The sequence below is a fragment of the Geotrypetes seraphini genome, chromosome 2, assembly GCF_902459505.1.
Source record: "Geotrypetes seraphini chromosome 2, aGeoSer1.1, whole genome shotgun sequence".
NCBI classification, from domain to species: Eukaryota; Metazoa; Chordata; class Amphibia; order Gymnophiona; family Dermophiidae; genus Geotrypetes; species Geotrypetes seraphini.
Window position 1 is genome coordinate 392,300,868 of NC_047085.1, and position 72,089 is coordinate 392,372,956.

Sequence of the window (72,089 nt, forward strand, 5' to 3'; positions counted from 1 at the left end):
GAACAATATAATAATGGCAATCGAAGTGAAATGACACATTCACTACTTTGGCTTGCAAGATAAAATATATTTATTTTTCTCTGGTTTCTATATTATTCGATTGCTTGGTGAAGTGTTTACCATGTGCCATTTCTATTTAAAACTCTTGAGGATGAAAATTGCAGTAAGCAACCATTCCCCTTTACAAGCACAGTGCTCTCCTTGCATCAATGGAGAATGCAAGCTTCAGGTAATTTATTTTAAAAAAACCATTTCATTAGTGGTGTGTTTCTAATTAGTGAGTAATCAAATCAAGCTAGGCCACATGTAAACAGGACTCCATAAGTCTCCATTGCCCTTAAAATGGCAATTAGTACAAAGTTTCCTTTTTCGCTGAGAAGGGGAGAAAAACCCTCAAGACTTCCTCTTCTGCTGACAGACTTGACAGCGAGTAAAGGAGGCTGTCCACATGCTTTCTGCACCAGAGATGACGGGTGGGTGTTGATAATGACAGCTTTGGGAAAGTGCAGAATGCACGTGGACATTAAAAAGGGGAGACAGACTTTGGGATAGTTAAGAAACACAAGTATGCTAACTAAGATTTTATTTTTCAATTTCAATTTTGCTTTAAGTCTAATAGCTAATCCCCTTTTAACATTAGCTCACTGTAATTTTAGAGGTGTATAAAAAGTAGATCCAGGGGTACAGTAGTTTTAAGGGCAATTTTGCAGCAGGTTTTGCACCCATTTTCAGCTTATTTTATGAAGATATATAGGTGGCTTGGAGAGCCATTTTTAATATTACGCTCAAACCTGAGTTTGGACATTTTTGGGAAGATGCACAAAAGTCCAAACGTGCCCATTTTCAAAACTGCAAAACATCTATCTTGGGGTTTTATTTTCCAAAAATGGCCATTTTTCAGATGTGCATCTATCTTTTTGAACTATTTTTGAAAAAAAAAAGAACATCCAATAGAAAAATGCACAAAACAAGCCATTGGGATTAGGAGGCATTTGTAGTAGACTGGCTACACAGACATCCCAGCAGAGCAGTGGGGCACATTAGGGGCAGTGGCATAGTGAGGGTGAAAGGCGCCCAGGGTGGTGGCACCTTCCCCCAACCTTGTCTCCACCTCCCGCTCCTTTCCCGATCCCACCTGCCATGCGCACCCCCTTCCCTGAACCACTAGTTGAAGTTGTTGCTCACAGTGGTCAACAACGTGCTCCACATGACCCCGTTGGCTCTCCCTCTGACATTATTTCCTATGCGCGGCACCTGGAAGTGACATCAGCGGGAGAGCCGATGAGGTCACGAAAAGCACGTTGTGGACCACTGTGAACAACAACTTCAATGGGGGAAGGAAAGGAGGACCAGAGTGTGGAAGAGAAGAATGGGACTAGGCGGGGGGTGGGAGGGGATGCGGAGACGAAGAGGGGTGCCAGTACCCACACCAACATGGTGCCCAGGGCAGATTGCCTTCCTTGCCTCCCCCTTACTACTACTATTACTACTACTACTAATTATAATTTCTATAGCGTTACCAGACGTACGCAGCACTGTACAGAGTCCCAAAGAAGAAGAAGACAGTCCCTGCTCAAGCTTCAAGTTTAATAAAAATTTGATAAATCGCCTATCAAACTTCTAAGTGGTTTTACATAATACAATCATTAAACAGGGTAACGAACATCAGACCAAAGGGACTTACTGGAACGATAGGGTTGGAGGTAGGAAATACATTTTAAAATAGTAAAGGAAGCCATCGAGAGGAAATACAAAAAGGGGGAAAATCTCATCTGGAAGCCAGAGCAAGAAGGACTCGTGACATTTGAGCGGAAGGGGTATTGAAGATTAAACGTGTCTTTGAAGAGGAATGTTTTTGGTCTTCCTTTAAATTTTTCTAGAAAACTTTCGTCATGTAATTCAGGGGGGTAATGAATTCCAAAGGGTCGGGGCAGTAACTACAAAATTTTATTGCTCGTGTAGTGCTAAAAATACGAAGTGAGGGAACGGTAAGAAGATTTTGTGACTGCAATCTGAGTGTTCTAAACAGCCAAGACAGGTCATAAAAAAAAAAAAAAGACATCTTGCTATTTTGAGAATGGATGTTTTATCTACTGGATTTCTGGACGTCTTTCTCAAGATGTCCAAACTCAGACATACACTTTTTGCTCAAACTCAGACTTAGACATCCTATCGAAAATGCCTCTCTTACCCCCTCTTCTACAAAGCCGCGCGGTAAGAGCCCCGAAGCTCATAGAGATTTAAAGGGCTTCGGGGCTGTTGCTGCACTGCTTTGTAGAAGAGGGGGTTAGTGTTTTATAGACCTCCATCATATCTCCCCTTAGCCATCTCTTCTCCAAATTAAAGAGCCCTAGCCGCTTTAGTTTCATTCTCTTTATAATTTTTGCTGCCCTTCCCTGTACCTTTTCTTATTCCGCTACATCTTTTTTGATATATGGCAACCAGAATTGCACACAGTATTCAAGGTACGACCACACCATAGAGCAATACAAGCAATAACATGTTCATCTTTGTTTTCTATTTCTTTCCTGATATTCCTAATACTATTTTATTTGCTTTTTTCGCTGCCACTACACACTGAGAAGGTTTCAACGTATCATAAATGATGACACCTAGATCGTTTTCCTTGATGGTGACTCCTAATGTGGAACCTTACATCACATAGCTACAGATTGGGTTCCTCTTTCCCACATGCTTCACTGTGCACTTCATTAAACATCATCTGTTATTTGGCTCCCAATCTCCAAGTCTTGTAAGGTACTCTTGCAATTTTTCACAATCCTCTTACAATTTGACAACTTTGAGCTGCTTCACATTTGCCGCACAGGAATCACTACTGCAGCTTTGTAAAAGGGGTCCTTAGTGTCATCAACAAATTTATTTATCTAGCTAGCTGTTCCTATTCTAGATCATTTTTAGATATGTTAAAAAGCAGCGGTCCCAGCACAGACCCTCTGAGGAACCCCACTATCTACCCTACTCCATTGAAAATATTGACCATGTAACCCTATTCTCTGTTTTATCTTTTTACCAGTTCTTAATTACACTGTAGGTCATCCATGAGGTACTTTGTCAAATGCCTTTTGAAAATCCAGCTATACAATATTGACCAGTTCACCTTTATCCATATATTTATATACCCCTTCAAAGAAATGTAGTAGATTGATGAGGCAAAATTTCCCTTTACTAAATCCATGTTGGCTTTGTCTCATTACATAATCCATGCCTATGTAAGTTTGTTCTTTATAATAGTCTTTACCATTTTTCCTGGCATCAGTATTAGACTCATCAGTTTATAATTTCCTGGATCACCTCTGGAACCCTTTATAAAAATTAGCATTATATTGGCTACCCTCCAATCATCTGGTACCATAGTGGATTTTAAAGATAAATTACATATTACTACTAATAGCTTTGCAAGTTCATTTTTCAATTCTATCAATACTGTTGGATGTAAACCATCCAGTCCAGGTGATTTGCTAATTTTAAATTTGTCAAATTGCTTCATTACAAGTTTCCAAGTTTATTAAAATTTTGATAAAATGCAAATCGTAAAGTCTCACGTGTTTTACAATTTTAAAAAAAGGGAAAACAATTAACAAACAAACAAAAAATAGACTGAACAAAACTTGACGAATGTCAAAATTAAAAGGGAAGTGGGTGGAACTACAATTTAAAAGAACAGAAGACATAAAGGGTTTAGAGAGATTTGATTCATCTCTCATTTCCTTTCACAATAGCTCTCTTCCCTCTTTCTGTCCTACATCATCCCTTGATCTTAGCTCTCATCTGAATGGCGCCTCTTCCATGATGAACTATCTCACAAGCTACTTTTTTTATTGACCTGTTTTAATATCTTTTGCTGTCATTAATCTTCCCTCCTTGGCTTATGTTCAGTAATCTGCTGACATGTAATAGCTTATTGGTATATCTCTTTGGTACATATATGTCAGTTTTGCTTTAAGGCAGGTCCAGTGGTAGCAATAATTTGCTAGTTGATGTTTTTCTATTGATGTGCCAGTGTCATCAGGCTTCTTCAAGTGTCTTCCTCTTCTGCTTGTACCAGTGGTAGTGCTATAAGTTCACCGCAAGCTTTTGAGCCCTTTTCTTCCTGAGAATCTCTCCATTGTCATTGTTTTCTCTCTCACTGATTGGAATTAATAGCAACAGGGAGCTTCTCTATTTCCTATACTGCTCTCTGTGGGTCCATTAGTGTAACTGACTCAGCTACACCAGGGAGTCCTCAATCAGTAAGTGTTAGCTACACTACTACCTTTCATTAATCATTTTTCACATGACCAAGCACAGTTCTGTCTGGAAGAGATTTGCAGCGAGAACATTTTTTGAGGTACTACAACAAAAAAACATGAGCGTGATGGACAGGGAGAGACACAGTGAATGAGCAGAACTTACACTATGCAGCCATAGCCAACAAAGAAATATTATTTGGTGATCCAACTGCCAATACTACTTTAATAGGTATGCAACATGAAGCTATAACAGAATGAGGAAAAATTATCAATGTGGGCTACTATTAAGACAAATTATTTTACCATTAACTTTTGTTATTTTAGCACAAGTCACAATGAAACAGGAGATGAATACTTCCCCAAAACTCGGAAAGTAAAGAACAAACAGCGAAGGAAGACTCTGGGCTCAAAATCTTTTATTAATATGTCGTGACTCGACACGATCGTGTTTCGGACCAAAAGGGCCTGCCTCAGGAGTCTATGGTAAAATGTCATGATATCCAATACCTTCCTAAAAATGTCACAAAATTCTCTTAAAACGTGGCAAATACCTCTGCAAGTTGACGTAGCGATTTGCAAAGGAAATGCTTAGCCACTTATCTCAAAGCACAATCTTCTCCAAAGGAGCAAACTTGCCGACTTGCAGAGGTATTTGCCACGTTTTAAGAGAATTTTGTGACATTTTAGGAAGGTATTGGATGTCACGACATTTTACCATAGACTCCTGGAGGCAGGACCTTTTGGGCCAAAACACGATTGTGTTTCTTCAGTGGGACAGTTCGGTGTCCCGAAGCTGTGCATGGGGACAACGGGACAGGATACCTAAAAATGGGAAGGTCCCGTTCAAAATGGGATATATGGTCACGTTACACATGCCTCAGGTCACTGCTAGACCACAAGAGCTTTAAAGGTAAGATCTAGAGGGCTCAGGGAGCTGTGAGGGAGGCGTGGTGATTTAGAGTCAGCCAGGACAGGATGCGGGAAGGATCGCTCCTGTCCCAGCTCACTGCTGGACCACCAGGGCTTAAGGCAGGCCTGCATTGGATTTGGGCAGGGGATGCAGAGCAGAAGACTTGAATACAAACCAAGACTCCCATTTTTTGACCATTTCTTTGGCCCCAAAATCTTGGTTTATATTCGAATATATAAGGTAGTTACTAATAACCTGGGTTAACAGTAAAATAATATGTTTTAATGGCAGCCCACTGTTGATACACAACGATGCTCAGATGATTATGTATATGATGAGCCCTTTTCTCCCTCCTAGAACCAACAAATGTTACTGTTATAACAATATATGAAGTATTCATGATGGCTTTACTTTTGTTGCATAATATTTGCAAAAGGGTTTTTTGTGAAGAGGAAGTACTGATAGCTATGGGGTTTTGAATAAAATTTTATTCTTTTGAAGATTGCACAAAAATACCTATATGGCCTACCAACAGAATTAACCAAGGTGAACTTTCATGATCACTATCAAGGCCTATGTGGTTTTGAAAGCTCATGTACCCCATTTTTGGAAATTCATACACTGACCCAGCAAATGCCACCACCTGCAAAAAAATCCAGTTATAAGGAAGGATAAGTGTATCTGGCTTAATGGAACTGTCACTTTTTCTTGCTTAATCATTCTTAATGTCATTGCACATGTACTGGTGCCATTAATTTTAATTTGTAGATCTAATAAAGAATTGAAATGAATACCATTAGACATTCAGGGCTCGTTTTCAAAAAAAGAAAAATGTCCAAAAATGGCATAAAGGGGCAGATGGACTTTTTTTTGCCAAACCCTTCCAATTTGCTATTTTTGAAACTTATATTCTAGATGGATATCTATGCTGCTGATCAGTAGTTCATTATAATCTCAAGGAGGCATATTAGAGGTGTAGTGTGGGCGGGACTAGGACAGGCTTATGACTTGAACTTTTTCTTCCATAATCAAACATTAAAGAATATTTATTTATTTATTGAGTATTCTATACTTTTCTCCCAAGCGAGCTCAGAATGGTTCACATGAATTTATTCAGGTGCTCAACCATTTTTCCCTCTCTGTCCCTTGTCACAATCTGTCTAGTGTACCTGGGGCAATGGGGGGATTAAGTGACTTGCCAGGGTCACAAGGAGAAGGAGCAGTGTAGGTTTGAACCCACAACCTCATGGTGTTGAGGCTGTAGCTTTAACCACTGTGACACACTCTCCCCCATGTAGTTGGGACTGCCATAGAGAGAAAGAGAGACTCTAGAGCCAGCTTGTCAGTTGGCAGTGCTTTGAATAGAAAGTAGGAGGGAGAGAAATTTCACACCAAGGGAGGAGGAGGGAATTACTGGACCATGGGGAGTGGGGGGAAGGAGGAGGAGAGAGATACCTGGACCACAGAGGGGAATGCAGGGAGAAGTAAGAAGAGGTGCTGGGAGAAAAAGAATGAGAGAGAGAGATATGTGTACTGGAGAGAGGGAGGGAAACATGTGGATGTGTGATGTTCTCCAGAGATTTATCCTAATGTGAAGAAGAGAGGCAGAGGAGGAATTGGTGCCTGAGGAGAGGGGAGAGATGAGATGAGATGGTGCCCATGGAATTGAGTAGAAAGGAGAGGAGATGATTAGAAAAATAAAATTACCGATTTTCAGGTTCTTTTACAAAGTTGTGCTGGTGAGCACCAGGGCCAGCGTTAGGGGAGGGCAAACAGGGCAGCTGCCCTGGGCCCCAAGGCTTTGGGAGGCTCCCTGTGGTCCGGCATGTCTTCCTCCTTCTACCGCACTGGTCTGACGTTGCCCTTACCTTCCATTGCTGACAAATCCATTTTGCTGCAGGGGATCTCCAGCCATGGCAGCCATTCTGAAGCACTGCCTATGGCTCCCCTCCCTGCTCTTCTTTGCCATGGTCCTCCCAGGTGGAAACTGGAAGTTGCGTCATTGGGGATGGACAGAAGGATAGCAGGGAGGGGAGCCGTAGGCAGCGCTTCAGAATGGCTACCACAGCTGGAGATCCCCTGCAGCAAAAATGGAATTGTCAACGACAGAAGATAAGGGCAATATCAGACCCGTGCAGATAGAAGGGGAAAGACATGCAGGTGAGGAAGCCCCCTGGACTAGTTGTAATCTTTATTTTTTAACATAGAAAGGGGGAGGGAGTTAAAAGAAGTGCCAGACTGGGTGTTGGGGGAGGTAAAGGGGAAGAGCTTATGGGGCCGGAAATAGAGATGGTGGGCAATGATCTGAAAGGAGAGAAGTAGATTTGGGGTAAAATGTAGGGGAATATGGGGAAAGAGATACTTGAAGGGAGGACTGTTGGAAAGAGAAAGAGAGATTGTGAGCCTGGGGAAGGAGGGAGGGAGTGAGAGATAAGGGATGGTAGCTGGAAAGAGAAAGGAAGAGATGGTGGACTTGGGAGAGAGAGGGAGGCAGGGATAAATATGGGATGAGAGGTCAGTTGGGAAGAGAAAGGGAGAGAAGATGGACCTGGGGATGGAAAGAAGGGAGGGAGAAATGTTAGGTCTGCGGGTGGAAGGGAAGAACAACAATAGAAAAGAGAGGTAGCAAAATGTTGTACCATGGGAAGAGAGGAAGGGAGATGAACCCATGGGAGGGCAGAAGGGAAGAGAGGTGGGATAAGAAGATGCTAGGGGATGGAGAGAAAGAGGCAGGGAGATATAACCTGATGAGTGGAGAAAGGGAGAGCGGGTTCTGGAAAAGGTGAGCCAAGTGGAAGAAGTCAAAAGGGAGGTGACGAGATGAGTGAGAGTACAGTGGTAGAAATGTAGTAATGGGGAATAGATAGAAGGAAATAGGAGACAGGAAAAGGAGTGTGATGGGAAATGGGACACCTAGAGACTGAGAGGAGATGGAAAATTGATAGGTAGCTGAAAATTTAAAAAAGAAGGCTGAGAATAGAGTGGACAGAGGCAATAAAGAAAAAAGGGAGGAAAGCTGAAAGGGAAAAATCAATATGTTGGAGGCAGGCATAGTGAGGAAAATGGAGCAAGAGAGGAGAAAAAATGGACAGCAGATACTGGAAAGAGAATTAGTAGAAGATAGACAAAAAGCAGAAAAAGAAACTGGTTCCAAGATGATGGAAAAAAAAATGTTCAGACAATAAGGTAGAAAAAGTGTTTTATTTTGAATTTATTAACTGAAATATGTTATCTTTGGGATATGTGCATCACAAATATTTTTGTATTGTATTTAATGGCGTAGCCATACAGCTCATTTGGGGGCAGAGGCCTTAGGAATCTGAGCCAATCAGGGCCTTAGATGTCTCTCTGTGCATCACGTGGTACACCGGGGAGGGGAATGCCCATCATTTTCCATGTGCGGGGCTGGAGGGACCGTGCTTCCCTCTAGCTCCCAAAGTCTGCAAAAGGTACTGGGGGTTCAGGGAGTGGGGGTGGGGTTTGGGGGAGCATTTGGTGGCAGGAGGGAGTAGGCAACCCTTCTGCCTTTTTTTTTTTGTAAGGGGAGAGGGTCTGGCATGGTTGGGTTAGGGGTCATGGTGCAGGGGGGGGGGGGGGGTCCAGGACCGGTTGGGGGCATGGCAAGGAGGCTTTGGCCAGGCAGGAGGGAGTAGGCATCTCTCCTGCCACTTTTGCTGCCTTGGGGGGGTTGTGGTGTTTGTTCATTGGGGGGGGGGGGGGTTGTTGGAAAGGACCATCAGCACGGGGATTTTTTTAAATGGGGCAACTTGTGCATGTATAACACACGCAAAACATCTGTGTCACTACAAAGAAGAAGAAGCCCTAACAGCAGTGACAGGAAGCTGCTTTCCCCTGTCACTGCTGTTAGGGCTCTGCACATGTGTCTATCCCTCACTGAGCGATTGATCTGTCGGGTTTGCATGCAAACAATTTGTACCTCTGTGCAAATCATTTGCATGCAGACTTGGTAGCGCATCAGTCGCTCTTCCACAATCGGCCAGAGAATCAGCCAACAGTGATCCAGTCGGTATTATTGACTGACTGTAGTGCATCTAGCCCTTAGACTGTATCTGAATTCAAGAAAGCCTGGGACAAGCACATGGGATCTTCAAGGAAGAGGAAGGAATAGAAGAAGATGGTAAGATTGGACAGGCTTGATGGCTATATGGTCTTTATCTGCCTTCATTTTTCTATGGGCCAAATAGTCAGCTGGCAGTGGTTAGCATTTTGCTGAAATTCAATGCTGGGCCATGTCTGGGCAATGAACGAAGCTGGCTAAGACATAGTTGGTTAAGTGTAATATTCAGGACTTAACTGGCTATGGGTTACCACCACATAACCTCCCCCTTTTACTAAGCCATAGTAGAATTCTGCAATAGAATTCCTATGAGCCTCAGAGCAGCATTGGAGCATTAAGCGCCCAGGCTGCGGAAGAAACCGCAGCTTAGTAAAAGAGAGCCAATGACAGGACTGACTTTTTGTGGGTTTTTTAATGCAGTTAAGGTTAAGTGCTGAATATCAGCACTTAACCGGCCAAGTGCTGACTCCGCCCCCAAATAGCTGGATTTCACTGTAGTGCTAAGCGGTTATTTTCAGTTGCACCAACCAGTCAAGTGCCGCTGAAAATAAGCAGTTAGCCATGAACAGGCTTTTTAACTGGTCAGGAGCTGTTCCTACTGGTTAAATTACATTGAACATTGACCTGTATGTTTCTAAGTCACAGAAAGTTTAAATATTAGAAAATATACCTCTATTACTTATTCATTTTTCTTTGAGTCATTACATAATTTATGTTATTAGCATAAAAGCTGGTTTTATGCTGAGTCCACTTTTTTGTGTACCTGATGACCATGATTTTGGATGACAGTTCCTATTACTGTCCCTTCACCATCATTAATTTAAATGAAACATTTCAATGAAAGCAATGCTATGGATAATTAGGACAGGAATGAATTTATAACCATTCTGTTGCTCATAATGGATGGATTGAAAAACTTGAATCTTGAAAGCATTCTCTTTTGAGGAAGAATTTGTCTAGAATCAGCAGTATGATTCTTTCCTGTTACATTAAAAAAAAACCCTCATAAATATTTTTAAAGGGAGTTACGGTATTCTTGCGTTTGTGTGTGGGTGTGTGTGGGGTGGGGGGTGGGGAAGACTCCTACCAATACTTCACAGTAGATCTACATGGTCTTTTAGTTCCAGCTGTGACATATTCATTATCAGCCTTTAACAGATCCCAAGAATTATATTCCATAGTAGACAAATCAAAAAAACTTCAAGGCAAAATATCCCCAAAACAAATGTAACTGTTACAAACCAGCTTTAAATCCCATGACCTAGACCCCACTTACTGTTGACTGAAGTAGTTTTTGTAATTTTAGGCATATGGCAGGATTGTCCTGTGGGTAATTTTGTTATTAACAGCTCACAGCTGGAGTTACAATAACTGTACACTGCCATAACATTGCACTAATTGACCAAGACAACTCCAGGAGCAGGATGGAGAAAGTGACCACTGCAAATTGCTTGAAAAATGTTGGCTATAAGACATGTCCGCCAACACTGGTTCAGCTGGGTGGTACGTTTTACACATAAGTGCTTCACGCAAAATATATTTTAAAGCATAGCATATTCTAAGATCACTGAGTGCATAACGAAAAATGTTTCAGACTCCTTTATAATTGAAAGGATATACAGAAACAGAAAAAATGAAGGCAGATAAAGACCAAATGACCTGTCAGGCATCCATATCATCTACTCTCTGTTTCACTCCATTAGAAATGCTATGTACTTGTCCCAAGCTTTCTTGAATTCAGATGTAGTTTTCATCTCCATCACCTTCTCTGAGAAGCATTCCATGAATTCACTACCCTTTTTGTGACGATGTATTTCCTCAGGTTACTTATGAGTCTGTCCCCTTTCACCTTCATCCTATGCCACCTCAGTCCAGAGCTTCCTTTTAATTGACAGAGATTCGCCTCCTGTGGATTTATGCTATGTAGGTATTTAAATGTCTCTCTCATATTTCCCTGCTCCCACCTTTCTTCCAAAGTATACATTTTGAGATCTTTAAGTCTATACCATAAGTTCTATGATGATGATCACTGATCATTTTAATAATTGCTTTCTGGACCGATTCCATCCTGTTTTTATCTTTTTTGAAGGTGCGATCTCCTGAATTGTACACAATACTCGAAACGAGGTCTCATTTGCTTTGTCTTGCTGGTCATTCCTCTCCCTACACATCCAAACATCCTTTTGGCTTTCCTAGTAACTTTTCTACCTGTTTGGATACTTTAAGATCATCGCAGAAGTACATCACTTTCTATACTGTAACACTCCCTTGGATTTTTGACTCTGCATATTTTAGCATTAAATCTTAGCTGTCAAATTCTGGTCCATTCTTCAAGCTTTGCTACGTCCCTCCTTATGTTACCCACTCTATCAGCGCTGTTTCCCCTACTGCAAATTTTGGAATCATCCACAAAAAGAGGCAAACCTTATCAGACATCCCTTCAGCAGCATTGCCTACAAAAATATTTAAAAGTATCAGGAGCAGGGCTAACCCGTCATTTAGTATCAACATCAAAGTGTAAGATTATAGTGAGAAAGAAGCAAGTGACTAGGGATTACGTACAGGTCAACTGGCTATTATGCAGGGTTCTTTTTTTCCAGCTCAGATGCTATAATCTGTGCATTTTTAGACATGAAGGCCATTTTAGATAGGTTGTGGGAGGGGAACTGAGACGTCAAGGATGGGACATGCTCAACTGCCTCTGTGTTTTACAAATGGCTCTGCAGCATGCGTATACTTTTTTAAAATGCCCATGGGGATATGCAAGAGTGAATGTGTATTTGCCAGCATGTCTAGTGGAAGCGGTCTGATTCGATTAGATTGCAAGCTCTGTTGAGCAGGGACTGTCTCCAATGTGTTTAATGTACAACACTGCGTATATCTGGTAGTATTATAGAAATAATAAGCAGTAGTAGTTGTAGTAGAGATTTTAGAAACAGAGATGCAGAAAAAAAAGAGAGTCAGCTTCTCACATCTTTGGGTTGCAGCAGTCAGAAATATGACAGATTCCTGGCAGAAGCAATGCAGACTTTAGACTCCAAGTTAGATCTTTCATCTAGTGAAAGGGTGGTAGCACCGTAGGACCGTAGTAGTAGGACTAACACTAAGAGGACAGAAGCACCATTTTGAAATTGGGTGCCCAATAAAGCAGGAATGTCTGAGAATTGATCTTCTGATAAGAGCCAGGTGACTTTGCGGGGGAGGGGTATAGGGGATAGTCAACAGGATGTCAGGGGTATATTTTGTGTATGGTCAGGGGAAGTTGAGGTTTCCGTTGTGCTATTTACCTGCTCCTTGATTTCTAAACTGGGAGATGGCATTTGTGTGTGTTTCAGGGCAGGTGCAAAAGCTAATGGGAAATATGCATCTATTTTCCAAGTATGAACAAATCAAATTATGACATCAAGCCTCCATCATGCCCCCCCCCCCCGAAATCCCTGAATTCCTGGGATTCTATAAATGACTCTAAATTTGCAGTTTGTATGTATATGTAATCTAGATATGAAAATATTACTATTTATATATCTAAAATAACCCACTATGTAACCTCTGATCTTTTTCCTTTGCCCTGTATCAAGGCTGCATAGTCTGACAATGAAATATACATGGACAGAATAGACAAAGCGATTAGGCAGTTTCATGATCCGTCTTTTTTAAATTAATTTATTCATTCATTCATTCAATTTTTTATTCTGTTCTCCCAGGGAAGCTCAGAACAGTTTACATGAATTTATTCAGGTACTTGAGCATTTTTCCCTGTCTGTCCCAGCAGACTCACAATCTTTTGTCTTGTGACTCTAACATGTACATTCCAAGCTAGTGACTCTAAATGGAAGAAACTTGGCCACTGTTGGAAAAGGATACTGGGCAAAATGGACCCTTGGTCTAAGTTCTTTATGTTCTTCTATAATATTAATACTGTACAAAACATAACACTTGTACTGCAATGTCATGGTAGCTGGAAGAGAATTGCCCAGAGTCTTGTGACTACAATTTTAACCCTAGTCTATAGAACCCATATTCCATATAGATGGTAACTACCTTTCATATAGGTGGCATATGTGCCTAAGAAGCTTATTTTCAAATCATATGGATGGCTCAAAATGACCAGAGGGACTTCTATGTGCTTGAAATGTCCAGATCCCAAATTTGCAAAGGTAGAAAAAGGACATCCAACACTGCAGTATGTTGAAATAGCAAGGGGCCCAAAATCATAGCGTTCAACAATGTTTACTGAAGGGGAAGAAACGTCCAAGCCTAAAAAGAAGGATGTCCAAAGTTAGCCCTGTGTTAGTCACATCCAGGATACAAAAGCATGCACTGATTGAGCAGCTGACCACTGGAAGAATTAAGACATGATACCTCCTTAATCCCCCGGTAGTTGCTGTCTTCCTCCCTCACCTCCCTGAAGGGGATACCAGGCTTTATGACAGCTTCAGGTATTATGGACATTCTTTTGAAGCAAGTTTAAGGTGTGACTTAGTGGTTAGTGCAGTGGATTTTAAACTAAGGGACCTAAGTCCAACTTATGTGTTTTATTTTCTTTTTATTGTGAACCCTCCAGAAACAGAAAAATACCTACTGTAACTGAATACTTGTATAGAGGTCCCTGCAAGCCTAAAGGCAATTAAAAGTGGTGTACATTCAGATACAGTAGGTAATTTTCTTTTCCTGGAGGGCTCACAATTCCAAAACGATTAAAGTGGGATCTGAACCTGGGTCCTTTGAAGTCCACTCAGTGGTGTAGTGAGGGAGGTTAGCACTCAGGGTGGTAGTGCCCAGTATCGCTGCACTGTGTGCCACCTCTCTTCCCTGCCGCGGGAGCACCCCCATCCTCCGCTTATCTCTTGAAATGTTTGCCGGCACGAGCAACATCTTCCATCTGCGGCTCGCGCCAGCCTCGGCTCCCTTCTGACATCACGTCCTGGTCCCGCAACCAGGAAGTGATGTCAGAAGGGAGCTGAAGCTGGCACAAGTAGCAGATGTTGCTCGTGCCAGTGAATGTTTAAAGAGGTGCGCGGGGTTGGAGAGGAAGAGAGGCACCAGCACCCCACGTGAAGATAGCACCTGAGGCAGACGGCCCTTTGCCCTCTTACTATTCCACTGAGTCCACTACACTAATCATTACGCTACCCTTCTGCTCAGCAGTGACATCCTTTTAAGAATGCTACCAGAGAGCCGTATTTGTCCCTGCTTTTTTGCCGTTCATATATTGGTTGTTACAGCTTGTAAATATGGCAGTTCATACTGGAGAACCTTAGCACATGAACGTTCATCGTATGTGTTTTCGAACAGGAAATTCTGGTGTATTTGTCTTAGAAAATACGTCAGATGGACATCCATTCTGACTTGAATGTCCTTTTGACAATACCCTCCATGTGCCTTTATAGAATTACCCCAGGGAGAAGTAGGTGCACAGTAAGGTGTAATTGTATATGCATGTGCCAGAAAAAATAGGTCCCTGTGCCCATATTTTCTGAAGTATGCCTGTATGGGCCAATCCTAGGCCTTGCTCTTCTGATTCTCTACCACTCAGAATGCATACATGTATACTGAGTAAACGTTGGTGCTATGTGTTTCTGTGACTTTTTTTTTTTTTACTGCATTTACCCCTGGCCATTTTATGAGCTTACATGAGTGCATAAAATGATTTTCTACTTACTCAAATCCCTTACAATAATACCCCCATAACAATCTTATTGTAAAAATGATAAATATCTCCAGTCAAATAAATTGAGTCCTTTTGGTATATCATTTCTTGGCATGTAGGACAGAAGCGACAGATGGTAAAGTATTACCAGTAATTGGATGTGCCTCCCCCCCCCCCCCTTCCATCCTTCTTATGTGATTTTGACATAACATAGTAAGTGTTGGCAGATGAAGCCCATCCTGTCTGCCCAACAGACATTGATTATCAGCTCAAGATTAAACCAACAATTCAAAAATATTATTGACATTTTACTTGCTAAATTCACCTTTAAGATATCTTCCCCTCCCTTACTAGGATACACATCACACACACACATATTATATGAAGGTGGTATAAAATATACATACTTGATCCTGATCTGTCTTTGTCTTTTTCAGAACACAGACTGTAGAAGTTTGCCTGGCACTGGCCTTACTTCAAAATTTACTATTTATCTATTTAATTTTCTATCTCGTTTTCCCCCAAAGAACTCAGAACGGCTTACAGGTTAAACATACATAAAGGGCTCCTTTTACTAAGCTGCGGTAGCGTTTTTAGCACGCGCTGCCGATTGGCGCTAACCCCCGTGCTACGTGGAGAAACTAATGCCAGCTCGATGGAGGCGTTAGCATATAGCTTGCGCTAAGCATATGCTAAAACCACTAGCGCAGCATAGTAAAAGGAGCCCAAAATGTTTATGTTTATAAAAATGTTTCAAACAAACAAACAAACAAAAAAAACCCCCAAAACTTTATATACCGCATAACGGCCTAAAAGGATCCAAGCAGTTTACAATGCATAAATCACATTCATCAAGAAAAGAACTCCATTAAAAATATAAAAGGAAAGAAAATACAGTTAACAGATTACGATTCGCCATAATTACAGTACAAGTTTACGATACTAGTTTTTATCTTAACTTAATACCAATATACATAATATATAGTTTATAGGTTACAATTTGCCTTAGTTAGTGCAAGCTTTTTCAATACAAGTTATTATTCTAACTTGACACACACTAGATCAAATACAAATATACGTGATGTATAATTTACAGGTTAAACTTTCCATAGTTACCGTACTAGAGTTGCTGTTGATGCTCGCTTCAGCACATTCTCATCTATCTTGCTATTTTTGGGGCACAGAAGTCTGCCCAGCAGTGGCCTTACTTCCCCCACTGCTGGAGTTTTTAGCCTAAGCACCACTCCTGTCCATCAGAACAAATCAACAGCCATGAGGTCATTTCATTTTTGTTTTGGTACCATCCTCTTGCTATTTAAGGATCTGCTGTGTTTATCTCATGCACTTTGACATACTGTATGCAAAACACGGAAGAAAATCTTTACCCATTCTCAGCTGCCAGCAGTTTTGGAAACTGTCCAAGTGTAGATTATCAATACGCTCACCCCTCCCTCTTCCATGATTTACTGATGCCTTTATACTGTACATGCACAAGTTGCCATTTTGTAATCTCTGCAACTTGTGCTATAAGGGAGCATCAGAATGGTTCCTAAATGAAAACTATTATGAACTGAAAGCATAACTTTAGCAAAGATGAAGTGGACATGCTTATCGGAGGAGACATCCTTAAACACAGAAGGGACATACGGTATTTGGTTTGGCAAGACAATGCACCGGTGCCTACATGAATCAAAACACATAGGTTCGTATCTGTTACCACATGTGTAAGTGGAAAAACCTCTGTAATAATGCCAGGCAGAAAGCAGGTGGCGGCTCCCAACCCATCCAAGAGACAATGAGCACAGTTACAGTTAATCAGTAGGCCCTTCAGACCCTAGAGGATGTAGTGTGTGTGTGTGTGGGGAGGGGGGGTGGTGGTAGGGGATTAGGGAACTGAACTGATCTCACCAGCTAGTGGGTAGCAGTGTTACCTAGACCCATACCTTTCCATCCTTGTCCATCATATCCTTTTTGAAAGTACTTTCTTGGTTGTCTATAGATTTCAGATAGAGAGTGGCTAGTACCGTATTTTCATGCATATAACGCGCGCGTTATACGCGTTTTTACCTACCGCGCATACCCCTCGCGTGTTATATGCGTGAGCGCGGTATACAAAAGTTTTAAAACATAGTTCCCACCCCGCCCGACGCCCGATTCACCCCCCCAGCAGGACCGCTCGCACCCCCACCCCGAACGACCGCTCGCACGCGCTCCCACCCGCACCTGCATCCACGATCGGAGCAAGAGGGAGCCCAAGCCCTCTTGCCCGGCCGACTCCCCGACGTCCGATACATCCCCCCCCCCCGGCAGGACCACTCGCACCCCCACCCCGAAGGACCGCCGACTTCCCGACAATATCGGGCCAGAAGGGAGCCCAAACCCTCCTGGCCACGGCGACCCCCTAACCCCACCCCGCACTACATTACGGGCAGGAGGGATCCCAGGCCCTCCTGCCCTCGACGCAAACCCCCCTCCCCCCCAACGACCGTCCCCCCCAAGAACCTCCGACCGCCCCCCAGCCGACCCGCGATCCCCCTGGCGACCCCCACGACCCCCCCACCCCCCTTCCCCGTACCTTTGGTAGTTGGCCGGACAGACGGGAGCCAAACCCGCCTGTCCGGCAGGCAGCCAACGAAGGAATGAGGCCGGATTGGCCCATCCATCCTAAAGCTCCGCCTACTGGTGGGGCCTAAGGCGCGTGGGCCAATCAGAATAGGCCCTGGAGCCTTAGGTCCCACCTGGGGGCGCGGCCTGAGGCACATGGGCCCAACCCGACCATGTGCCTCAGGCCGCGCCCCCAGGTGGGACCTAAGGCTCCAGGGCCTATTCTGATTGGCCCACGCGCCTTAGGCCCCACCAGTAGGCGGAGCTTTAGGATGGATGGGCCAATCCGGCCTCATTCCTTCGTTGGCTGCCTGCCGGACAGGCGGGTTTGGCTCCCGTCTGTCCGGCCAACTACCAAAGGTACGGGGAAGGGGGGTGGGGGGGTCGCCAGGGGGGTCGCGGTTCGGCTGGGGGGGCGGTCGGAGGTTCTTGGGGGGGGCAGTCGTTGGGGGGGGGGGGGGGTTTGCGTCGAGGGCTGGAGGGCCTGGGATCCCTCCTGCCCGTAATGTAGTGCGGGGTGGGGTTAGGGGGTCGCCGTGGCCAGGAGGGTTTGGGCTCCCTTCTGGCCCAACTACCAAAGGTAAGGGGGGTGGGGGGGTCGTGGGGGTCGCCAGGGGGGTCGCGGGTTGGTTGGGGGGGGCGGTCGGAGGTTCTTGGGGGGGGCGGTCGTTGGGGGGAGGGGGGTTTGCGTCAAGGGCAGGAGGGCCTGGGATCCCTCCTGCCCGTAATGTAGTGCGGGGTGGGGTTAGGGGGTCGCCGTGGCCAGGAGGATTTGGGCTCCCTCCTGGCCCAATATTGTTGGGGAGTCGGCGGTCCTTCGGGGGGAGGGATGTATCGGACGTCGGGGGGGGCATCAGGCTTTCAGGATGGGGACAGACCTTCAAGGGTTGACAGTGCATGGAAGTCAGGGGGGGTGAACGGAGAGTCGGGACAGCGCACGGAAAGTCAGGGCGGGCGAAAGGAGCGTCGGGCAGCATGCGCGGTATACCCGTGAGCGCGGTATACCAAAGTTTTTGTACATATCATCGTGATTTCTGCGTGCTATACCCGTGTGCGCGTTTTATACGGGTGCGCGTTATTTGCGTGAAAATACGGTAATATGCAATAAATGTGAATGTTTTAGTTTGACCACGTCTGAGGGATTCATCATATCCTTGCGGCCGCAGATGTCAATATGTCATGCAAATGGTGCATGTTCTTAGCATCTTGGCTATTAGTTGTGTGTGTTGAGGGGAGGGGCAATGTTGTGCTGTTCCCATCTCATCTAACCTGGACAGGTATCACCATCAACAAACAATGCTACTGTCACTGTCGTCACACTAAGATCCAGTGTAGAACCTATCCCTCCCTTGGTAGAGCAGGGGTACTGTAAGGTCCTATAGGCTCCTGTGGGAGAACTGCTGGGATACAGATACAGTATTTTGTAGCGCTTCCTCTAAATCTGTATACTATATGTCATTGAAAGCAACATCCTTAACTGTGCACAAACTTGCCCCGCCCTCATGGATGTACGCTGGCACTGGCAGTATGGCTGGGTCTGGGCTTTCCAGCAGTTCTTGGTATTTTTATGGTTGCAGACCAGCGCATAGACTCTCTGATGTTCTTTCCTCATGATATATGAGTGGTGAAACACAGGTCTTTCATGCATTTATTTAATGTTTATGTCCTTTCCTGCTATCTTGTAGCCTTTATGTTTAAATGATTTTTTTTTTTGAGCCAAAAACAGAACACAAAATGAAAACAATCGGCCAACAGTACAAGGCTCATAAAAAACAACTTTTCAAAATGTTACATTTTAGATATTTTTATATGTTGATTTGGTGTTTTTTAACATTTGTTTTTATTGCTTTTATTGTTTATAGCTTTGTTGAAAACATGACCCCTGAATCAGGCTCTGTGTAGCTGAAACACAGACTGTGTTGGGTCACCTTGATTTGTCTCAATAAAGACTTTCTTCCACCCATCGCTATTGACTCTTAGTACTCTTGACCTCCCCAGTTGAAGTATTATTGAGACTCCAATTTTGGTGTTTCTTTTCAGCAGCATGACATCACCCAACAGTCATCAGATGACATGAATGTATGGAAGGTGTTAAGAGTTCAAGGTGTTAATACTGTTGAATTAACCCTTTATATATATTTATCCTGGTATTCTGTTCATTTACACATGTACAGTATATGTTAGTAATCTAATTACTTATGCATGTATATGAGGGTATTCTGTTTATATGTGTGTACCCTAGTATTCTGTTCATTTACATATCTACAGTACATACGTATTCTGATCATTTACACATGTATGTGGCACATAAATGTTAGTACCTCCTCTATAGAATTAGGTACTCCCTCTATGGATAAATTTATCCTTCTATATTGTCCTCAGAAATAGTGGATAAAGATATGTGGATAAATTATCTGTATATTTTTATCCATGTGATTTCAATGATAGCAAGATAGCTAACTCAATATGCACATAAAGGCATATGGATAACTTTATCAGTATATCTTTATGTAGCTATGCAAGCACTGAAAATCTTGCATTGAGCTGGCATTAGTTCTAGCCGCATAGCGCGGGTTTAGCGCACGCTAAAATCTTGCATGCGCTAAAAACGCTATCGCAGCTTAGTAAAAGGAGCCCTAAGTCTGCCCCGAACATGCCTCCATCACACTCACTTTAATCTTGGATGCACAGCGGGTAGAACGCCTTGCAAGACGTCCAGAAAGATGGTTTAAAAAAATCAGCACTCTGATGTCCTGGCAATTAAGACGTCCATGTGTCAATTTATGTTGTTTATTGGACGTCTTAGAGTTTTGAAAATGCCTTTAATCACGGAATTAAAAATGGTACAAAGAAGGGCAACAGAAATGATAAAAGAGATGGGACAACTTCCCTATGAGAAAAAGCTAAAGCAGTTAGAGCTCTTCAGCCTGTAGAAGAGAGGGCTCAGGGGAGATATGATAGAGGTCTATATACTACTGAGTGGGGTGTAAGGGGTAGATACGAGTATGAATCTTTTGTTTACTCTTCAAAAATACTAGAACTAGGGGGCATGCAATGAAGCTACTAAGTAGTAGATTTTAAACAAACCAGAGAAAACATTCCTTCACTCAACATGTAAATTAAACTCTGGAATCCATTGCCAGAGAATGTGGTGAAAGTGATTAGCTTAGCAGGGTTTAAAAACTTTGGATAACTTCCTAAAATAAAATTCCATAAGCCATAATTAAGATGGACTTGGGGACATCCACTGCTTATTCCTAGGATACACAGCATAAAATCTGTTTTACTCTTTGGAATTTTGTCGAGTACTTGTGACTTGGATTGGTCACTGTTGGAAACAGGATACTGTGCTTGATGGACCTTTGGTCTGTCCCAGTACGTCAACTCTTATGTTCTTATTAAGGATTTATTATTATTAGGATTCAATTTATAAGACTAATTCTCCACCAATAAAATATATCACTCTGACTTCGAGAAATATATTTTATAAAGATTTTTTTTTTTAGTTTGGGGACATATAGCTCTGCCTGTTAAAACTTAGCTCTGTATATGTATAATATATATTAAAGAACCATAGCTCAGAACATTTACAATCCAACTGAAAATTTGTTTTTTACAGAGCAAAATTAATTATGGAAAGAAAGTATGGAAAAGATAGGATCTTTGAACAAGGGAAAATGTGCCACAAGACAAGATATTGTTAAAGCAAAATGATTAATTTAGCTGGGTTCAAAAGTTACTCACAATGATACAGGCCGTGCTGGTTGAAAAGTCCTTTAGTTGCAGAGGAGACCGCATGGTAGAGATAGGCACATGTTTCAGTGATGGGCTGAAGAGAAGAGAGAGAGAGAGAGAGAGACATGATTCTAGCGATGGGCCAAGGGAAAGAAAGCTTTTCAGTAAAACATGGTATTAGCTGGGGGCCCATGACCTGTAGAAGAGATGTTGCAACAAGTTGATCCCCAAGAGAAGAGAGAGAGCATAGGTGAATCTTCTGGTTTTATGGATGTTGGTGGATCGAAATTTGGCCCAATGAAGCACCAGAAGCAATTGTCCAATCTCAAGACAGGAACTCAGAGGCTATGACTCCTCCCTGAGACTAGCATTGCATCCAATTACAGAGCAGTATTTCAATTTCTAGGTGGATATTATCTGATTAAATTTTGTTTGAGTTGCTTAAGATGGTGTCCCAATACTGAGTATTGTTATTCAGACTGGGGGTAGTTCATTTTTGAATGTGGTGTGACATGATACTGGAACACACCCTGCCCTTCTTTGTTCTGTATAGTATAGTTCTTTTGTTCTCCATTGAATAGGTGCATTCAACACAGCACCTGGATAGATGGTTCAGTCTCTCAGAACCCAAGTTAGACAAAACTAAATTAGTAATTTAAGTCCAACAAAAATTAATCATATCATGCTACATTCTTCAAGTTTCAAGTTTATTTTAAATTTCTTATACCGCCCAATCAGCCTTCTAGACGGTATACAAAATCATAAAAACATAAAAGCATACTTTAACTAAAATACAAATTTAATCTGACAGAGCATCACCAAACAATTACATTACATTACTGATTTCTATTCCGCCAATACCTTGCGGTTCAAGGCGGATTACATAAAAGTTTTCAGAGATTACATAAAAGTTTGCATAAAAGTTTACATGAATAGCATAAGAGATGTCATAAGAGTTACATAAGAATTACCAAAGAGTTGTCAAAATCTTAAGGTGATAAATGTTGGGTAATAAGAATTACCAAAGAGTTGTCGAGATCTTAAGGTGGTAAGTGTTGGGTAAATGGAGGCATTTTAGCATTAGTTGGGTAGTTAGAAGCATATTAGAGTATATTAAGGGTGTAGAGTGGGTAGGTAGGGTTTAGGTAGGAACTGGCCGTATTAGATAGGTTTTATGTATTTTTTGAAGAGTAGGGTTTTAGTATCTTTCTTGAAGGTTTTGTAGTCTGTGGTCCATGACAACAGAATGGTGATTTGTCTGTCCAGTTTAGCTGCTTTGGTGGCTATTAGGTTATTATATAGTTTTTTCCGTTTGACATTTTTGGATGGTGGGTGTGTGAAAAGTGAGTGGGTTCTCCTGTGCCTGGATGAGGAGGATTGAGTTAGTTGCGAAGTTGCGAAGACTTTTAAAAACAAAGACAAATGGGAACAAAAGGTAAAAAGGCAAGAACTACAATAGTCAAGGTAAAAGAGAACAATTAGGGAAAAAACAATAGGAGGGGCTGCTATAAATAATGTCTTTAGTGTTTTCTTGTCTGTGTGCCCTGTGATATACTTTGTACTTGATAAGCAAATTCCCATATTACAAGAGGGAGAAGGATGCTTGATTTAAGGTGTTAGGAACCAGAAATCCTCCATCAAATGAATTTTAATGTCAGCCAGTCTCGCTTAGCATGACCTTGATTAAGTCATCCTGGCTCTTTGTGCCTCAGGTTATCAATGATAATTGGGTAATAATAAAAGTAATTACAATTATAAACTCTTCAGAAGATTTCAGGTTTCAGGTTTATTTAAAATTTGATAGTATCGCCTATAAGAACTTCTAGGCGATGTACATATTAAAAATAAAGTCATTATTTTACAGCTTAAAAATTAAACCAACTTAAACATAGACTAACTTGTACACTGTGAATATTTCGTTGCGTCCTGTATTAATTATTTTTAGAGAAGCTGTGACTCTCTTTAGTAATTTTCTGTTACTGAATCATCTCTATGGTCTCCATTGTACAAAAGATAGATAGCATTCTATCCTCATCCAGGCACAGGAGAACCCACTAACTTTTCATACATCCACCATCCAAAAATGTCAAACGAAAAAAAACTATATGACAACCTAATAGCCACCAAAGCAGCCCATCCTGACCTGGACAGCTCAGTTCTGATCTTTATGTTCCATATAAAATGCCACTCCATGTACGAGAATGCAAATCAAATCAACTAAACTGTAAGATGCACAGTGTTAGGTTGGGTCCTGACTGTGTGGCCAAATTCACTTTTTATCACCATCTGCTTACAAATATAAATGTTTAATGTACAGTGCTAAGTAGTAGTAAATACACTGGTTGTGCTGTTTTCCTTCAATGCACTTGCTCGTTCCCTCGTCCCAATCATCCATGTGCAGAAGAACCAACCACTGATACATGAGGAAATTAGAATTGCCGCCATTGCTATCAGGTTCCTATTTTTTTATATCCTACTACTGCCTGATAGAATTATGTGTTTTCTTAAGTTTGTCGCCTTGAGCTATGTGTAGGCAATTAAGAAAGTCAAATAAATAATAAAATAAAGCTTGCTTCTGTTTTGTTTGCTGGTGGGCTTTCTAGTTGACCAAACTTCGCACACTGGAGAATGTTCTGGTTGGCTGAATGTTTATCCTGGCTGTTAATCAGATTTAGAGAAATACGGTGTGCTGGTTAGCTCTGCTGGCTAGGGCGGGCCTGCTCACTGTCATGTCACGTTCTGCCAAAGTGTCTGTGTTCTGTAACTTCAAATTACATAATGGCATCTTACATCTCAAAGTGTATTTTGACTTTGGGAAACAGAAACTAATAAACAAAGCTAAAAAAAAAAAAAAAAAAAAATCTTTGGCCTGTGGAACCTATTTCCCTTCCATGTTTTTAATTAAATTGAAGCTGTAAACAAATGATGCATCTTTTATCCCATTGCAAATTGTTTAGCATTAAAAGACCAAATAACAGAAATGAGGCTTAGGAAAAACAAGCTGTCAAAAAATAAAATAAATGTGCTTTATTCTGCAGTTTTTTGCTTTAAATTGTTAACATGTTACTAATTCTCATTCTCCAGATACTTGGAAGGCATTCCTATGCACACACAGGGTTTCATGCAAAGGAACAGGGATTTTGAAGATTGCCTTATTTATATCCGTATACGCATTAGTGTGCACAACCAATACATGTGTGTGTGTGCGTGCTAGGACAATGGGATGGACAGTACACATACTTATGTACTTGTGGATTTCCAAAAGTAAATGCACAAGTATTCACAGATATATTCATACAAATAGTAGGCGCAAGGCGCTTTTCCTCACAGTTGTCAGGGCAGTTTTTACATAAGCCACTTACTTCATTCAGGTGTTTTCCCTAACTGTCCCGATGGGCACTTTACTATCTAGTATACCTGGAAAGTAGTGAAAATGCATGTAACTTTAGAAAGATCCAATTAGCCTAGGTCTGTTTATGCCAAGACCTAGCTTCCCTGGGACACTATCCTCTGTCATTTTAGCCAGAGCACCATTTCAAACTGAAAGGTTAACACAAAATAAAAGTCATTAATGTAATGTAATGCAATATCCAGACTCCTTCTTCAGTTCACAGGAATAACTAAGTGAATCTCATGCATTGCCTCCCTTTCCTTCCCCTGATCTCCAGTGTCCCAGCTGGCATCATTCATGTTCTTGGCTCCCATAGTCTGATGAACTTGCTTGAGGCAGCAACTGGTAGCTCTGAACAGACACTGCTTCTAGCCAATGCAGTGCTTTACTTCTGCCACTTCTGCCTCCTCTGACACTATTTCCAGTTTTTGGAGGCAGAAAAAAGGCCCCATCTTGGATGGAAACAGCACTTGTTCAGCACTTCCAGCTGTGACCTCTAATAAGTTCAGTAGACCATGGGAGCCAGAAGCATGAGAGATGCCAGCTGGATCACTAGGGAGCAGGGAAAGGAAAGGGTGAGAGTGTCAAGGAGAGGTGAGAGGAAAGGATGCCAGGATGATGACTATGTGGCTGCCTAGTTGGAAGTCCCTGCAGTAAAGACTGGAGGATCCATCTTACTCTGGTAGAAGCAGTACTGGATAGTTTACAGACTGCAGGGCTGACTGCAAATCCTATAAAATGCTTCCTAGGAAGACAAGTGTTCCAATACCTGGAGTTCCTAAATCCAGGAAAAGACAAGTGAGACCCCAGGTCTGAAAGGTAGAAGCAATCACACAGGTGCTGGTACACCAGACCAAGAAACAGGTACGAGCCTTTCTGGAGCTTTTTGGGTATTATTGACAATGAAAGGCAATTCTACAAATTCAAGTTTCAAGTTTAATCACACTTAATATACCACCCATAAGTAGTGTTACCGGACAGGTTTTGTTCAGTTTCTTGCCTTTCTATTTTATTTCTTTTACTTTTTCTTCTTCTATCTCTCTATTTGATATTTTTTTATATCACTGTATGTATTTCATAATCATTCTTTATTAGGCACTCTAGTTTAGATTGTGAGCCTATTTAGGACAGAAAAGGAAGTTCAATGTGTGTAAATTTAATATATTAAAGTTGTAAATTGTGGCCCGCTTAGGTTTTTAAATGGAATATAAATGTTAAAATCAATAAATCAATAAATATTAAAAGTGACTGTCTTTATCAGGAGAAGTGAACCTTACAAACCTTCAGTTTTGAGGTTTGACATCGGATAGGCCGAGATCATGCCAATTCTGATTTCTTGTCACAGGAGGTGGACCCTGACATAGCAGATGCTCAACTGAACAGGGCATGTGAGGGAGTCTATAGGATACTGCCACTTCCCCTAAGAATACTCCCTCACAGTGTAAGGCCCACCTTAAAACCCTAGTCCTATCCAAAGGGGAAGCGATACGGGAGGGGTGGAGCCAGGAAGTCATGGCCCAGGAAGTAGGATTACCAGATTTTCACAAAGGAAAATTCAGGCCCCCCAGGCCCGCCCAGTTCCGTCCTATTCTGCCTGCATCACACTCCATTCTGCCCCCCAGCCCCATGCTCAGATGGCATCCGGGTTTTGAAAGTCGTCCGGACTCCTGGACATGTCCTCAAAAAGGAGGACATGGGGAAATCCAGACAGATTTTATCTGTGGCTCTTCAAATATGCTTTAAGGACACGTTTTAACTGGTATTTTTGACATAGATGCTAAGTGGACATTTTCAGTGGCACTAACTGAACAAGGGATTTAACTGGCCAGGAGCTGGTTAAATTTCTTTGAATATAGACCTGATAGTTTCTGGTCCTGCCCAGAGCATATCCAATCTCTGTCCCATACATAGCACTTTATGGGACACATACATAGAAGCACCATGCTGCACACATGTGCACTTGTTTTGTGCTTATAGAATACTTCTGAGCATGTCCCTGACTTTTAGGCTTGCCCTGAGTGTATCAGGCACTTTAGAAGCTCTGCAATGTACCTAAGCCAACATTGTTCAACATATATCTTGTTCCCTTGGCTAATTTATTATAAAGCCTGAATGTGATATTCTATATTTTTGCCAATGACATCACTATATTAATACCAATGAAATCTTTTTCATCCAAATTGAATAATTTGATTTCAAATATTTTGACAAAAATAGAACAATGAATGATGAAGTCCAAACTTAAACTTAATCCTGAAAAAACTAGGATCTTTCTATCCAGTCCTAATGACAAACTTATGGAGACTTCCATTCAACTTAATGGTCACAATTTTGAAATAGCTACCAATATTAAGGTCTTGGAATTAACTTTAGATCATTACTTATCCTTTGAGAATCACACTGATCAAATGATTAAAAAATGTTTTGTGATCTTGTCAAAACTTTGAATTATAAAAAAGTTCTTTGATTTGGCTTTTTTTAGAATATTAGTACAATCCACTATTCTATCTACCCTGGATTATTGTAATATTATCTATTTAGGGGTCATATAAGAAAACACTTACCAGACTGCGTCTAGTACAGAACGCAGCAGTACGTTTGATTTCTGACATGAAAAAAATATGATCACGTGAGTCCTTTTTATTTGCACCTCCACTGGCTTCCTTTTGAAGCCAGAGTCATCTTTAAATGTGGTTGCATTTGTTTTAAAGCACTCTTTGGTTTAATGCCAACATACCTATCCTCCCAATTTAAATTATACATGCTAAGTAAGAATACAAGAAATTCTGGTATGTTTATGATTCCCACTCCAAAAGCATGTCGCTTCAAGAGTTCTTTGGAAAAGACACTTGCTTTCTAAGCTGGAAAAATGAATTCTTGGATGAGTTCTTTGATTGCTCAAACACAATTCTATTATGCATTTAGAAAGTCGATAAAAACTTACCTGTTTGAAAGATTTGTACGCTAATTTTATAGTTATATTCTTTGATTTTGTGTTTTTATCGAAATGTATACTTTGACTTTGTATTTTCACTGAAATGTAACAGTTCTCTTGATGTGAACCGCTCAGAACTATTGGTTGGGCGGTATATAAAAAATGAAATTATTATTATTATTATAAGCCCTTTTTGTCAAATTTAATAAGAATGTATCCTGATGTATCTCGTTCAACTCAGGAGAGAAGGAAACAGTTTCTTATTTTGAGACCTCAAGCACTCCAGTTGGGGGCAGCATTCGTTCAGAAAAAATAAAATTATTATTATTATTATAAGCCCTACATGGACACACTGTCCCCTTTTAAAGGGAAAGCTTCTGTCTTTGGCTTCAGGCCTTTAGTTGCTGCTCAGATGTCAGAGACTTTGAAGAAGATTATTCTTCACTTCCAAGAAGACCACCAAATTATTTCACTCCTGACCTTGCACAGCTGAATTGATAAATCATAATGATGTAGTGTTACTCTTGTCAAGCTAAATATGGCCAACATTTTCAGAAGCTAATAAGCAGAAATAGTTCCTCCTCGTCTCTTTAACTGAAACAAAATTAAATAAAAATAAATAACACAAGCATCCGTGCCAAGTGACTATTCTGTACTAATGTGGAGAAAAGGAAACATGGAAACATGAAAAAGATACACATACCCTATCTAGTTTTCCCATTCATACCAACTATTAAACTTTACCATCCCCTTCCTCCTTTTTAGAATCCCCTGTGCTTGTCTCATGCTTTCTTGAATTCACATACTTTTCTTGACTCAATCACCTGTGATGGCATGTTGTGCCATATATTCATCACTCTTTCTGAAATGAAACATTTCATTAGATTACTCCTGACTCTATGCCTTCTCACCTTTATCCCATGACTCCCTCATTCTAGAGTTTCCCTTCAATTGAAAGAGGTCATAGAGGCATTTAAATGTTTCTATCATATCTCATACATATCAAATAACGATCAAAACAGATGTAGAAAGCTTGTTGCCTGATGTGCAGCGATGCATAAAAGAAACTAAGAAGATAATATCATCCCTATCTCCTGTATTTCCTACATAGTACACATTTAGATTTTAACTGTCCCCATCTGCTTTAAGACAAAGGCCCCTGACTATTAGATACTTTCTGGATCAACTTTATCCAGGTTTAAAAATGAGGAATATCTAGAACAGCACACAGCATATACGAGGGGCTGTTGAAAAGTTCTCAGACCAACCAACAAATGGGGCAGTCTCCATTGAGGGCTATACACAGCGCAGTGATTTTCTACTTTTTTCATTCTGTCAGAAAAATACAGAATGAAAAAAGTGGAAAACCACTGGATTAAGTGTATAGCCCTTGATGGAGACTGCTCCAATAGAGAATGACATGGTGGTTGTAACCTGTGGCTAGCCGCGGGTAACCCGCCAAAACGGTGACCAAAAAAAAAGGTCACCGCGATATTGGGGACAAGGCCATTTACTGTCCCTTGGAGCGGTGAATGGTTAGCACACGCGGTGAACGAGCGTTTGATTTGGCAGCCCCCTCTCTCCCGCTGGCCGGCCGGCCGGCCATGCATCTCCCTCCCTCCCTCCTTTTCCCTTACCTTTTCTTGTTGAAACTGGCAATTTCTATAAGGCTATGAGCTGTATTACAGCCCGAGCCTTGAAGTTGCGTCGCGTTGCCTGCTGGTAAAGTCTCCTCTGACGCAACTTCCTGTTTCCGGTTGCATAGGAGGAGACTTTTCTAACAGGCAACCCGACGTGACTTCAAGGCTCCGGCTGTAATACAGCGCATAGCCTTATACAAATTGCCAGTTTCGCCACAAGAGAAGGTAAGGGAAAGGGAGGGAGGGAAGGATGGGAAATGCACGGCTGGCCGGCGGGAGGGTGCTGGGGGTGTGGGGATGGAGAGGAGAAGACGCTGAAGATGGGGACGGGGCGGTGAAAGGGACAGCGGGGATGGTGATGGGGCGGTGAAGGGGACAGCAGAGACGGGGACGGGGCAGTGAAGGGGACGGCAGGGACGGGGCAGTGAAGAGAATGGTGGTCCGGGGACGGGGCAGTGACGGGGACAGAATTTTTCCCCGTGTCATTCTCTTTGTTGGTTGAGCTGAGAACTTTTCAGCGGCCCTTGTAATCAAAACTGTTTTCTTGGACATCTAGCAAAACATTCACTCGCCGTGCATCCAGAATTTCAGGGGGCATGTTGGGAGGTGTGTTATGGGTGGGCTTTGGACATGCTTTAACTGGGTCTTTTTAACATAGATATCTTGCAGTGATAATCAAACCTTCCCCAAGACATCCTAGATGGAACTTAGATGTTCAGAGCATCTAAGTGCCAAAAAGGTGCCAAAGGTGACTAGATGACTACTGGATACATTAAGGTAGGACCCCCCCACTCCCTCACTGCTCACTAACCTCCTTCTACCCCCGAAAAATCAGAATGAAAGAGTACATACCTGTCTCTAGGACAGCAGCAGCTGGCAAATAAAAATCTAATAACGCATCACACAGGTGTCTTAAGTAACCTGTGGATGGGCTAGTGATGGGATAACACAAGAGAGTCAAATCCACAATCACAACACTTAGACGTGAAGGAGTGGAAAAGTCCAAACAAAGACTGGTGAACTCAGAATATTTCACAAACACCCTTTCTTTATTTCTTCAATGTAACATACACAGACTCAACATGTACATGTTTCGGCCCGAGTGGCCTGCCTCAGGAGTCTCACAAGTTTGTATGAAAATCAAAAAATTCACATCCGATGACAACTTCAATCTCACACAAATCACGCTGTAAAAAAACGCCACCAACTGCAATCTGCATACGGCGTTGGTGGCATTTTTTAACAGCATGACTTATGTGAGATTGAAGTTGTCATCGGATTTGAAATTTTTGATTTTCACACAAATTTGTGAGACTCCTGAGGCAGGCCACTCGGGCCGAAACAAGTTTTATCAGCCAAAAGCCTGAAGTTATAATGCCGATGTACAGGTCCATGGTGAGACCTCATCTGGAGTACTGTGTTCAGTTTTGGAGGCCACATTATCAAAAGGATGTGAAGAGAATGGAGTCGGTTCAGCATATGACCACCAAGATGGTCTCAGGACTTAAGGATCTCCCATATGAAGAACGTCTAAGCAGGCTGCAGTTATATTCTCTCGAAGAACGCAGAGAGAAGAGAGACATGATAGAGACATTCAAATATCTCATGGGCCGTATTGAGGTGGAGAAAGATATCTTTTTCCTTACGGGTCCCACGGCAACAAGAGAGCATCCGCTCAAACTCAAGGGTGAGAGATTTCATGGTGACATCAGAAAATACTTCTTCACCGAAAGGGTGGTTGATCAATGGAATGGTCTTCCATGTCAGGTAGCTGAGGCCAAGGGACGATGGGCTAAACATGTGGGTTCGCTCCAGGGAAATGCTTAGAAGGAGGGTTCTTGTTGAGGGAGGGTTCTTTGAGTGGGCAGACTTGTTGGGCCGACGGTCCTTTTCTGCCGTCATACTCTATGTTTCTATGTAACATGTCTATTTTTCTAGCTTCTATTTCTAAAATTCAGTTGTTGTTTTTTAAAGTACTGAGGCTTTGTGTTTATTCCTTTTCAATTCAAGAGTGGCAGAATCAGGAACACTAGCCCTCTCTTTTACTAAGGCGCACTAGCTGATTTAACGCGTGCTAAACGCTAACACGTCCATAGACTATAATGGACACGTTAGCATTTAATCGGTTAGGGCGCCTTAGTAAAAGGACCCCTAGGTGTAGGTATGTATGTCTCTATTTCTATATTCATCCTATGTCTCTGTTCTTTCTGTATTTGTCTCACCAGCCCTTCTGAATTTCCTTCATTTTTATCTGCTGGTAATCAGGTCTTCTTCTTTAATTCTTCACTTCTTGGGACTTACTTCCTAATCTTAAATAACTTATAGGGAAAGAAACTTAACTCACTAAAACCCAAGATCCCTAACTAACTGATTAAAAGAAAAGATTATTAAAATCCCTCCCGCTAAAATATGATTTCTTTCTGATTTTTATTATTCAATTGCCCAAATAAAGAGCCTTCATTAAGGGGTCCTTTTACTAAGGCACGCTAGCCATATTAGTGTGCGCTAAACGCTAATGCGTCCATAGACTATAATGGACGCGTTAGTGTTTGGCGTGTGCTAAACGGCTAGCACGCCTTAGTAAAAGGACCCTAAATTAAGCACAAATAAATGGACAATTTGCCCTAACCAGTGTTCTATCTCCCAGTATTAACACCAGTAAAGACCAAGAAATTAGGGTTTCACACTATTCAAACCCAACCCTAAAAATCTATTATTTTTTAAAATACTCTAATTTTCAAAAATAACGAATTAATTCTTTCATATCTGTATGTGGTGCACACGTTCACCCACCAAAAAGTATAACTTATTCTGTCATGGTTGGTTCTTCCAGTTCCTCGTTATCAATTGAATGGCTATACCTGTCATGATCGTAAATAGATGTAGGGGATTTAATAAAGTTTGGAGCCCATTGACTAAATTTGTAAAATTATAATAATGCATATTTATCTTATCTTTCCTTTTGTTCATTTACCTTTACACATCCATGGGCGGTGGGGGGGGGGAGGGGTTGGTGGGAGGTGAATAAATATTGATGGGGACATTTGGGTAACTTTATTCTTTATTTATACTATATATTATGTTATATTATGTTATTATTATATGTAGGATAACTGAAAATCTTCAATGATATATATGTTACCTGTACAGATATTAGTGTAATGTATGTATTACCTACTGTTTGTTCATTGGTATGACACTGTTTTAGATTAAAAATCAATAAAGATTTTTTTTTAAAAAAAACACCTAATTAAAGCACATAAGTAGAGTGAGACACATCTACATAGAGTGAGACACATCAATCACATCTACATTTACTATGCCCAATCATCAACATTTGAAGCCAAATAAATTTTCTGCGGGTTTCACTTACTAAACATAGATAAATTCTAGAAAGACACTATGTGGGGTCTTTTACTAAGTGCGCTAGCTGATTTAGCATGCGCTAATCAATTTAGCGCTAAATGCTAATGCGCCCATTATATTCTATGGGAGTGTTAGCATTTAGCATGTGCTAATCTTTAGCGTGCGCTAAATTGGCTAGCTCGCCTTAGTAAAAGACCCCCTATATAAAAAGAAAATATTTAGGAATAATGCTTTTGCAAACTGTGGGTGATACTAGGTCTACGAATGAAAAATGTCTGTTGGAGTTGTACGAAGGAGGTCGGTACACTGGACCATATTTTGTTTAATTGCCTGCTAGTTCAAACATTTTGGCAAGAAGTTTGGAATAAAATACAATGTATATTGGAGGTTCGTATACCTTGCTCATATGGCACGGTGATATGTGGAACGTGTGTTGCTTCAGTAACCTTATTGATGGTAAAAAAAAAACCCAACTATTCCTGGTATTGTCAGGAGTGGCGTTAAAGTTAATAGTAAAAAACTGGAAAGATTTCACTCTTTTGAAATTTCATTTTTGGTGGGAGTATGTCTTTATTATCGATATGAAGCTAATTTAGCTGAAAGATCTGGGAATATGGCTCCCTTTGTAGAAGTATGGGGCCCTTTAGACGGTTTTGTTAAGCGATGTGTGTGATTGTATGAATGACTTGTCAAACAAATAGGAGGTGGGGTGTTTGAGTAAGGGAGGGATGGGTAGATAAGATGTTGATGTGTTTTTGCTAAGATTCTCTTAATGTATATATACACGTTATGATCTATTTGTGAATTGTATTATTCTGTAAAAATGTTAACATTTAATAAAGATTGAACTACAAAAAAAAAAAAAAAAAAAGAAAATCCAAACCTGCTATATAACTCCTCTTTTAAATTCTCAGAAAAGATGCAACCATAACACACAGGTCCTAGCTCTCAAACTCAACTCAGCTTGGAAGAGCTTACAATCTAACTTGGACAGACAGACATCCACCCATTTTGGGTTCCAGCCCTCCCCCCACCTCAAATTAGCCATGTAGCTATACCCCTGAATAGATACAAATATATTTGTGATGTTCATATCCCAAAGCTAACATATTCCAGTTAATAAATTCAAAATAAAACAACTTTTTTTCTACCTTAGTGTCCGGACATTTTGGCCCTGATTCTGCAAAATGCGTCTAAAGTTAGGCGCCATTCAGGTGCCTATGTCAGGTGTCCTTTGTAGAATTGCGCTCAGCAGAGTTCAGCAGTGAATCCAAAATAAAACAATTTAAAGCAAAATTAAAAACATTCTTGTTCCAGGATGCCTTTGGACAACAACTGTCCTCTTAAGGACAAAAATTAAAATTAAAATTATTACTTTTTACCCTAACCTAGTGTTTTCCCTTTTTTGTTTCACTTCTCTTTTACAATTGTAGTTCTTCCCCTTTTTTCCTATTGTTTAAGTTGGTCTATATGTCTTACTAGTGTTTTATTAAGACACCTAGATTTTATCTAATATCCCCAGTTTTAATATGTTTTTATGTAAATTTTATATTGTACACCGCTGTTTAAAAAATCTTTTAATAAACTTGAAACATCTAATGTTTTAGGGGTCTTTTATAGAATCAGGTTTTAGGTAAGATTTAGACGTCCAACTAATGTCCTTAATGTTATAATATTTTATTATTATCTTATTAGAATGGCGATTTTATTCTGTTTTTCATTATAATTGTAATACTAGGAATTGGATCTGTTTAATGCTTTTATTTATCTCTCTTCCATCAGACAAAGTGGGATTCAAACCAGCAACATTAGGATAGAAGGGTATAGATTTAACCAGTGTGCTAGCAAGCTGCATAGCAATTGTAAAACTGGGTCTTATAGGCATTGTAAGGAAAGCTACTTTTGAACACAGTTTAGGTTTCAGATTGATCAGAGTTTTATGGCTGGAACTTAGGCACTCTTTGGACGTTCTTCTGGAACTTAGGCACAGAATGCTAGGAATGATTAAGAAGGGAATCACGAACAGATCGGAGAAGGTTATCATGCCGCTGTACCGGGCCATGGTACGCCCTCACCTGGAATACTGCGTCCAGCACTGGTCGCCGTACATGAAGAAGGACATGTCACTACTCGAAAGGGTCCAGAGAAGAGCAACTAAAATGGTTAAGGTGTTGGAGGAGCTGCCGTACAGTGAGAGATTAGAGAAGCTGGGCCTATTCTCCCTGGAAAAGAGGAGACTGAGAGGGGACATGATCGAAACATTCAAGATAATGAAGGGATTAGATTCAGTAGATAAAGACAGGTTGTTTACCCTCTCCAAGTAGAGAGGATGAGAGGGCACTCTCTAAAGTTAAAAGGGGATAGATTCCGTACAAACGTAAGGAAGTTCTTCTTCACTCAGAGAGTGGTGGAGAGCTGGAATGCTCTTCCAGAGTCTGTTATAGGGGAAAACACCCTCCAGGGATTCAAGACAAGATTGGACAAGTTCTTGCTGAACCAGAACGAACGCAGGTAGGGCTGGTCTCGGTTAGGGCACAGGTCTTTGACTTGGGGGCCGCTGTGTGAGCAGACTGCTGGGCGCGATGGACCGCTGGTCTGACCCAGCAGCAGCAATTCATATGTTCTTATGTTTGGATGTCTTTAATGCGATCTGCTAAATAGCTCTATGGGTTTTTTGTTTTGCTTTATTAAGCTCAAAATACATTTAATAAGGCATGCAAAACCTATTTTTGTGGACAAACAGCAATGCTATTTGCTAATTAGAGGAAAAGATCCATTAACTGAAGCATAGCACATGAAAAACATAGCTTTATTTTTCTTCCTAAAAAGCTACCCTTTTTTTCTGACTAAACAGTGCTCCAATCAGCTCATTCTTGAAAGCAAATAAAGCACTTGACAAAAATATATAGATTGCATACATAATTTCATTTGCAAAAGCTTAAAAACAGAAAAAAACAGTTACAGACCTTAGCATGACTTCTACTTCATTGCAAATGAAGGTTTGCAGCTGCACAATGGTGGCCTCATTGTGAGATCATCAAGGTGCACCTGCAAGGTAGAATGCCACAATTAAAATATGTGGTGGGGAACTGGTTGGGATTTGAACTTATGATCTAAGCTATCATATCACAGGGCAGTGAGAGACACCTGCCTGGAAACTGCTATAGCTCAATAAGTAAAAGCTCTGTGTTTCTCTTCCAGAGATAATGGGTTCAAATCCCAGTACATATTTTAATTGTGGCATCCTTTGGATGCCTAAGTACCATTTATCGCTTATTAAGACCCTTAACTGGCTCATTAACTACTTAGATTGGACGCCAAATACACGCCTAACTTTAGGCATGCCTTAGGTGCCCTTTATAGAATCAGGTCTTTTGTTTTTCCACCATCTTGGTCCCAGATTCTCTTTCTGATTTTTGTCTATCTTCTAATTCTCTTTCCAGTGTCTGTTGTCCATTTTTTTTCTCCTCTTCTTTCTTCCTCCATTCCCTCACTATGCCTTTCTCCAACATATTAATTTTTCCCTTTTAACTTTTCTCCTTTTTTCTTTTCTGCCTCTGTCCACTCAAATCTTGCTCTTTCTCATCCTTCTTTTTAAATTTTCAGCTACCTATCACAGACTGACACCAAAATGGCACACCTAAGATGATTTATTGGAGGAACATAGACCAGAAGTGAACAAGTTTCGGCAGTTGCCTGCATCAGGGATATAATTTCAGCTTTGCACAAAGACAAACAATGTCTTAGGTGAATAGAAAACCAAGCCTTGATCTTTAAAGTAAATTAGCAACAACTCAACCAGCAGTTACACAGACTGCTGGTGTGTAATACATGGATCACAATGTGGTCAATAGTCAGATCGCAGAAGGCAGGCTGGCTAGCTCCTGTGGTTGGTGCTGAATACAGATATTCAATGCTGGTACGTTTCCAGTTACCAGGATTGAATATCAGGGCTATTTTTTGAGCTACTAAAAGGTTAACCGGCTAAGTCTATATTCAGCATTAGTCAGTTGTGTTTATAGTGTCCAAAGATTTTACGTGGCCCCATTTGGCTGCTAAATGTAGTCAGTGCTGAAAATTACTGCTTATCGCACGATATAGCTGGTTAATTTTTAGCTGCTAAGCAGGAATATGCAGCGGAGATAAATGGTTATCTTGCACTGAATATTCGGTTTAAGCACTATATAACCCGTTAAGTGCTATTTAACTGGTCAGGGCCATTTCTGGCCAGTTAAATAGCACTGAAATATTGACTGGAATGTATTCTTTTGCCGACCAATTGTTCATCCTGAACTGTCTATACCAGGTTTATCTGTTGATTATTACAAAAAGATCATGCCCACTGCATCTACAAAATGCACTGTGGGGCATTTACCCAAAGCGCTACATTTAAGAATAAGATGAACATCCCATAGTGCTTTATGCTGCAGAATTTTTATTTGCATAACCTTCTCTGGGAAAATAAAATCAATGAGACAAAAGCATGATTTCACCCCCCAAAACCATGCAGGCAAATGAACTTACAGCTTTAAGCACAAATTTTTATTTCCTTGTCCTAGCTTTGTTTGAAACTTAAATCTGCTACTTGGTTTTTTATTTGATATTAAAAAGCAGGTGCAAAACACATTACAGCTTCAAAGAAACCCAGACTAGCGGGGGGCCTTACTTTGACTACACCCGGTTTCATTACAAAATATTTTCAGAATGGTCATTTAAGTGGTCCTAATTAAGTCTTTATCAGGTTGCAATTTTTTTTAGCCCTTGCATCCAGAAACTTTTCCGTCTGACAGAATAAGAAATGAATTTACATGGCCTAAGCTCTTAAATTGTCTCTTTCAATTAATGCCCCATTATGGAGCAGTCTGGAAGCCATTACTCAGTAACTCTTCATTCTAATTGCTTGCAGCTGAGCATGCAAGCCTTGCTAGTGTAAGTTAGTAACAAGTGCAATTGATTCCATCCACAATTCCCCTGGTGCTCTGCCATTTTTGGCCTACCCGAGAGGAAACAAGAGGAGAGTTGGGGGGAGGGGAGGGGGGCAGGAAATGAATTGGCAGACATAGGATGGCTTGTGTGCTGCTTGCCTTCATGTCTCAGCTGGTTCATGTTAAAAATGAGACTGTGGGGCTCCTGCTCCTTGGTTTTTTCTGTCCAGAGGGGGCTTATTTCTGGTAACGGATGAAAAATAACGCTGTGATCATTTAACATGATCCCAAAAAACGTCCTGCCTGCATTCAGAATTGAGCTGTATCGGAGTGGCTGAGAAACAGAATTCTCTCTCACACAGGGTTTGCCTTATCTTGAGTATGTGTTTACAACAACAAATTAAAGTGACATATGGTTTATAATCTATGATGTGCCTTGCCTGGGTGGGCAGCAGGAGCTTTGAATCCTATACTGCGAAAATTCTATCATGTCAAGGCTATATATGACAGCAGGTAAAAATGCTTCCTTTTGTAGTACCCATAGTGCTGGCTTTTAACAAAATTGACATGAGAAGTTTTACCACCCACTCTTCAGCTTTTTCGTCCACTGTGTCTGGTTCTTACATCCGAACTAGACTCAGCAGCCACTATTGCGTCTTATGGTTTACAATAGCCATACATGGAATTATGAACACTAAATTTAGTATTGTGTTTGCATTATATTAATGCAAATGTATGCCGATTTTATTTATTTTATTGTGTGTTTTACTTACTTGTTTAGATGTATATTTTGTAGACAGAGCAGGTAATAAATATTTTAAATAAAGATAAAGAAATAAAAATAGGTAAAATTTGCAGATTTTTTTTTTACAGTTTTTCACAATAATCTTAAAGCACGAAAACACGTCTCACTGCTACTACTTACCGGTACCATTTTCTGTAGTGCAACTGGAATTATGCTATGCTGTCAGATACACAAAAGAGACAGTCCCTGTTCCACAGAGCTTAAAATTCAGTTGAGACAAACGAACAAGACAAATACATTTAGAGACAATTAGGGCCTGATTCTGTAAATGACCCCTACATCAGTAGGTGTCTAGGAAAATGGCACCTACCGCATATCATTCAAAGTTAGGTTCTGTTTATAGAATCATGCCTAGTGGCACTTGATTCAAGTTAGGCGCCGATATGCATATTAAGCCAGGGTTTCCATGGCCTAAAGTGCTGGTGCCTAACTCATTCCACATCCAAACTCCAGCCTTAACCACATCTACTTTTCAGGCAGGTGTCGCTAGGCACCTTGATGTGGACACCTACATGGCGCCTACCAGAAAATTAATGTAAATTGGTTTTTAATGGCGCTGTTCAATTAACAGCGCTGATTGAACCAATTAAAATATTAAATTAGGCACCTAGAATGGCTAGGTGCGCCGATCTAGGCATCTAACTGTAGGTGGCTTGAATCAGGGCCTTAGAGAGCAAATTTTGTTTCAGGTGTGTAAATATATGTTCACGCTTGTCTTTTGAAAATTCCCATCTTAAATGCAGGGTAAAAGTACTTATGTTGGAGATATACGTTTGTTAGCGCACATTTGGTTTATTAGTACATCTTGAAAAATTTAGCATTCCTTTTACAAAGCTGTGCTAAATGCTAACATGTGCCTAATGCTACATAAAATGGAGCACCGCAGGCATCCTGCAGTAATTTTGCAATCTGCACGCGCAAACATTTTTTTTTTTTTTGGGGGGGGGCGCATGTTAGGGGTAGAGATGTGTGTTTTTGCGCTATCAATGCTGACTAGTTAGTGCACAAATATGAGCAAAGCAGAAACACTTGGGTCCAGATTCTATAAGAGGCGTCTAAATCGGTGCCTACCTTACCCCTCCCCCCCCTTTTATTAAACAAAAAGCTGTGTTAAGCTTTTGTATTGCCGGCCACGGTGGTATGAGCTCCGACGCTCATAGGAATTCTATGAGCATCGGAGCTAATACCGCTGCGGCCAGGGATAAAAAAGCCTTACGTGGCTTCATAAAAGAGCGCCTGTCAAGCCAGGTTTTCTGGATATCCACAATGAACATATATGAGAAACTTGCATAAATTGGTAGTTTAATAATGCACAGATATTCAGTACCAGTATCTGGAAGGCAAGCAAAGCAGAACAATCAGATATAACAGGCTGTTGCTGCCACTCTCTTGATAGCAAGAATATTCCACCTTTTTTGTCCTAATTTTCACTGGATTGTATCTGGAAAGCAGGCTGAATGTTGCTGCTATCTAGGCAATCTGCAGCTCTGCCCTGGCTCTACCCCCATACCACTCCAACAATGATGTGGATAATTTCAAAACGGTCTGTATGGATATTTAGGGCTCCTTGTACTAAGCTGCGCTAGCGGTTTTAGTGCACGCTTAGCGCGCACTGCATTGCCACGTGCGCTAGACGCTAAAGCCAGCATTGAGCTGGCGTTAGTTCTTGGTGCGTAGCGTGGGGTTAGCGCGTGCTAAAAATGCTAGCGCACCTTAGTAAAAGGAGCCTTTATTGTATCTAAACAAATAACACCAGTGCACTTCCATGGAGAGCACCAGCTAAGGGAGGAAACATCAAATCACTGCTATAATTTTATTCAATACTTGATTACTGGACTTTCTTATACAACTAATAATTAATTTGTAAACCCTACAAGACTTTTACCATCTATACCCCAAACTGGTCCAACGTCTTCCACCGAAGGCACCAATTCTTGGCGAGCCAATACTTGTTCTTGAAACAAATGATTCACTTTAATCATACATTAGAATTAGAGGTTCTTATTATTTTACCTGTAAATTCACTAAAATCTATTATTGATCTCTGTGAAGATGCACTGTTTGTACATCAAAATGTCTCATATTATTTGCTTTTATTGTTTCCTTTATGCAAACCAATGAAAGTTTTTTTTATTTATTTATTTATCAAATTTTTACATGTTATAAATCAAGTATCCACTTGTACAGAAAGTTGAAGAAAAGCAAGAAAATAATACTCAAAGGTAAAATACATAATAATCAAAAAAAAAATAAAATAAATGTTTAGCTTAAATTCAGCTCAAGTCCTCAACAATAGATCCAAGAAGGATAAGGCGGACATATTAACAAATGCTAACAACTGCTAACAACTATCAATTCAATTATTAGGAAAACAAGATCCCTTGGCTGAGAAAGGATATCATTATTCAAATGCACTTCACTTTGATTTTGATTTCCCTTCATCTGAAAGTTTTTAATTAAATAAGTCTCATAGGTCCTCTTTAACTAAGCCACGGTGGAGGTTTCTAACGCGGCCCAGGACGCTAAATGCTCTGATGGTCATAGGAATTCTATGAGTGTCAGAGCATTTAGCGCTCCAGGCCGCGGTAGAAACCTCTACTGCAGCTTAGTTAAAGGGGAGGGGGAGAGGGAGGATAATTAGACTTGTTCATGGTTAATAATAATCTAAAGATTAGAATTTTTCTTAGGGGTAAATATATCTCTTGATAGTCTGTTCAATATCATAACAATAACAGACTGTCGATAGATGTGTTTTGTATCATTCCACATTGTGTTTTTATAGAAATAAAACAAAATCATAAAGGAAATAAGGTGATAACTTTTTTATTAGGCTAACATAATGCATTTTATGATTAGCTTTCTGATCTGAGGAAGAAGGGGCTACCTTTGAAAGCTATGAGCGTCAGAGCAGTGTTGGAGCATGTAGCACCCCGGGCCGCAGTAGAAACTTCTAGTGCAGCATAGTAAAAGGGGGGGAGGGGCTACATTAAGTCTAATAAAAATGTATCACCTTATTTCCTTTATATTTATATTTTATTTCTGTATATTCCCTTGAAGAGTGGGCTAACCACACCATTTCAGATTGTGTTTAGGAATCAACTTTAACTTAAATAACCAGCTTGATTTACTCATTTTCATGTCCTTCTTGCTTGGCACTTGTTCCAAAGTTTTCATCTTGTAAAATGAAAGTTATTTGGTAATAGTCTTTGCCTACTTATCATGTCTGCATTGCACCTTTGATGTACGTATATTGATTCTTTCAGGTTATGACAGACACTGAGGTCAGGAGCCGGAGTACCTATTCAATGATACAATTCTTGGTTGTCCGGTTCTCTGTTCTTCTAAAAATAAGATTTTATCCTGAGTTTCTGCCATAGATGATGACTTTGTGGTTGCATTTGCCAAAAATATTTGCAATCCAGCCAGCATCTGTTAATTTGGAAGTTGACATGAGGTTCTTCTAATCTGGGCTATCAGAATGTAATATTTACTGTGTCCACAAGGCTTTAATTGAACACTTACTATTCCCACTGCTCCCTTGGACCTACCATCTGCCATTATTATGTGGCTGTCCTATACTGGAATGTCATTACTGAGTAGTCCATGCTGTTCTGTAAAATGATTTGAGGTACCAGAATCTACTGAAAAAGGATTTTTTGTATCAGCTATTTCTACATCTATTTCTCATGCTGAATCCAGTAGCTGTCTTGTCATTAGCTGATTACTTCTGAATTTTGTTCTCTGCTTCCTGGTTCCTTTAATTAGGAGCCTGTGCAAAAAATAATGCATAGAAAGTGTACAGCCTGCTGGGGGCATGGCCAAAATTTGCCCATGCTGCTACCACACCAAACACCAAACAATTGCCTACTTGTTCGCTTTCCCATCCTTGAAGGGCTGTATCTACAAGAGATTCCTTGATAGAACATTATCATTCCAAGCAAGCAAATGGAATAAATGTTTAATCAACTTTATCTCGAATGCACTTTCTTACCAAACTTTTAGGAAGTCAATCAAAACTTATCTTTTTGATAAATTCCTCTGACTCCATTTCTGCCTTGATATACTTCTAAAACTCTTCCAGGAAAAATTTGACTAATTTTACCATGCTAATGTAATTTTGAACGTTTTTAGTAATATCACTGTCTGTACACAGTCTCTTCCTCTGTAAACCACTCTAAACTGTTTGTGGTATTGTGGTATATAAAAATAAAGTTGTTATTATTATTATTATAATAAAACACTTCTTGCAGATTGAGTACATTGTCGATAATACAGTTGCAGCTGTGCTATTGACAATAACGTAAGGGGCTGATGCAATAGTAACACCCCCTCACTCCAGGACCCTCCCTTTATGCTTTCGAAACTCCCTGGAACCCCCAACATCCTTTAAAATGCCCCATCCCCCATCATTTCTTGACTCTCTGACATCTTTTATAAATGTCCCAATGGAACTCCCCCTCCACTCCCCCCATACTCCCAGCTGTTACCAAAGGTAGGGTTACCAGATGTCCAGATTTATCCAGACATGTCCTCTTTTAGAGGGCATGTCCGGACAACTTTTCCAAAACCTCCGGGTTTTGAAAAGCTTCTTCTTTGGGACTGCGTTGGGAGGGTATCCGCGCATGCACAGATGCAACACGGTGACATCACGTGCACGCGACACCATTGCGTTGCATCCTTGCATGCACGGATGTCCTCCCTCCCAATGAGAACAGGTTGGGGGGCGGGGCTTGGGGGGCGCGATGTGGGCATAATGGGGCAGGGCTGGGCGGAACTGGGTGGAGTCTGGATTTTTCTCAACTAAAATCTGGCAACCCTAACTAAAGGTCTCTGGTGTCTAGTGCAGAGCTGGAGCATAGTGTTAGAATTCAGCAGGGCAATATGATTGGCAGTATTGTCAGATACCTTCAGTTGCTTTTATTTTCAATTTAAAATGTTAGCCAGTTCTAGTGAATTATAGCAAATCCATGTTAAAAACTAATTCAAACATTTACTAAACAGGAAAGTTTTCAAACATGTCCTGAATCTCAGATAACACTGCTCACATTTAGGCCCAGACTCTATAAATGATGCCAGAAGGTAGGCACCTTAGATTGGTACAGCTATCCAATCTAGATGCTTAACTTACCCCCCCTCTCCCTCCTTTTTACTAAGCTGTGGTAGAGATTTCTACTGTGGCCCAGAGCACGAATTGCTCCAACGTTGCTCTGATACTCATATAATTCCTATGAGTGTCGGAGCATTTCGTGCCCCAAGCCACAGCAGAAACTTCTACCGCGGCTTTTTAAAAGAGGGATTTAATTTTTTACTTAGCTTAATCAGTGCCATTAATGACTATTCAATGTAAACTTCTTGGGAGTATATAAGTGGTATATAAATAATAAAATAATAATAATAATATTCCACATTTGTGCCCAGATAATATAGTAAATGACAGCAGATAAAGATCCGAATGGTCCATCTAGTCTGCCCAACCTTACCCTGCTGACTAAAATAGATGAATTGACTCCTCCATGATTCACCAAGAACCAATCCGATGGTACTGTTAGACACATGCATAATGACAGTTCAAAAGAATGCCGCCCATTCAATGCGCACATTCAAGCCTAATGGCTCCACTGACTGCATCTGAAAAATCCAACGTTGCTCCTTTTGGCGGAGAAGTCATCGCTAATCTCCTCTCCGGAATCAGAGTGGTGAGCAGTCCTTGGTGAAGAGAGACCCCTGGGTCCTTTGTATAGGTTTGACTGCTCTTGGTGGTGCTTTTTCTCCTGTATGGAAATCTTGGCGATTGGGGTCGATAGGAGAAGCAGGACTAGTGTTGCCAGCTGCTAAGTACCTGCATTCTCTTTACCTTCTACCTTTGTGGGTTTGTTGAACTGTGTCTATTTCTAGAAGATATAGAATCATAGAAACATGATGGCAGATAAAGGCAAAATGGCCCATCCAGATAACAATCCAGAAGACTTAGGACAGCAAAAAGACTGTTCTAAATTAGTTGGGTAAATATCTGGGACCTCCATTCAAGGCTGTCTTAAGCATTTCTATACTGGCCAATGCAACTTCTGAGACATAACGATGTATTTGTAACTATGATATACGTAACTATATTAGTAACTGTACTGATCTACCTATACTAGCAACTTTTTTGAATGTAATGTAATGTAATGTAATTTATTTCTTGTATACCGCTGCATCCGTTAGGTTCTAAGCGGTTTTCAGAAAATATACATTAAAATTATAAGTAAGAAAGGTACTTAGAAATTCCCTGACTGTCCCGAAGGCTCACAATCTAACTAAAGTACCTAGAGAGTAATAAAGTGCAAAGTAAGGAAAGAGAAAAAATGAAAAATAATCAATTTAACAAAATTGTGTGCTTTGAAAGATAGAAGAGAAGAAAGGAATAGATGCAGAAGGAGGAACCGTTGAAAAAAAGAATTCTGGAGAAATTTAAATGATAGAAATAGAAAAAAAAAACAAAAAAACAAAACCTTGACTTCAATCCACAGTTTCAGCTTCAATATAAAGGACTTTTACAGGTAAGAGATTTGGTTGATAGATCTAGGCTGTCCATGTCTCCTCTTCTGTGATGGTCTCCTCCTTGAAATCCTTTCCACCTTAGATCACCCGTGCTCCAGCTGCTATCTCGAATAGCCGATCCAAGGAGACTGCTCCAGAAGAGGCCTGTGGTGGTTGTAAGAAATTCCTCCTCTTGAAAAAGCCACTCGGTACTGATTCTGGTACATGTTGGTGCTGTTGGAGCTGGGACTGACGGGTGAACCTCTGTTTTGTTGCTGCTACCTTCCCCACAACGCATGGATTCTCTACAACGGTGAGAAACTCCTGAGAAAAACCGGGCTGATGGACGCCGGGATTTCGGAGAGGAAGATTTCAGGTTCCGGGCCTGGCAAGCCTTGAACATGCCGCTGCCATCGAAGCCAGGTGCGCAGGAGACAGGGAGAAGAGGCAAAGAGGGTCGCTTCAACCATAGAGCGCCGAAGCTGGATATCGGGGTTGCGTTCCTCGCTCCTGCACGATCTACCAGGTACATCCTGATATCTGGCCCCGCGGGAAGCTCCCTCCAGTTCCTCCGACTGTAGGCCAATGACCGCAGCTCTACAAATGTCCATATCAATCTAAACTGTCCATTGTAACTTCCTGGGTAACTGACCCAACCTGTTGTAATATAATCCGACCTTGAACTGAATAGGTAAAGGCAGAATAGAAAACCTGATTAACATAACATTGGACTAGATGAGGCTCTGGCATATGGAACCTGTAATTAAGGTTGTCAAAAATACCCATCTCTGACCTCACCTAGCCTACAGTTTAAGCATTTTCTTCTCCTTCCCCCCTTGGAGGTCCAGCACTGCTCGTTCATTCCTCTTATTGCCCTGTGGTTCTGTAAAGTTTATGTTGGTTGCCGGTGGCGACAGCAGAGCAATGTGACAGGTTACCTTTGGCCAGTCCCTGGGTCTTTCCTCTGCCACATCCTGCCTCCTCTGATTCAATTTCTTGTGGGCGGGACACAGCAGAGAGAAGACCCAGGGTCTGGCCGAAGGAAGCCTGTCATGTTGCTGCTACTGCCAGCAACCAATGTAAACTTTACAGGGCAGCAGGGGAGGGAGCAATATGATGGGGGGAGGGGAAGGGTGCAGTGAAAGCGCTATCCCTTGAGCTGGCCTTGCCTCCATTGAATATCCATGATACCCAGACATCTACTGGAAGCAGTGGTGTTGTAAGGGGGTAGGGGGCGGCCTGTCCTGAGCGCCATCTTGCTTGGGGCACCAGCACCCCTCCTCGTCTCTGTCCCCCCTTCCCACTCCTTTCCTCCTGCCACGCGCGTGCCCCTTCCCTTCCCCCATATCTTTTTAACTTTGGCGCGAGTATCTAACAACTTGCTGCCCACATCAGCTTTGGCAGTCTCTCTGACATCACTTCCAGGGGACCTGCACCTAGGAAGTGATGTCAGAGAGAGTGCTGAAGTTGATGCAGGCTGGTGGCTGCTCGCGCCAAAGTTAAAAAGGTACGGGGAAGTGGCACGCGCACTGGGCGGGGAGGGGGCAGGGGAAGGGTGGCGCCACCACACAAGCACCGCTCACCCTCGCTATGCCATTGACTGTAAGGTCACTGACAGCCCATAAATTCAGTGCTCATAACCAGAAAAGTGTAGACACTGAATATCCGGGCACAATTTAGTTGGCAACAGCCAGCTTTTAAAAACACACTGATTGCAGCCTGCTGAATATTACCCACTTGCTCCTATTTATTGCCTGCTTTTTTTCCAGGATACATCCTCTGTTTGACTGTTCTAAATGTTGCCAGATGCCTTTTGCTGTAATCTGCTTAATAACTTGGCTGTGAAGCACTTAGCATCTGGACAATTATGTCCATGGCATCCTGATCATTTTTCTTTCAGGCGTTTTTCACTTGCTGAATAACTGGCAGAAGAGGTTCAACAAATGCTCAGAGCCCTTTAGTTTGTAGAAGAATCATCATCGCAGATCTCCAGGTTGGATAATTGTTCAAATTCAGCAATGCAATATGATTTGCAGCATTTTCAGACACCTTCAATTGTTTTTATTTTCAACTTGTCACAAATACATTTAAAATGCATTTTTTTAAAAAATTAGCCAGTTCTAGTGAAATGATAGCAAATCCTTACTAAAAACTAATTGAAAAATTGACTGAACAGGAAAGTTTTCAAAAGTTTCCTGAGTCTCAGCTAACTCTGCTCACGTTTAATGAATAAAAGAAGGACATTCCAGCATTGCTATATATAAACAAATTGGCAAGGTCTAAATTTCAGTTCGCTTTAAATGGAATATTGATAGAATTAATGCTGGATAGTGTGAGAGCCTTGGAGTCTGGATAAGTCCAAGTTTTGATATGACAACACAGATTCAACGTGTGATTAAAACGGCTTATGGTAAGCTTTATTGGGCAAGAGGATTGAAACCATATTTGTCATTTCAGGCAATGAATAATGTGATAATAATAATAATAATAATAATAATAACTTTATTCTTTTATACTGCCATAACCAAACATTCTAGGCGGTTTACACTAAAAAGAGCTGGACAATCAATGAAATACAATAATACAGTAAAAAAACACAAATATTTATAAAATAGAATTTCAATAATAAAACTCACTAAGTAATAAATTTATCGAACAAACTGGTCTTAATTAATTAATAAAACTGCAATAGGATAACATAGCTTGCTGAATACATTTACCTAACCAAGATTGTTGCCTACCAGCTTGAAATGCTAGGTAGGCAACAAGGTCTAAGAAGGTCTTATATCTACACCTATTAATTTTTGGATATGCAAATAAGTAGAAGTTTCTAGTTTCTCTTGATGGTCTATGAAACACAAAATGAGGAAAAAGCTAAGCTGATTGTATCATTTGTTTTATCTGTCACGGAAACCCCAACAAAACATGTACAAGGTCTGATAATTAAGTTTGCGAACTTGCCGCTATGCACTTACATTGGTAGCACGGTACAAACAACTTGGTAAGGTTTCAAAACCTTGGTACGCATATCAGAGTCTCACAGCTGTGTATGTATCGATGTGTGGCGGTGTCTTACTGAGTGGCATTTATTATTGTTGCGTGTTTTCGTGTGTCATCGCATGAATGTCAGAGCTTGAATCAGAGCACACAAACAAACATTAATTGTCTTGTTTGTCTTGGCAAGAGTGGAAGTAAAATCAGGGACATGTTAGTCCAAGTTTATGGGGATAATGCCATCGAGAAAACGACAGTATACAAATTTCTGACTGGTTAAATAGTGCCTGGCTGGCTAGCCGCTAATATTCAGCAGGAGATATTTGACTATCTTTGCAGAATATTAGTGGCTTGTGGCTTAAACTTGGCTGGCTATATTGTGTGATAGCTGCCAATTTTAAGCACTATTTTGCGTAATAGCTGCTAATTTTAAGAGGCCAAATGGAACCATGCAAAAAGCAGATCTGTCTTTGGCTGCTATAACTTAGCCAGCCAGTGCTTAAAATTGACATAGCTGGTCTTTGAGCAGAGGGCCGCCACATGAGCGGACTGCTGGGCGTGATGGACCACTGGTCTGACCCAGCAGCGGCAATTCTTATGTTCTTATGCTAAGTTTGAGCCAGCCACAGATAGACCAGGTATTCAATGCTGGTCACCAGAAATGGCCCAGCATTGAATATAAGTGGTCAGCACCAGCTACAGGAGTTAGCCTGCCTCCCTCCCATGGTATCAATATCAGCCCCAAAATGTCCAGGTTGGGTCATCTCAAGTTCTACTAGCTTTTTACAACAGGATCTCTCAATGTGGAGCCTATCCTAAAATTCATTGAGGAATATACATGCATTTCAACAGTTATACAGTATGTGGTGGAAGCATCCATTTTATAACTATAAACTTCTAAAATATCAGAGGAGTCAATATAGAAACATAAACATGATGGCACATGATGGCACATCATGTTGGTATTTCAGAGCAGTCGAGAAGTAAGAGCATAGTGAAAAGCAGTAGAGCATCAGTATGACAAAACAGCACTTGATCAACAAAAGACCCGACACAGTCACATTTCGGCAGTTGCCTGCATCAGGGGTATAATTTCTAAAATTAAAACATAATAAATGATGAATAAAAAACATTGTAATGGATAAATAAATTGTACATATGAGGGATCTTCATAAAGGACTCCTTTTACGAAGGTGCGCTAGCATTTTTAGTGCCCGCACTGGATTAGCGCGTGCTATAGCACACGCTAGCTGAAAAACTACCGCCTGCTCAAGAGGAGGCGGTAGCGACTAGCACGTGGCGTTTTAGTGCACGCTATTCCGTGCGTTAAGGCCCTAACACACCTTCGTAAAAGGAGCCCAAAGTTTCTGCACTTTTATTTTTTTAAATGCTAATAAGGGGTACTTTTACTAAGGCGTGCTAGCCGATTTAGCGCACACTAAAAATTAGCATGCGCTAAATGCTAATGTGTGCTAATGCATCCATTATATCCTATGGACGCATTAGCATGTGTTAGCATCTAGCATGTGCTAATTTTTAGCGTGTTTAATCGGCTACCGCACCTTAGTAAAAGGACTACGAAATATCTCAAAAGCAAATTAAATCACTACCTGCAAGTCGAGCTGGCTAGCCTGACTGACTAGTCACATGGCATTCTACAACAGGCCCACTTACCATGTCAACCGCCCCAAACATTTCCTGCGAAAATATGAAAATGTGGAAACCTTTTGAAGAACCCTTGTATATCTATATTAAAAAAATTGTATGGAAATCCATACTGGTGAACACATATAAGTGTGTCATATGAAAAATCAATAGATAACGGTTAAACTGCTTTTTAATTTATTTTTAACTTAATGAAAAAAAGTGTATCATCTTAAAATGAATAGAACATACAAACATTCTAACAATTATACAACAAAAATATTTCCATATTGTGAACATTGGTGATGCTACGACTCCACATTGGGATCTTCTGAAGTGCTCTGGTAATTCTTGCTCTCATTTTGCTATTGGTATTTCAGAAGCATACACAGATATGTTTTCTAAAGCTGTCCCAGAGGATGAAATCCTTTGTAACATTACTTTTGAGGGAGGGGTGGAGGGAAGAAAAATGTACTAATGCTTATTGTAGTACTTGCATGATGCCAATGAAAAATTATTTCTGGAATTTGTAAGATATAATATGTACATGTATCTTATCAAGTTTTGTTTAGAAATTGCCAAAAGTATGCATTAAAAAAAGAGTAATTAGGTATTTAAGGCACTCACTGTGAAATTAACTTCAGAGAAATCGATCACATCAATAGTAGTTTGAGCATAATAATAGCAACCTAACTACTATTAAAAAAAAAGAGTGGCATCTACTGTATGTCCTTATATAAAAATATGACCCTTGGTAGTAGTACCACAGGACTACCACTAGGGGTTGCTTATACCTTTTGATGAAGGCGCCAGCAGGGCAGGAGCAATTGGAGATTGTTCTGCCTGGAGCACTAGACACCAGGCATTCTACTAAGGTGGGTCCAGGGAACATCTTTAGAGTGAAGACACTTCTCGTTATGGGGTTGGCCACTAGAAAGAGCCCTTCAGGGGTTTTTTTTTTTGGGGGGGGGGCATGGGGATTGTGGGGGGCTCTGGTTGGCACAGCACTATGGTTGGGGCCTTGTCTGAGGGGATTCCAAGAGGGATTTTCACTCTTATCATTGCTATTAGTGAAGGGTGCTGGCCCCTTTAACATTTAGCCTGGGAGCATGGGGTGTGATTGGCAACCTGATACTTCTGGGCTCATGGAATAACACTGCTTGTGAGGTGATTCACAAGCAACGTTATTCATTTACCATGGGAGTCAGCAAATTACAGAACTAAGGTAAATCAAGGGGTGTAAAAGCTTGCCTTTTACTGTATCTTGATAACTTCCCCCATAATTGTAGCCACATGCATATATATATGTGGTTGTTTTGCTACTTATATACACATACACTCACACATACAAGTAAAAAGACCGGGACATACCCTGATGTAGCCTATCGGTGAAACGCTGGCCTTCGTTGGTGTGCCGATCAGCAGAAGATAAGTGGATTTTTCCTCTATCAGTCTTTTATTTATTAGTAAAGCACAGTTTTAAGCTCAAGTGCCCAGTATTTATTGAAAGTTTATTGCCAATGAGGTTATCTTTTGACCACCTTTTACTATCCACCTTTGTGGAGGTGGGAGGGCCTGTTCTGAGGCTTTTTCCTTCATTTTTTATCTGGTATAGAGCTTTAACTGTTCTTACACTTTACCTTTGAACATCTTACTAGTCTATATTGAAAGTGTTTACCATTACATATGCTAGGTACGCCACTGAAATGGTCTAAGTCACAACGTCCAAGTTCCCTCGATGCTGTGCTGTATAATTTTCAGTTATACATGCAGTACGACTAAGTCTAAGACTGCCCACGTCCTGCCCAAATACCGCCCTCGACACTCCTCCTGAAATGCCCCGTTTAGCTATGGTAGTTCAGCGGCACTATGAAGGCTGAGGTCATTTAGAAATACATCCAAAACCCAGTTTGATTATCGGCACTTGGACGTCTTTCGTTTATGATCGTCCAAGTGCCAACTTAGGCCGGTTTTTGGATGTTTTTCTCTTTCGATTATGAGCCCCTTATTCTCTACAATTTTTCTACAATTTAGCTTGTTCCTTTAATGGTTTTGTTGTTTTATATTTATCCAGAAAAAGGAGGACAGATTGAGACATCCGGCTTATACATCCATTGAAAGCAATGGAAGTAAAATCCAGATGTCTCAATCCATCCTGTTTTTTTTTCTTGAGCAATATGGTAAACCTATATTTGTAATTATGGAAGGGCATATTCTGGATATGTGAGGGGGGGGGGGGGCTTGGGGTATTATTGGAGGTTCTTTTATTCCCACAATATTCAGTGCTAATTAACCAGCCAGGAATGATTAAACAGTGTTTGGCCGGTTAACTGCTAATATTTAGGGGGAGCTAACTGGTTATGTCCACTGAATATTTGTAATTAGTGGCTAGCCACTAGTCAGCTATGTCATGCAACATTTCCAGATAGCCCCAAATATTCAACTGCTGGTCAGCAGTCTTATCTTTGCCTATTATAAACTTAATGTACCAATGATGAATATTTGCTTAGACAGCTAATTTAGAGCTGGCCAAAACCCCCCCCCAGATATTCAATACCGAAACAACCCGGCATTGAATATCAAGTTTGAGTGCTGCCCAGCACTGACTGAATGTCAGGCCGTATCATTTTAATTGTTGTTCAATGTATGCTATATCTATCATATGTTATTGTTCAACATCTTTTTCCAACCGCTGGGGAAATTCATCAGAAAACTGGGATGGGAATGCTACATCTACGCAGACGATGTCCAACTGATCATCCCACTGAAGAAACAGGATGCAAAGCCTAAAAAGTTGATCAAGACAGGCCCAGAGAAAATCTTTGAATGGCTCCAAACAAATGGACTAGTAGCTAACAAGGATAATATGGAACTACTTCTAATTAACAATGGGGAGGAAATAGTCCAAGATACCAACTAACTCTGAACAGCAATACCATAAAATCATCCACAGAAGGGGTGAGGAACCTAGGAGTAAGGCTGAACCCAAACTTAGACATGATGTTACAAATCAAACGCATCGTGAAAAACGCTTATTGCAAACTCTATTGGGTTAGAGGACTTAAACCTTACCTCACCCACCAAGCAATGTCCAACGTAATAATAACTCTGCTACTCTCAATCTTTGACTATGCAATGCAATCCTGGGCATTCTAAAGTATATGATCGAGCAGATTCAAATGGTAATGAAACACAGCAGCAAGATTTCTCAGAAAATCGAGGCAGATGAATACCATCCTGCTACTGAAAGTTACACTGGCTCCCGATTGAAAGCAGGGTGAAATTCAAGATCTTTTTGCTGACACACAAAATCTTTCATCTCTCAGAACTGCAATATGTAGTGGCCAGACTACATTACCATACACCAGCACGCACCCTGAACTTGAGCCAAGAATACCTACTGAAATACCTTCCTTCAGAGACATCAACTACAAAAGTGTCAGAACAAGAATGTTCTCTATGATAGTTCCAAGGTGGTGGAACTCCCTTCCAAAGGAATTAAAACTAGAAAAGGACACTGGAAAGTTAAAGAAAGGGATAAAGACCATCCTCTTCACAGACTATTTTAACAAATAATGCAACATAGAAGAGATAGCAGGCTATTTTCCACTAGGAATACGAGAGAATTGCCGAGGATATGATAGACACAGTACAGATAACTAGAATTATCAGACTCTAGGTAAATCTAAGATGAACATAGAACACAATACAGGTATTATCCATGCAAATAAGTAAAATGTAGCATGAACATAGTACTCATATGTGTATATACATAGGATGATTGATTATGGTATATATGGATTTTTATTGAAACCATTTTAGAAAACGCTAATTCTGTATTGTAACACCTTTACAGAAGCTCATGTAAATCATTCTGAATTGACTGCCCTGTCATTAGTAGCGGTATAGAAGCTTTAATAAACAATTGTAACTGACTGAATATTGTGAAATGTAAGGTAGAATAACATACATAGGTAAAAAAATAATAATAAATGGGTGTATTGAAATATGATCATATTTCGCCCTATCTTCAACAATTACATCTGTTGTTTTCAGATCTCAGTACAAAGCAATAATGATTTGCCATCAGTTTTTGTATGGAGTGATATCCGAACTGTTTAAGAGCAGGATGTCTAATTATTTACCATCTAGATCCCTTCGCTCTGAAAATTTAGTCTTACTAAAAACAAATGCTGCTCCAAAATAAATTGTGGAACTCACTTGTTAGTCAATTACGAAAATGTTGCGACAAAGGCAGTTTTAGAAAACTACTCAAAACGCAGCTATTTGTAAATGCATTTTTTTAGATACTGATTTTTCGTGATTGTTTTTGCTGAATAATTTCTGTATGACTTTCTGAGGATTATTTGCTTATGTTTGTCTGATCTTATTTGTTTTATTGAAATATGTATGTAAAGATATGTAAACCATTTAGGTTTAAACCAGGGGTGTCCAATGTCAGTCCTCAAGGGCCGCAATCCAGTCGGGTTTTCAGGATTTCCCCAATGAATATGCATGAGATCTATTAGCATACAATGAAAGCAGTGCATGCAAATAGACCTCATGTATATTCATTGGGGAAATCCTGAAAATCCGACTGGACTGCGGCCCTCGAGGACCGACATTGGACACCCCTGGTTTAAACGGTATAAATTTATGTTTAAATAAATAAGATGTACCCATATAAATCTACATTATACACATTTGAATGAATCTATTTCTTTTAGAATTACTTCCATAGTCTCACCTACTGTATATGTAAACTATGTACAGTATTTCAAAATATTTATGTTTGTTTCCTAGTACTTGAGATTCATTGATCCTTCTTACTCTCCGTACTATACTCGTAATGGCTTTCGGCAGCCCTGCTTTCTGGGAGCATTCAGTATTGCATATTCACCTCACCTGCTTGTATTAATTGTTAGCCGTCCAGACACAAACTAATGGCCATTTTGTGTATTTCCCCACATTTTATCAACGGTCTCTGCCATTCCCTTTCTCTCCAACTGGCCCAGAACATACCAGGAATCTAGATCCACATCTCCTGTACTGTGGCTTATTTCATGGGTCTAACCTAAATTATTCATTTTGGAGTGGGGCAGAAAATATAGCCAAGAACGATTGAATTCATGACCTCTACCATCACGATTAAGCCACTAGCCAAAGTTAGCGACTCTGGATCAATGAGACAGGCCCTGAAATACTGTGCAAAATAATGCCATAGCATTAAATTAGACATCATTACCTAGCAAGCCACTGGCTACAGACCTCCCTTACATAGTAATAAGACCTGATTTATTATCAGCATTATTTGGGGGCATTGCAGGTCACTAAATAACATATTCTGTCCTCTTCATCAATAAATATTCTTAGGAGAAATATTTTTAGTGATCTAGCCTTAAGGCTGGTTCAGCTACATTAATTCTGTTGATACAGATACTACTTTGAAGGGAAAAGCCCCAGGGGAAGAGAAAGAAGTGGGGGAGAAAGTGAAAAAGAACAATCTCACCAGAGACAGCAAATCTGATGCATTGACTAAGGGAGCGTGGATCAGAATGTGAAATGATTTATTAAAACATAGCATATCTTTAGAACTGGAAAACCCCATTAGATCCCTGTGGCTTTGGAGAACAATAACAGCAAAAGAGAAAAAAAAAATCAAACCATTTTTTATTTCTAAATGCAAGACTAGGAATTTATCATGTTTTCATTTTAAAAACAACAAAAAAATACCAGAAAGAAAAATAGTGTCTCCATATACCTAGTAGTTAAATGCCATTATGAAGATATGTTCCCTAACAAATTTACATCATTTTGGAAAATATATTCTTTTTTTTTGGTTTTTTTTAACTAAGCTGAGGTAAGCGCTGGCTTGCGCTTACTGCAGCTTAAAATGGCTTACCGCAGGACACAATCAGGCGTTGTACAGTAATTTTAGATTTTTGCTTGCAAACCATGCACTATAAAATGTTTTATTTTTTTTTTTTATCATAGAGGTGGTGTGTCTGAGGGTTAGGTGCGTTAACCTAGGTGCCTAATGACAGGTACTTTTTATAAAATCAGTGCCTTAGTGCTCACTTGTTAACCCTGTATGGAAATGTAGATGTGCTTACTTCAGTAAAGCAACATTCTGGCTTTCAATTGCAAATTGTTTAGATTTTCAAAGATGGCATCCACTATTTAGCTAAGGCGCGTCATGCATTAATCAAAATCAAAAAAGTCACTGGACTGAAACTGAATGGTCACTGAATGAATCATTCACAAAACTTGCAAAAAAACCTGCCCAACTAGGACGTCATCATATTTTAACCACTCACAATCTAAAATAACACAAAAGTAAAAGTATGTTGTCAAAAAATGAATCATTCACAAAACTGGACACGATGCTGGATAAAATGGTTTGGTTTAAAGAAAAGCTCACCATTCAATATTGTTGTTTAAAACAACAGGCAGAAGAGATTTCAGTCTGTGGATCCAGAGTTGCTTATTGCGCAATAACATCTTACTACGATCTCCACCTTTTTTAGTCACATATTGTATATCAATAACAAAACAGCGAAGTTCTTCAAATCGATGGCCTTCGTTCTGACAATGTTCAACAAGAGGTGCTTCTAGTCATTCGTTCTTAATATTAGATCTATGTTCATTTAATCTCTCCATGAACTCTTGGTTTTATGCCGTAGTAAGATGTTACTGCGCGATTGAAAGCCAGAATGTTGCTATACTGAAGTAAGTACATTTTTAACATTATTTACCACATAGAGGGTAGATGTCAGTAGTCCAATTCCACGCAGTATTGTTTAAATGGGACTCTTTTTGTTTTCAAGGTGTTTGAATCGCGGACAATAAATTTGGATATTCTCTCAGAAGTCTGAACGAACCCCTGAAGAAGACCTCTGTGAAACAGCAGATTCTCCATTCGGTGTTTAAGTTAAGTGCTTCATTTGTTTGAGTTTGGTTGTGCATGTACTATCCAAGTTTTAAAGAAAACTCGACACAAAAAAATATAAAAAGTGTGGAGGGGTAAAATAAAAAAAAAGCGTCTAAGTCCCCTTTTGGCCTAAGTCCCTAAACGTTCAACCCAGAAGCAGGGAAAGTGTCCATAACCAAAACAAACATCCATGTTTTGATTATGGCCTTTCTCTGCCTAAACGCCCAATCTCCACTACGTCTAAAAGTACCCCCACAGCACGTCTACACTTTTTAGCCATAATGAAACAAAAAAATACCTAAGCCACAAACGTCCAACAGAAGGGCTTTTAGGCGAAGGAGGAGCCAGTCCTTCACCTAAAAGCTGGATTCTGTAACCGGTGTCTGTCAAAAACAAGCCCAAGCCCTCTTGCCCCGATGTTGTGTGTGGGGGGGAGTGATCCATTGTGGCAGGAGAGATGCCTCATTTCCCCTACCGCGATGCCATCACTCCTCTAACGGAACTGCCGCAGGTCGCGGCAGTTCAGGTAGAGGAGTGATGGCATCGCAGTAGGGGAGATGAGGCATCTCTCCTGCTGCAATGGTTAGGTTGCCGGGCCGCTGAACTGATGGCGCCAGCGGCCATCAGCTCAGCGGCCCCTTTTTCGGCACTTAGACCTGGTTTTATTTTGTCTAAGTGAAAAAGGTCTAAGTGTCGACTAGGCAACCTTTAACTGTTTTGGTTATAGGTGTTGTAAGCCTAGGTGTAGGTTGGCCTACCTCCCGCCCACTGCCCGCCCTTTCCCCTCCTCTAAACACACCTCTTTTCTCTCTGTGCATTTAGAGGCAGGGGAAAGGCCTAAGTTGGTTTTAGATACGTCTAAAAACCAGCTTTGGTTATGGGTACTTGGACGATCAGGCATTTTGATCGTCCAAGTAGCCACTTAGGACACTTTTTAGACTTTTTTTTTTTTTGATTATTACCCCCATATTGTTCTACCCGTGTTGGTTGCATCCTTGTGATTATTTGATTGCAGGCAGGTTATTTAGCTTCTACAAGTGCATTATAAAAAAAGCCATGCTGTGCCGAAGAACCTCCCTACCCACGATGAATGACCCCAGTATCAAAAAATCGGCAGGAGAGATACCTACTTCCTCCTGCTGCGGTGAAGCTCACCCGCAAGGACCCTCTGAACCAACTCCTCCCCTTCCCCAAAAATCAGCACTAGGGATGCCCACTTCTTCCTGTCACCATGAACCAATCCCCCATTGAACCTCCCTGTCATGCCCCCCCAACTGCCCCTCCCCTCTCCTTCCCTGCTCCCCTTCCTAAAAAAAAAAATTGGTAGGAAGATTGCTCACTCTCTCCTGCTACTGGATACCCCCAGCCCCACTAAACATCCTTCGTACCTCAAAAATAGATGACATCAGGAGGGATGTTCAGTCCCTCCTGCTTGCAGGCCTGTCACTCCAAAATGGTGGCCCTTCCCCTTACCGGTGCATCCTTGGATGCACGGGGAGGGAACTTAGGCATTTGAGCCAATCAGGGTCTTGGGCTCCTCCCTCTGTATCCCTAAATACAGAGGGAGGAGCCTAAGGCCCTTATTGGCTCAGATGCCTAAGAGGTGTTTGAGCCAATCAGGGCCTTAGGTCCCTCCCCATGCATCCCAGGATACACCAGGAAGGGGAAGGCATGGTAGGGGGGTCAGTGTGGAGGAGGTTGGTTCACAGCGGCAGGAGGGAGTGGGTATCCCTCCTGCCAATTTAGGGGAAAGGAGAGGGGAGGGGTTGGTTCAGGGGGTCTGTGCAGGGGAGGTTCGCGGTTCCAGGAGGGAGTGGACATCCCTCCTGCTAATTTTTTAATACCAGATTCATAGGTCGGGAGGGGTCATTTGTCGGTTCATAGACAAAAGCGCGCAATGACAAAGGCGCACCGACAACCCAGCGCAGATAACTGAGCGCAAGGCGGAAGCACGCCGAAGAAAAACAGTATTTTAAGGGGCTCCGACGGAGGGTGTTGGTGAGGAACCCCCCACTTTACTTAATAGAGATTGCGCCGGCATTGGGGGGGGGGGTTTGGAGGGTTGTAACCCCCCTCATTTACTGGAACCTTCACTTTTTCCCTCTTTTTTAGGGAAAAAGTGAAGTTTTCAGTATAATGTGGGGGTTACAACCCCCAAACCCCCACAATGCCTGCATGATCTCTGTTAAGTAAAGTGGGGGGATTCCTCACCAACACCCCCCGTCAGAGCCCCTTAAAATACTTTCTTTGGCGCACTTCCGCCTTGCGCTCAGTTGTCTGCGCTGGGTTGTTGGCGCGCCATTGTCGGCGCGCGCTTTTGATCTGCCACCCATTTGTCAGGGGGGGGCTTTTTCCGTTTTGTTTTTAACAAAGCAAATATTGTGCATGTATAACATGCGTACAACATCTGTGCCATAAAAAAAAAAAGAAAAAAGCCCCAACAACTTAGTGGCAGGAGGCAGCTTTGGGGCTTCCCCTGCCATTCAGCTATTCGGGCTTCCCCAAACTGGCTCTGCACATATGTTAGTCATTCTCACAGCGACTGAATTGACAGGATTAGGGGGAACCTCCGTGCAAATCATTTGCGTGTAAACTTGTTAGAACATCAATCGCTCTTCCACAGTTGGGCCATAAAATCAGCCAAAAACGACTCACACAGTTTAAACGGCCGTGCTTTATGCATCTCATCCCAAGTTAGCTGCTGACCTAATATACCGGCGCCTACCTCCAGAATACCTAGCGCCACCTAAGCATGCTTTGGTGCCACTAAGCAGAATTCTATAAATAGTACCTAGTGGTTGATTGACAACTGTGCTGAGCGGTACGCACCATTTATAGAATCTGGCTCTTATCACCTACAAAATAGGTATCGGTAATAGTGGTAAGTGTTCATGCACTAATTTGCTCTAATGGCAAAATTATCTCATGGCTATTACATTATATTACAGTGTGCTTGTTAATCGTGTAACCACAAGTTCAACGCGGTTTACAAAAGACTATTAACAGTTTGCTGAACAACCATTTCAATTTGAATTGTCAGCAAGGAGTTAATACCAGATTTTATATTCCCTATATTGATACATTATAAACTATGTACTGCATAATTTTATGACTGTTTTGAAAGCTTCCATCCAGTGGTTTGTCTTCAATTTTAACCAGCTGAGTCATTGCCTTTGATGTACCTTATTGGCTTGAAAGCAGAGTCCTTAATTGTTTAATGGATTTATTAACTTTTTTTTAAGATAAAAGGTGGATTTTAATGTCTTTCATCTCAGGAAAAAAATACATTTTATGATATTGCCCCCCCCCCACCATTGCCATAAAAGAAGCAGCACTTTGGAACATTCTAGGAATGCACCAAAATATCAGAGGCATACCAGGAGCAAAGATGGATGTATTTATTTTTACTACTAACTTTACATCTGAATTTGTCTGATATTATGTACCAGTAGGAAAAAGGATTTCAAAGTGCCTTTGATGAAATGTAGGGATCACTTCTGCTGGTTTTGTTTTCAATCTTTTAGTTGCTTGCTAGAGCATTTTGTTAATATATAGATACTGCCAATACTCAAGGTAAATCAGTTTTGAAAATAAGACCCTTACTCAACATTTAGCTTACAAAATTCTCCAAAAATAAAAAAAGCAAAAGGTCTTTAAATAATAGAGTGGCTTGAAGAAATGAAGAAGTGGCCTATTGGTTAGAGCTGCTGCCTTAGCACCCTGAGGTTGCGGCCTTGATCTCAGTACCGTTCCTTGTGACCCTGGGCAAGTTGTTTAACCCTTCATTGCCCCAGGTACCATAGATAGATTGTGAACCCACTGGGACAGATAGAGAAAAATACTACTGATTACTGTTCAATGTAAACTGCTTATGATATAAGCAATAAATAAATGTGGGTGTGATATTCATTTGGTTTTGGCAAAATTTATTACACATTTATTCATAATTTGTTGCTGGAAATTGAAGCTTCCTATGCTTACTACAGTGGCAAACCTTGAGGCAGCCTTCACATCACGGAAAAAAAAGAAGTTCCTACGTGACAACCAAAGAGAAACCACTAAGTAACACTCTAATTGCTGTTAAGCCAGCCTCCCGCTGTTTGAAGTCAGTTTGTGAATAGCAGGAAGCAATGAGGAAGAGAGACAGTATCTGGTACACTCCCTAGGCTTTGTCTGTGTCAGTCTGTCAGTCTTCATTGGTATTTTAGCAGAGAGGAAGAACCAAAGGAAGACAGGGAACAAGACAAGTAAAACCACATTATTTAACAATTTGTAATATTTTAGACTCAACACCCACCTTCCATTTGTCATGCGTTTAGATTGTAACTGGCATCCTGTCATTTAATTTCATTGCTCTGAACAAAGGACGAATAAACATGGGGTTCTCTAGTGATCATTCTAGTGATATACATCCAGCAGCTGCTATCTGTTCTCATAAAGTATATTCTGATAAAAAAAAAGAATGTGTGTCAGATCAAAGTGGCAGCAAACTAGATAGTACAGAGACACCAAGCTGTCCAAATGAAAGAAAATAGATGTTTTCCATTAGCTAACCCAATGATGGACCCTCTTCTCCTGTTGATTGTAAAGTAGTGTTCATCAGAAGAAGACAGTATAGGGGAGCAGCTTGCTGGAGGTAGCTCAAATGAAGAGGAAGGTTTTTACTACTCTTCAGAAGCGCATCAATGAGTTCAGTGATCTGATCTTTGTAAGCAGCTGGTTCCATAGGTGTAGTACAAAATGGCTATAGGAGTGCTTACGGGCAGTTTTCATCCTGAGAGATCTCCCTGGGGGGGGAAGGTGGTGCATAGCTGCCTTTCTGCTCCGGAGCAGAGGGGGCGGGTGGTGGTTAACTGCTGAAGTTTGGAGGTTATGTAGGATGGTGTAGTGACATGGAGTTGTTTGTGAGCTATTACCAGGGCCTTGAATGTGCAGCGTTTGTTGATCCGAAGCCAGTGTTCTGCTTGGAAGGCTGGGGAGGTGGGGCTGCGATAATTGAGGCTGCACAGGACGCAGATTGCCAAGTTTTGAACCCGCTGGAGGCGTTCGAATTCCTTGGCGGTCACTCCGTTAAATATGGAGTTACAGTAGTCCATCCTGGAGAGTACATAGGTGTAGAGAAGTTGAGCTAGGTCAGGCTTGGAGATGCAGGGTTTGATCCTTTTCAGTTGGTGCAGGTAGTGGAAGGAGATGGAAACCACCTGTGAGATGTACCCCAAGGCTGCGCACCTGGCCTTTTGCTGTTAGGAGTGTGGATTCCCATGATAGTGTTGGACGGGCAAAGCTAGTGTTTTTTTCCTGATCCATAGGAGCTCTGTTTTGGAGGCATTCAGTTGTAGTTTGTTGTCTGTCATCCAGCTTTTTATGTCAGAGAGGCAGTGTTGAAGGTTGGTGAGTTGGGAAGAGCGGTTTTCTCCTAGGGGGATCAGAAGCTGGATGTCATTGGCATAGGAGTGGACTTTGATGTTATAGTTATGGGCAATATCAATGACTGGTTTGATGTAAAGGTTAAATAGAAGAGGGGATAGCAGCACACCCTGGGGGACTCCGTATTTGATAGGTTTGGTTTCTGATTTGTGTGATCCTAGTGTAAAATGTTGCTCAAACTCAAGAATTGTTTCAATCACATATTGAAAACTTGTAATGCTATTATTGTATCAGTCCCTTGTCAGGCAAAAAATGTTACCAAAAACATAACTAATAATGAACTTAGGGCTAGATTCACTAAACCCCGATTCCGTGCCCGATCCGTGCCTGATTGCATGCAGGCCGACAAATTTACAAAAGGCCTGCATTCAAATTGGGTCGATCGTTGGCCCCCAACTGACTGAATGGATCACTGGAGCCCTGACAGTAGTGACAGGAGAAGCAGCCTCCTGTCACTGCTGTCAGGGCTTCTGTCGGCTTTTAAATTTTTTTTTAATTGGGCTGATATTTTGCGTGTTTTAAACACGCAAAATATCATCCTGATTTTAAAAAAATGAAGCCCCTCCCTCTCCTGACAAGTACCCCTTCCCCCTCCCTCCCCAAACCAAAAAATGTATCCCGCTTTTACAATTATGGCAGGAGGGTTCCCACTCCCTCCTGCCGTCTTCACTATTTCCCCCACCCGCAAAAACAAATGGCAGGAGAGCTGCCGATGTCCTCCTGCCACACAAGGGACACCCCCTCCCGGTTCCCAGCTTTACCACTCCTCTCCCCGTACCTTTAAAAACATTGGGAGCAGGAGGGGTGCCCAGTCCCTCCTGCTCCTTAGGCCTCCTGTAATCTTTGGGAGCAGGAGGAAGCGCAAAGTCCTCCTGCTGGTCTGCCGGCCTGCAATGCAAAACCGGCCTTAGGCCCCACCCGATGCATCATGTGATGCATAGGGAGGGGCCTAAGTCTATGATTGGCTGAGGTGCCTTGTGCTCTTCAGCCAATCAGGGACTTCCTTAGAGAGGAGTCTAAGGAAGTCCCTGATTGGCCAAAAACAATGGCCAATCAGGGACTTCCTTAGACTCCTCCCTAAGGAAGTCCCTGATTGGCTGAAGTGCCCCGGCCCCCCTCCCAAGGGAGGAGCCTGAGGCGCCTCAACCAATCATGACCTTAAGCCCCTCCCCGTACATGACATGTACAGGGAGGGGAGGGTCCGGCCTGGCCCACGGAGGAGCCCTACAGAGCAGGAGGGACTGAGCACCCCTCCTGCTCCCAACTTGAAAGGTACGGGGAGTGGGGGTGAGCCTGGCTGGCTGATGGTTTGTGACGGCAGGAGGGAGTTGGCATCCCTCCTGCCATATTTGCGATTCAGGGGGGCAGGATCGGGAGGGAGGCTGCATTTTTTGGGGGGAGGCCGCACATTTTTGGACGGGCCTGCCTGTCTTTTATTTTTTATTTTTTTATGAGGCAGATATTTTGTGTGTGTAACACACGCAAAATATCTGTGCCATGGAAAAAAAATGAATCAAAAAGACAGGCAAGCCTGTCCAAAAACTGGCAGGCCTGTTGGTAACACAGTTACGGACAGGTCTGCAGCAGTCGGGTTTTGTTAGTAGTAAAATCTGATTCAAAATAGCCAAGCAATTGTTAGTGAATCAATTGCTTGGCTATTTTGCATGGGGTTTTACTAATTTGCATGGGAGGATCGGGATCGGATCACTACACAGGGAAGAGTATCGGGTCGGAGGGAAGTCGGGTTGGAAAGGGCTCGCAAACCAATCGGTACATGATTGGTTTGCTTAGTGAATCTAGCCCATAGCGATTTAAAATATATCGACTTAACTGAATGAAAGGAGCTAGTTCCAAGTCTTTAACAAGCCTCGTTGATGATAATGACTACTAAGTTGCTGTGATGAGGTGATTCAAAAAAGCTACTTACAGTGATTAAAAAATAAACCCCATATGAGTCCAAGTGCTTGTGTTATATATTTCTACTATAGCTCTTTGCATATATAGCAGGTCTATCTTTAATTATTATGCTCTTAAACAGTGCTGAATATTGGCTTAACCAGTTAAGCTGCTGTGGTCAAAAGTAAACCAGATATTCAATACCGGTTACTGGAAATGGTTCAGCATTGAATATTTGGGTTGTATGTTGGCAGCAGGGAGTCAAAGTCATAGTTACCAAATGCTAGGGTCTACCTTGTGGATTAGCGCCCAAGAAAACGATCCAGGTGTCATTGTAGACAATACGCTGAAACCTTCTGCCCAATATGCGATGGCAGCCAAAAAAGCAAACAAGATGCTATGAACTATTTTAAAAGGGGTGGTTAACAAAATTAAGAATGTTATAATGTCTCTGTATTGCTCCTCACCTCGAGTATTGCATTCATTTCTGGTCGCTTTATCTCAAAGAAGATATAGCAAGACTAGAAAAGGTTGAAAGAAGAGCAACCAAGATAAGAAAGACTAAAGAAGAAAGACTAAAAATGTTAGGGCTTTTCAGCATGGAAAAGAGACGGCTAAGGGGAGATATGATTGAAGTCTACAAAATCTTGAGTGGGGTAGAACGGGTACAAGTGGATCGATTTTTTACTCCATCAAAAATTACAAAGACTAGGGGACACTCGATGAAGTTATAGGGAAATACTTTTAAAACCAATAGGAGGAAATATTTTTTTCATTCAGAGAATAGTTAAGCTCTGGAATGCATTGCCAGAGGTTGTAGTAAGAACAGTTAACGTAGCTGGTTTTAAGAAAGGTTTGGCCAATTTCCTGGAGGAAAAGTCCAAAGTCTATTATTGAGATAGACATGGAGGAAGCCACTTCTTTCCCTGGATCGGTAGCATAGAATGTTGCTACTATTTGGGTTTCATGCCAGGTACTAGTGACCTGGATTGACCAACGTGAGAACGAGTTACTGGGCTAGATGGACCATTGGTCTAACCCAATAAGGCTATTCTTATATTCATCGCCAGCTAAATATTGGGCCCAGTCTTTTCAATCACTAGGGAAAGGTAGATTCCCTGGAGTCCTGCAGAGCTTACCTGTCCCTTACTTTAAACACATCATTGGTGTCTAACACCATCTACCCAACCCCTCCTATTCCCAAAACATTAAAAATAATGTCCTAAAAGTCTAATGGACCTCTGGACCCACTCCTGACCAGACCCCTTTCCTCTAATGTTATAAAAAAAAGCCCTGCTGGTCTAGTGAACGCCTGGTCCCCTCTCTACTGCTGTTCGAGGTCTCCCACTCAGCTTTTCATTTCAACCCACCCCACCCCCCTATAAAAGAAGAATGCAACAACAGTCTTAATTAACAAGTTAGGTGTCTAGTACAAAGATAAAACACTATACATTAGCCAATTGGAAAAAGTCATCCAGTGAAGTTCAAAACCTCCTCAACTGCTATATCCAGCAGCATTTAACAGCAGCTACTTCTTCATATTTACTTACAAGACATACACCAAGTCCGCAGTGCACTGAAAGACAGTGAGTGCAGAATTCTTCTATTCTGAGAAAATATACTGAAGTGCCAAACCCATAAGAATGTCAAACAGCCTAGCCTTCTCTTCTTGCACCAAATGAGGCAAAGGTACCAAATGTACAGTAGTATAATAATTTTATGTTAATTCTTCACTCTGCTTAGAGGAAAGAGTGCAGTTTAGATCAACTTCAACATAGGAGGATGCCTTCAGGCAAGAAATGCTAGCCAGCCTGTCATTATAAGAACATAAGAAGTTGCCTCCACTGGGTCAGACCAGAGGTCCATCGTGCTCAGCGGTCCGCTCCCGCGGCGGCCCATCAGGTCCATGACCTGTGAAGTGGTTCCTGACCATTCTTATAACCTACCTCTGGTTCTATCTGTACCCCTCAATCCCTTTATCTTTTAGGAACCTATCCAAACCTTCCTTGAACCCCTGTACTGTGCTCTGGCTTATCACAACTTCTGGAAGAGCATTCCATGTGTCACCTAACAACTCTCATATATGACCATGCAGATTGTTCTAAACACTAAGGGAACAATATTCAGACCACAAGAGACAGCCCTGCTTCCTCCTATGGTTGGCCACCAACACTGAATTTCTGATCTATGCTCAGCCTTGGTAGACATAGCCAGCCAAGCCGATACTCATCGGCTGTCCAGCTAAGTCATAGTAGCCAAAGATAAACCTGCTATTTAGTCGGCTACTAGACTTCGTCAGCCAGTGAATGTTGGTGCTGACTAGCTATGTCGTACAACATAGCTGCTGACCAGGCTTGCTGTTGACCGGGATATTCAGTAGGAGACAGATGCTAACAACCAATTATGATGTTAATTCAAATTTGGATTTGCATGTGCATCTGGCTGGGTGCTGTTCTATAACGTTGGGTGCCTAGATCCCGGAGCACATAAAATAGAAGGAGGGTGTGGCCATGGGCAGGTCATGGGTGATCCAAAAAGTTGCGCACAGTATCATAGAACATTGGGTTTCTACGCCCAACTTGGGTGTTGAGGTTTATACCAGGTTTCAGCAGGTACAAGTCTGGTGCCCTGAGTTGGGTACAGGAACTGACACTAAGCACTAATTTTTAAGGGATATGAACCCATTTTTATTACAATTTATGGAATTCCTCCCCATATGTGCATAAGCAGGGGCCCCGTCTATGTCTCATGTATGCTTTACCTATGTGGATACCCCATTCCAAATATATGCTATTCAGGATAGGCATAAAATTAGAATATAGCGCTTAGGTGGAACAGTGGCATGTATGTGCACATAAGCCCTTATATGCTAGTATTCTAAACATTATAACAAAAAAACAACAGGACTTGCAGTAAAAAGACAGCAAAACAAATAAAAACAATACTGCAAAAATAAAAAGAAATGTACAGGAATTTATTAAAATGACAAAAACAAAAATCTAAAATCAAATTGCACAAACTGCATAAAAAGTATGTATCCAAAACAACTAGTCCCAATATTCCTGTGGATTGGACCCACCACACGCTGTACAGGAGAGTTTCATGCCTGTTCACCACCAATTTTGTTTATCTTATCCATTTTGGTTTTCTGATACTCTGTGTCCCGCCAGTAGGGACCCCTGAGGAAGGAGTGTTTCTTTGAAACACGGACTGTATCGGGTCTGATCCACAGGAATATTGGGACCAGTTGTTTTGGACACATACTTTTTATGCAGTTTATGCAATTTGATTTTAGATTTTTGCTTTTGTCATTTTAATAAATTCCGGTACCCTGTACATTTTTTTTTTTTTTTTGCAGTATTGTTTTTGTTAGTATTCTAAACATTTACATGCATAACATGCACAGAAATGTTAGTACCTAGGTTACATAATTTCTCTTCACTTGAGGAGATCACTGCATATGGGAAGGGAAAGGGCTGGACATGTTCAGAACGTTGCACTTAGGGTGACCAGATTTTTGCTGGGTACGTGGACCCACCCCATTCAACCCACAGCCCTGACCCATCCTGTCCTGCCTCATTCCGCCCCCCAACCTCGACTCCACACAAACCTCGTCTCTTTGGGCCACGTCTGGAGGGCACCTGCGCATGCGACACAGTGGTATCATGCACATGTGTACATGCGTGTGACATCACCGCATTGCATCCGCGCTTGCCCCGAGCTCAGTGCTTTTCCAAAACCGGACAAAGTGCTGGGTTTTGAAAAGCCATCTGGACGCCTGGACAGATCTCTAAAATGAGGACATGTCCTGGTAAATCCAGACATCTGGTAACCTAAGTTGCACGAAAATTCAGAGTCCTGGGTGATCAGCACTGTTGGATGATGTCACCCACTTGCGTGCCTTATCAACCGTGCGGTTTACGGAAAACACCATCTCAGGTAAGCAACATTGCTCATTTTGTTGTGTGCCAATATTGTTTCAACCATGTTCTCTGTTAAATTATATATTGTCAGACCAATTTAGAATGTCAACTTTAAGAAGACAGTGGCAGTTGAAGCACTCAAAACCCATCATCGGTTTTCACCGCCACAGGAAACTCAAATTGTTTAACATGAGCTGAAGCATTTCAGCAGGTGTGGCTGCGGGGATTCATGCACACAGTGGCATTGTGCGCCAAGATAATGGTGTCAGTCTTTGCTGAAATTCTTCAGTAAGATCACTTCCAGCACAGTCATAAAACGCTAAGCTGTTCTTCGATTTTCTGCCCCTTGTCACCTTTTCAAACAGTGGCTAGAAAATGGTGTTGAGTCAGCGAGACTAGCAGAACACATGCAAATTTTTTTTTTTTTGAACATTCTTCAGTTTTATGAGGGATTTCCACAGCTCTGAATATCCTCATCCCTTTTCCAGAAAAGAAAATGTAAGAGATACTATATTGAGAAAATAAACAAAACAAAATAAGGTTGTATGGCCTTTACTGGGAATAATTTTACTGGGATACTTTTTATTCCATGGGGAAACCCAGTTTAACCTGCTGAAATGGCTTTTACTAAATTGTTCCAGTGTTTACATGTTTATAAATTAGGCACAGAGAATGTCTGTGCCTATGTTTATGTGATCTGAGTGTAGGCATATTTGGGAAGGAGTTTGGATATAACATCAGCAGTGCTGTGGAGTATGTATGCTTTATGTTTATTAAAATTTGATATACCGCCTTTTCAAAATTCAAAGCGGTTGGACATAGTTAATAATTAAAAAGTAAACAACCAAAGGAGGAACCACTAAACAACAGAAGACAGCAAACCCACATACGTATATAACAGACTGGAACAAAAGAAACCGAGGAGGAACTACAATATTTGAAGAGAAAAGAACAAAGACAGGAAAAAACAAAAGAAGGGTAAAAAAGAAAGCTTAGCCAAAAGGCTGAACTACTGTAAAGTTAAAAACATCCTTAAAAGGACGATTATGGGTCAAATGCATCTTCAAAGAGAAAAATTTTAAAATTGGATTTAAATCTATCAAGAACTGTGATTTCTCTTAAGTGGCTTTGGGCAACATTCCAAAGCGAGGGGGCCATGGCAGAAAAGATACCTCTGCCCATTTTACATCCCACATTGATGCCTTCTGATCAGGCTGTTGTGCAGGCTGATTCTCAGGCTTTACTCCTTTTCATGGAGTTTCTCAGTGCCCTCTTCCTCAGCTAGTGTGCTCATGAAATCAGGTGGGCACAATGCCAGGAGGACTTACGTGCATGCAGGTACAGGCAGGCACAATGTAAGCAACACTGGTCCTCGTGCACAGGATCCAATCAGTGGACGGACAATTCATGAGGATCCAGTGCATTCTTCCTTCTCCTGCATCCCAGTCATTTATTTTGATGATTCAGGCATCTTCAAGTGATGAGTAGAAAAGTTGTAATGGAGAGATGTAGAAAATCCGACCGATGGGAATGGGCGGAGACTAAAGACTGGGGATTAGGGGGAAGCAGGGGGAAATGAGTAGTGCTCGGGCATGCCCAGTGGGGCCTGGGCACTGCACGTGCTCAGAGAGAGGGAGAGAAAAAAAAATCTCTCTGAGTTATTGGAGAGCTTATCTGCAAATTGGGAGCTGTTGGGACAACACTCATATGTGGCTGACTCATCCTGCTTGTCCTAGGAGAAGATGCTGGTTCTCATAGCACTGATGTGTCTAAGTGATGGGATAGCAAGTAAATTGTGATTAGCAGATCGGAGGGAATGTTGAGGAGAACTAAGGTATCAAGAGCCGGTTTAAGTACTACTACTACTACTGTTTTTCATTTCTATAGTGCTACTAGACATACGCAGCACTGTACAGTAAACACGTGTAAGACTCCCTGCTTGACAGAGTTTATAAGCTATTCAAGACAGAACAAATAAGGGATTCGAGAATTACATACTGCGGGAATGATTAAAACAGACACGAGTACTAAACAGGTTAAATAGGAGCTATGAGCTAAAAGCAGCCTTAAAAGGTGGACTTAGCCAAGATTTTAATATGACCAAAAACGGAGCTTCATATCTCTGCTATTTGAATATTCTAATAGATGCTTATTAGGTACTTCATTGATATCATGCTGATGCTGCACTCTATCTATCCTCCCTTTTACTAAGCCGCAGTAGATGTTGCTACCATGGCTTGGAGTGTTAAATGCTTCAACACTGCTGTGACGCTCATAGAATTCCTATGAGCGTCGAAGTATTTAGCATCCTGGGGCATGCTAGAACCTTCTACTGCGGCTTAGTAAAAGAGGGCCTATGTTATTTGAATGTGCAGTACTGTTAAGAACATAAGAACATAAGAATTGCTGCTGCTGGGTCAGACCAGTGGTCCATCATGCCCAGCAGTCCACTCATGCGGCGGTCCTCTGGTCAAAGACCAGAGCCCTAGACAAGCCCTACCAGCGCACATTCTTATTCAGCAGGAACTTGTCTAACCTTGTCTTGAATCCCTGGAGGGTGTTTTCCCCTATGACCAACTCCGGCAGAGCATTCCAGTTTTCTACCGCTCTCTGGGTGAAGAAGAACTTCCTTAGATTCGTACAGAATCTATCCCCTTTCAATTTTAGAAAGTGCCCTCTTGTTCTCCTACCTTGGAGAGGGTGAACAACCTGTCCTTATCTATTAAGTCTATCCCCTTGAATGTTTCGATCATGTCCCCTCTCAATCTCCTCTTTGAGGGAGAAGAGGCCCAGTTTCTCTAATCTTTAGCTGTATGGCAGCTCCTCAAACCCCTTAACCATTTTAGTTGCTCTCCTCTGGACCCTTTCGAGTAGTACTGTGTCCTTCTTCATGTACAGTGACCAGTGCTGGATGGAGTACTCCAGCTGAGGGCGTACCATGGCCCGGTACAGCAGCATGATAACCTTCTCCAATCTGTTTATGATCCCCTTCTTTATCATTCCTAGCATTCTGTTCACCATTTTCGCCGCCGCCGCATATTGCATGTGTGACTTTATCAACTTGTCGATCAGAACTGTGTATTTCTGCTACTGTTTAGTTTTAGTCCTATTCATCTTAGGTGCCATCGACTTACGCTTGAATCCTAGTGACTTGATGAATTACAGATCTAAAAAGAAATCGGTTTTTGTGCTAGTCCGGTAAGGTCCTCCATCATCATCCCCAGGGTTGTTTTCAACGTGTTCAGCCTTCTGATTGCAGCCCTATTACTAGGTTTCAATTTCTTGTTATTTTCATTGCTTAATACTAAACACCCCACCCCCCCCTTTTCAAAACCGTAGCACAGTTTTTAGCGCAGGCCGTAGCAGTAACAGCTCTGATGCTCATAAGTGTGTAAGGACCAAAGTTACAAAACTAGCCATATAGGAAGAGGTAAGAAATGGCGCTAAAAACCCTTTTGTTGAGATGCTTGTGATGGTTTCAAAGGCCAGAGGGGTAAGCATGTATGCCTTCTGTATTACTTGGCCAAACCCCAGGCCAAAATGAGCACATAGATACAACGGCTGCTTCAGAGATGATACAAATATTGGCATCTAGAACATTTTCTGTTATGCTTACATTGACATTGAAAAACTGGAAATATATGAACACTTTTGGTCCTGCCCAAAACATACTCAGAACATGGCTCCTTCAAAAATGTATGTGCTGTGATTCTACACGTGTAAGCAGTGGCTGTTCTAAAATTGCTACTTACGTACACATTTATTTATTTAGAGGCTGTTTTACTAAAGATTAAGAACATAAGAACATAAGAATTGCCACTGCTGGGTCAGACCAGTGGTCCATCATGCCCAGCAGTCCACTCACGCGGCGGCCCTCTGGTCAAAGACCAGTACCCTAATTGAGTTTAGCCTTATCTACGTATGTTCCGGTTCAGCAGGAACTTGTCTAACTTTGTCTTGATTCCCTGGAGGGTGTTTTCCCCTATAACTGACTCCGGAAGAGCGCTCCAGTTTTCTACCACTCTCTAGGTAAAGAAGAATTTCCTTATGTTTGTATGGAATCTATCCCCTTTCAACTTTAGAGAATGCCCTTTCGTTCTCCCTACCTTGGAGAGGGTGAACAACCTGTCTTTATCTACTAAGTCTATTCCCTTCAGTACCTTGAATGTTTTGATCATGTCTCCTCTCAATCTCCTCTGTTCGAGGGAGGAGAGGCCCAGCTTCTCTAATCTTTCGCTGTACGGCAGCTCCTCCAGCCCCTTAACCATCTTAGTCGCTCTTCTCTGGACCTTTTCGAGTAGTACCGTGTCCTTCTTCATGTACAGCGACCAGTGCTGTACGCAGTACTCCAGGTGAGGACGCACCATGGCCCCGGTACCATGGCCCGCTTCCTTAGTGTGTGCTAAATGCTAAGAAACCCATTCTATACCTATGGGTTTTCCTAGAATTTAGCACACACTAAGGCT